Consider the following 72,089-nt stretch of genomic DNA (forward strand, 5'->3'; position numbering starts at 1 on the left):
TTGAAATACCCATTAATCAATACTTAACACAATTATTCACACACATAAAAAAAACTTTTAAATGGTTAAATTACAACCTAGAAATGCATACATATTTTTTGTGAATTTTCTTTTAATGACCGAATTGTGGTTTAACTACCATGACACACATATTTTGTATTTTGTTCGATAACATTAAATAATAATAAAAAAAAGAACATGGATAGAACCACAAATGACCAACAGCACATGTTTTTTTTCTTTTGGAGTGATTGTTCGTGAAGCAAAAATCACGTGCTTACAATGGGCTAGGCCCAAACTAGTGCTATGTGAACAACACACTTAATTCATACTGGTAAATAGATCGTGCGACCTAAGAGCATTTGGAGCTACAATATTCTTACACCCTTTAAGGTTGTTTAATAGCTCTATGTAGAAATCCAATCACATGCAGAAAGGATTCACTACTACCATGAGGATCTTATTATTACTCGCAATACCCCAGACATTGTTGGCTATTCTAGTTGGTAGTTATCCGATCACTCATCCTCGAAAAGAGGCGAACTCGAGTTCATGTAACTTTGTATCCACAATTACACCCAATACCCTCAAGGTAAGTGTAATGGTCGACCTATGAATACAGGTTAAATTACTAAATTTTAGTCGTCTTCCCTTTCTACTCGAATCTTTCCATTCCAAATCAATTACTTTCCTAGACATGCACTGCATTGCCGAATCACTCATGGCTATTAGTGACATGCTAAAGTAGCAACACTAATTGGCACTTCAAGAGACAGTAAAAGGTCAAAGGGTATTCTAATAAAAGTTGATATAACTTCTTTGGTATCTCACACAATGAAGAAGTAGTGATTCATTCTTCCATTATCCCATGGTCGATAGCACACGTGGTATGAAACACATGTTAATGTATTCTCACCTTTTATTGGTGCATGTGCCTAATTCTTTTAATCATTCAACACCGTACAGATCTTGGTCTAGACACCTCCAAATGTCTAACTCGAGTTTCTCACTTCAATAATACTCAAACCATCTTCTTAGAGAAACTTCCATCTGGCTTATAAAACAAGTCATAATCGAGTAGTGAAATTCATAAGTCTGAGTAGTTGTCAAGACCGACCTGTACAAGTAAATATAACCTCACATTATCCAAGGTTCCATAAGGTTTCATCTCTTCACGATTCTTAACGTAAGAGGCGATTGCTTGTGTGAGAGAGCCAATCTCGCGACTTGTTTGACACACTTTATAAACAAAACATTCATCATATACATATGAGATATAAGCATAATTCAAGAGTCAAATATTGATAATCATATTATAATACTTAAGTTATTTTACAATACATAAATATGTTCATATCCTTCACAAACCTAGAGACATAACATGTTTCACAACAGGTCTCTAGATATTGCCTTTGTAAAAAGATCAGCTATCATGCTTCGCGTAGGAATGTACTATAAATTTATTTCTGCACTTGCTACTATGTCTCTCACAAAGTTATACTTGATGTCAATGTGTTTGGTCTTGCTGTGATACTTAGGATCTTTTGTATATGCAATAGCCGTTTGACTATCATAATATAGAGACATGGGACCCTGAGAGTTCTTTGTAATATCCAAATGTTCAAAGAATCTATTCAACCAAACAGCTTCTTGTGCTGTAGATACACAAGCCACGAACTCATCTTCCATTATTGAAAGGGCTATACAGGTTTGTTTCTTACTTTTTCATGATATAGTACCACCATTAAGTAAGAAGGCATAACCGGATGTTGATTTTCTATCATTCCTATCACCAGCCTAATCAGCATTTGTATATCCTCTCAAGTTTAAATCATTTTCACTATAACATAGTGAATAATCTACAGTTCCCTTTAGGTATTTGAAAATTCTCTTCACAACTTTCTAATGATCTCTTCTAGGATTGGATTGATACCTTCTAACTAGACCTACAGCATAACAAATGTCTGGGCGAGTACACATCATAACGTACATCAAGCTCCCGACAACACTTGAATATGGAACTCGAGACATGTCTTCCTTTTCATTTTCAGTGTTGGGACATTTCAAGGCTTAAAGTTTCTCCTCTCGCTATAGGAGTATCCATGGATTTGCAACTATTTATGCGAAAAAGCTACAAAATTTTCTTTATATAAGTTTCTTGAGATAGACTCAATAACTTTTTGGAACGGTCTCTTTGGATCTTAACTCCAAGGATATAGTCTGCCTCGCCCATATCTTTCATGTCAAATGATTTTGAAAGGCATGACTTGATAGTTTTCAAATACTCCAAATTGTTTCCGGCCAATAAAATATCGTCCACACAAAGAAAAAGAATTACAAACATCCCATTGGACTTCTTCACATAAATGCAATGGTCTTCATCGATCATGGTGAAATCATATGAGATCACCTCCTTGTGAAATCTCAAATACCATTGCCTTGAAGATTGCTTCAGGCCATAAATAGATCTTTTCAATTTACAGACCTTCTTTTCTTGGCCTTTAACGATGAAGCCTACAGGTAGTTCCATGTAGATTTCTTCGTTTAGTTCTCCATAGAGAAAAACTGTTTCATGTCCATTTGATGTAATTCCAAATCCAAGCGTGCAACAATAGCCAAAAGTAAGCGAATTGTGGTATATTTCACAACTGGTGAAAATGTTTCCTCATAATCTATTCCAGCTTCTTGAGTAACACCTTTTGCTACCAATCGTGCCTTGTATCTTTCTATTGACCCATCCATTTTGCGTTTAACTTTGAGAACCCATTTGTTCCCAATGGCTCTACGCCCAGGTGGAAGGTCAACTAGATCCTAAACTTTGTTGGTTTTCATGGACTCTAATTTTTCTTTCATTGCTTTCAGCCACTCATCTTTTTCAGGGCTCAATAAAGCCTCAGTCACAGACTTTGGCTCATCCATTTCTGTGGGAGATACCAAGAAAATATAATCTTCAATTTCATAAGTACGTTTGAGTATATTTTTCCTGGCACTCTTTCGTAGTTGAAATTCAGGTTCGTTAGAAGGATTTTGGGATTGAGAGTTCCCACTCCCACTGGGATCAAGAATAAGATCTTGATCAATTTGATTATCAACTGTGTTAGAAAACACTTGCTGACTCTCTGAGTTCAACATTTCATAAATAGACTCTCCATTCTTTACCACGCCTTTCTTTGGAAAATCATTTTCCAGAAATGTGACATCTCATGATTCAATCTCAGTAACACTTCCATCCTATAATTCACCAATGAACACATACCCTTTAAAGTGTTCTAAATATCTTATAAAGATATTTTTTTTGCCTTTTGGACCTAATTTACCAAACTTGCTAAAGGAATCTTTTACATATGCAGCACAACCCCAAGGTCATAAATCATTTAAGTTTGGTTTATGACCAGTCCATAGCTCATAAGGAGTGGAACTTACTTTGGTCAATATGTAAGTTGCAGTCAATCGCATCTCCCCAAAAGGAGTTAGGTAAATTTGCTTGCGTCATCATGGACCTTATCATGTCCAATATTATTCTATTCCTCCTTTCTACTATACCATTTTTTTGAGGTGTATACAGAATAGTCAACTGTCTGGTAATTACCTTTTTATTGCACAATTCTTCAAATTCTTTTGAAAGATATTCACGCCCTCTGTCGGTTCTTAAGGTCTTAATCCTTTTGTCTAATTGGTTCTCAACCTCATTCAAATATTTAAGCATTCAAGTGCTTCAGATTTATGAGAAATCAAATAGACATAAATAAAGCGTGTGAAATCATCAATGAACGTAATAAAATATAAAGCACCATACCAAGCCCTTACATTCATTAGACCTCAGACATCAGAATGGATTAATTGCAATAGAAAATCAGCTCTCTTATCCTTTCCAAATGGTTTACGTGCAATCTTTCCGGTAAGACAATTTTCACAGGTTGACATTTCAATTTTAGAGAAAGAACCTAAATGTCCTTCCTTAGCCAATCTATTCATTCGATCCTTCCCTATGTGACCTAATCTTGCATGCCATGTAATAACATCAACATCATTGTTACTAGAATAATATGCCATAACACAATGGTCAACATAATAGTTATATGTAGAAGGATTACAATCTAACACAATGAAACCATCATAACGATGTCCAAAACCATAAAAAAATATTGTCTTGAGTAATTCTAAGACCACTGCGACTAAAGTTCAAATTGAAATCCGAATCTAGAAGAACAGACATAGAGACTTAGAATCGTCAAATCTCTGGAACATACAAGACTGTCACGACCCCGGTTTGCCCTCCGTGAACTATCGAGATGGCACTTAGTCTCTGCAACTAGGTAAGCCTAAACTACGGAAGATAAACCAAATTTGCGGAGGAAAAGAAAACAATTTAAAAAAGAAATAGTGTAATAAAACAGCATTTGAAAGTGTTTCTCGGCATATACCGTACCAACTCTCATAAACTAATATAGTTTTCACAAAACCTGGAAACCCATGAATCACAAGTTACGAATATAATAGAAATGCTCTAACTCCGAAATGTCTACATCAACAAAAGAAAATAGAAGGGCTATCACTACAAGATAGAATGGAAAGGGACTCCTCGGTCTGCGAACGCGGCAGATATATCTCGAAAATTCTGGAGCAGTCGCCTCGCCTCAAGGGTGATAGTACTGAGTTAAAGTACCTGGATCTGCACATGAAAAACATGCGTAGAAAGGGGCATGAGTACACCATATCGATACTCAGAAAGTGTCAACCCTAACCTCGGTCGGGTAGTGACGAGGAAGGTCAGGGCCCTACTGAGTTAAAATAAAAATATAAGGTATGATAGTATAAGATAAGCAGTACAGTTGAAATCTAACAATAAGAATTTAATACAGGAAGACGAGGAATTCAATAACTGAAACAGAGGCAAAAACAGGCACAAGGAAGTAACCGGGGATCTCTCAGTATCCCGAGGATCTCTTAGTATCCTCAATATATACTAGGGATCTCTTGGTATCTCAAGGATCTCTCGGTATCCTCAATATATGCGCTAGGGATCTCGGTATCTCGTACCTCAGTTCAAATCATAAATACATGCAGGGGATCTCCCGGGATGTCGTCTCATATCTCAAAGTAAAACACGCAACAACAATATAAGGAATACTCATTAAGATCAATTTCGTACTAAGTAAACAGGTAATTCTAACCTAACATGCTTCATATAATACAATTAAGACAGTTTAAGCAATTAAGTCAATTAAACATGCTTTTCTAGGCTAACAACACGCTTAAATTGCAAGTAGTATAAGATAGGAAAAAGGAACACAATTAAAATTTCTTAGAAAAAATCTGATTTCCAACAATTAGCTCAAGTATGCACCCGTCACCTCACAAGGCATTTCAATTATCAAATATACTAAATCCTAAGGGGAAGGTCCCCCACATAAGGTTAGGAAAGCCACTTACCTCGAACCAGCTCAAATCAATCTAAAACCACGCTCTTGCCACGGGTACTCGACTCCAAATGGCCCAAATCTATTCAATTCAATTGCATAATGTAAATAACACTTCAAGTAACGGATTCTACAAAGAAATTCTAAGCTAATACGCGAAATTAGGTAAAATGACCAAAATGCCCCTCGGGCCCATGTCTCGTAATCGCGTAAGATTTACATTTCCAGAATTCTCACACTCTCACGAGTTCAGTCATACCAATAGTACCAAAATAGGACCTCAAATGGTCTCTCAATCATCACTCAAAGGTCTCTAACTAGTCAAGCCCTAATCCCCAAATTGCCACTGATTTTCCTTAATTTTTCTTGCATATAATGATAAAAATCACTCCAAGAAAGAGTTTAGGGACCAAATACCTTACCCCAATGAATTCCTCTGAAAATCCCTCTTGAAAAATGCTCCCCAAGCTTCTTCCCGTTTTAAAAGAGGTGAAAAATAGCTAAATTTTGCGAAGGTAAGTATTTATATGTTTCTGCCCAGTTAATCCGCTTCTACGGCCCTGGGACCGCATCTGTGGTCCTGCTTATGCGAGGACATGGTCGCATTTGCGACCTTTCACTTAAAGACCAGCTTCCGCACCTGCAATTATTTGTTCGCAGATGCGGTACCGCTTCTACGGTAAGTCTCCCGCATCTGCGAACCCTGCTGATCCTCCCCAATTCCGCTTCTGCGATTGCTCCGCCGCTTCTGCAACTCCGCACCTGCGGGACCCAACCGCAGGTACGGTTAGAGATCAGATGAGTTGTATGAAAACTCTGGCATGTATGGGCACTAAGATAAACTAAGTATGGACACAACAAGGGGGTAGAAAGACCAGGAAAAGTAATAGCTTACGTTGAAGGAAAGCTAAGATGGAACGAAAGAATTATTTGATCAATGAACCAGAGTTAGTACGTTATGGATACACTAAAGATTTTGGAGCATTATCCAGGCAGCATATTTGTTGACAATCATCCAGCCATAGAAGACTTCGATATAAGTTAAAAGAAAGAATTGAGCCCAGGGCATAAACAAAGGATTTAATCGTTAGAAGTGTACCATGGATATTCCATAACTCCCATGAAAGTCTAAGGTAATAACTGATACCATGAGCCACAGATCGGAAGATAGCTTAAGCCTACATAAAGGCTGGTCTAAAGGAATAGGAAACTAAAGAATTACATCACCCAAGTAAATCATGAGTCTGATTATTGGACCTAGAAAAATTATAGAAGTTGTGCTTGAGAACATGACAAAATCACTCTTAGTATCAGATGTTCAAGAGAAATAACACAACAACCATAATCTATAATGGCTCTCCAAGGAACCCAGTTAGAGGAAGTATTAGCCTCATAAGAAGCCAGTACGAAGCTCCCACCGGATTGTATATGTACCAGAGGTTCGAGTATTATAATAGAGCTTCAAGTTATGGACGTGAATTACACCTAGGTGGAAGGGAGGTTATGAAGGAGATAAAAGATATGATACAAAATTTTAAGTAAGTAAGGTAAAAGTGAACAACGTACGACATACTCAAATGCAGAAAGTGGTGAATAGTCCATATTTTAGATAGTAGGCTATAAGCACGGGAGTCCAATAACTGGGAATGATAGTGGCATCGCCGGCGGCATGTCTTCCAGCCTATGGTTTCTAAGTACTGAGAGATCTATTTAAGAGTATGGAGAAAAACTTGGAGACAATGTGATGTCTCGCTTGAAATTCAAGAATAACATAAGGAAATCTATGGCGCAAGCAAGTTGAAAGAAAGTTTATATATGGATATGTATAGGTCGCAAGCTAAAGTATGGTAGAGCGACAAAGTTTTAAGGAAACATGAGTAAGGATGAGGAAAGGCAAGTGAAAAGAATGACGTTGGGCCTTCGTTTGAATAATGATTTGGAAAAAAAAATAGAAGAAGAGAAGGAGAAAAGATTTTGCTGGCGGCACGAAATTAGGATACCCCCATAAGGTGAATCACATTGAGACACTATGAAATATAATTATGGAAATCGCTTCAAATATTCCTCATGCAACGTAAGCCCTAGCGGTAATGTATTACGTAAGAAGTTTCAAGTCTTCAAAGTAGAGGATTATAGATCAATATTGAGGCGAATCAACAATGGTCAGATACAAGTTACAAAGTATGACATAAGATTAGGCCATGATTCTTAAGATGAACGGTAATGAAGGAGTATTGAAGGACTGAGATTTATACCTAAAGGATAGGTAACAAAAGTAACTGGGAGCTTGGTAAGCATACCTTAGTACAGATAGATTTAATACAGGAAGATGAGGAATTCAATAACTGAAACAGAGGCAAAAACAAGCACAAGGAAATAACCGGGGATCTCTCAATATCCCGAGGATCTCTTAGTACCCTCAATATATGTCAGGGATCTGTTGGTATCCCGAGGATCTCTCGGTATCCTCAATATATGCTAGGGATCTCTTGGTATCCTGAGGATCTCTTGTTATCCTCAATATACGTGCTAGGGATCTCTCGGTATCCCGCACCTCAGTTCAAATTATAAATACGTGCAGGGGATCTCCCAGGATGTCGTCCCGTAGTCCCAAAGTAAAACACGCAACAACAACATTAGGAATACTCATTAAAGCTCAATTTCGTACCAAGTAAACAGGTAATTCTAACCTAACATGATTCACATAATACAATTAAGCCCGATTAAGCAAGTAAGCAATTAAATCAATTAAACATGCTTTTTCTAGGCTAATAACAGGCTTAAATTGCAAGTAGTATAAGATAGGAAAAAGGAACACAATTAAAATTTCTTTGAGAAAACCGGATTTCCAACAATTTGCTCAAGTACGCACTCGTCACCTGATGTACAAGTCATTTCAATTATCAAATATACCAAATCCTAAGGGGAAGGTCCCCCACACAAGGTTAGGCAAGTCACTTACCTCGAACCAACTCAAATCAATCCGAAACCACGCTTTTTCCATGAGTACTCGACTCCAAATGGCCCAAATCTATTCAATTCAATTGCATAATGTAAATAACACTTGAATTAACTGATTCTACAAAGAAATTCTAAGCTAATACGCAAAATTAGGTAAAATGACCAAAACGCCCCTTGGGCCCACGCCTCGGAATCGGGTAAGATTTACATTTCTAGAATTTTCACACTCTCACGAGTTCAGTCATACCAAAAGTACCAAAATCGGACCTCAAATGGTCCCTCAATCATCACTTAAAGGTCTCTAATTAGTCAAGCCCTAACCCCCAAATTACCACTGATTTTCCTTAATTTTTCATGCTTATAATGATAAAAATCACTCCAAGAACGAGTTTAGGGACCAAAGACCTTACCCCAATGAACTCCTCTGAAAATCCCTCTTGAAAAATGCTCCCCAAGCTTCTTCCCATTTGAAAAGAGGTGAAACATAGCTAAATTTCATGAAGGCAAGTATTTTATGTTTCTGCCCAGTTAATCCGCTTCTGCGGCCCTGGGACCGCATCTTCGGTCCCGCTTCTGCAAGGACATGGTCACATCTGCGACCTTTCACTTAAAGGCCAGCTTCCGCACCTGCGATTACCCGTTCGCAGATGCGGTACCACTTTTGCGGTAAGTCTCCCGCATCTACGGAACCTGCTGAACCTCCCCAATTTCGCTTCTGCGATTGCTCCGCCTTTTCTGCAACTCCGCACATGCAGGACCCAACCGCAGGTGCGGTTATGACAGATATCAGCAGCTTCAGCAGCTTCAGCTGCTTCAAGCCACTTCTATTTCTTCCGACAACCATCCGAAATCATCCTGAGGCCCCCGGGACCTCAACCAAGAGCAAAAACAAGTCAGATTCCCCAGGTTTTGGTGTTCTAGGGTTTGGATCTTTAGATTTGAGATTCTAGGAGTTGTGGGTAGATTCGGACCAAACCAAGCTTGGTTTGGTCACGAGGGAGGTCAGGGGAGTGTCTGGTACGAATATGGGGTGGTTTGGTGTAGGTCAGAGTTCGACTCGAATCTTCAAATGAAGATTCGAGAAACTAGGGACTAATTCGAGGCACAAGGATAGCAGATCCATGTTCAGGACAGTGAGGTAGTCCTAGGGTGTTCAGGAGGTGGTCACCGGCGTCCATGCCGCCGGCTTTAATGGCGAGGGAGATGGGGCGGCTAGGGTTCCTAATGGGAGGTCTGGGTTCGAGCTTGGGGACGACGGAAGGGGGGTGTTCGTATAGGGGGGCTAGGTAAAGGGTTAGGTTTATATACGTAACGAGTAATTAGATCCTGGCCGTTGGATGCATCGAGATTGATGGCCAGGATCTTTTACTTAATACGGAACGACACCGTTTGGCCTTGGTTGGGGGGTCAGTTCGAACTGATTACCGGGTCGGGTTTGAAAATGGGTTACTGAAAGGGAATCCTGGGCCGTTGGATTGGCTTGGTTGGAACGGCTGAGATGAGCCGTCCTTGAAACGACGTAGTCTTGGTATTGAACTACGTCGTTTTGATGACCTGCGGATGGGTCTTGGGCTGGCTGACTTGGGCTGCTTCTGGGCCTCCAAAAATTTTTGAAATAAATAGGCCCAGTCCGATTTCTTAAATAATTTGCACTCTTTTATTTTGTTTTCTAATTTTAAAATACAACTAAACTAAAATGAATTTGAAATACCCATTAATCAATACTTAACACAATTATTCACACACATAAAAAAAACTTTTAAATGGTTAAATTACAACCTAGAAATGCATACATATTTTTTGTGAATTTTCTTTTAATGACCGAATTGTGGTTTAACTACCATGACACACATATTTTGTATTTTGTTCGATAACATTAAATAATAATAAAAAAAAGAACATGGATAGAACCACAAATGACCAACAGCACATGTTTTTTTTCTTTTGGAGTGATTGTTCGTGAAGCAAAAATCACGTGCTTACAATGGGCTAGGCCCAAACTAGTGCTATGTGAACAACACACTTAATTCATACTGGTAAATAGATCGTGCGACCTAAGAGCATTTGGAGCTACAATATTCTTACACCCTTTAAGGTTGTTTAATAGCTCTATGTAGAAATCCAATCACATGCAGAAAGGATTCACTACTACCATGAGGATCTTATTATTACTCGCAATACCCCAGACATTGTTGGCTATTCTAGTTGGTAGTTATCCGATCACTCATCCTCGAAAAGAGGCGAACTCGAGTTCATGTAACTTTGTATCCACAATTACACCCAATACCCTCAAGGTAAGTGTAATGGTCGACCTATGAATACAGGTTAAATTACTAAATTTTAGTCGTCTTCCCTTTCTACTCGAATCTTTCCATTCCAAATCAATTACTTTCCTAGACATGCACTGCATTGCCGAATCACTCATGGCTATTAGTGACATGCTAAAGTAGCAACACTAATTGGCACTTCAAGAGACAGTAAAAGGTCAAAGGGTATTCTAATAAAAGTTGATATAACTTCTTTGGTATCTCACACAATGAAGAAGTAGTGATTCATTCTTCCATTATCCCATGGTCGATAGCACACGTGGTATGAAACACATGTTAATGTATTCTCACCTTTTATTGGTGCATGTGCCTAATTCTTTTAATCATTCAACACCGTACAGATCTTGGTCTAGACACCTCCAAATGTCTAACTCGAGTTTCTCACTTCAATAATACTCAAACCATCTTCTTAGAGAAACTTCCATCTGGCTTATAAAACAAGTCATAATCGAGTAGTGAAATTCATAAGTCTGAGTAGTTGTCAAGACCGACCTGTACAAGTAAATATAACCTCACATTATCCAAGGTTCCATAAGGTTTCATCTCTTCACGATTCTTAACGTAAGAGGCGATTGCTTGTGTGAGAGAGCCAATCTCGCGACTTGTTTGACACACTTTATAAACAAAACATTCATCATATACATATGAGATATAAGCATAATTCAAGAGTCAAATATTGATAATCATATTATAATACTTAAGTTATTTTACAATACATAAATATGTTCATATCCTTCACAAACCTAGAGACATAACATGTTTCACAACAGGTCTCTAGATATTGCCTTTGTAAAAAGATCAGCTATCATGCTTCGCGTAGGAATGTACTATAAATTTATTTCTGCACTTGCTACTATGTCTCTCACAAAGTTATACTTGATGTCAATGTGTTTGGTCTTGCTGTGATACTTAGGATCTTTTGTATATGCAATAGCCGTTTGACTATCATAATATAGAGACATGGGACCCTGAGAGTTCTTTGTAATATCCAAATGTTCAAAGAATCTATTCAACCAAACAGCTTCTTGTGCTGTAGATACACAAGCCACGAACTCATCTTCCATTATTGAAAGGGCTATACAGGTTTGTTTCTTACTTTTTCATGATATAGTACCACCATTAAGTAAGAAGGCATAACCGGATGTTGATTTTCTATCATTCCTATCACCAGCCTAATCAGCATTTGTATATCCTCTCAAGTTTAAATCATTTTCACTATAACATAGTGAATAATCTACAGTTCCCTTTAGGTATTTGAAAATTCTCTTCACAACTTTCTAATGATCTCTTCTAGGATTGGATTGATACCTTCTAACTAGACCTACAGCATAACAAATGTCTGGGCGAGTACACATCATAACGTACATCAAGCTCCCGACAACACTTGAATATGGAACTCGAGACATGTCTTCCTTTTCATTTTCAGTGTTGGGACATTTCAAGGCTTAAAGTTTCTCCTCTCGCTATAGGAGTATCCATGGATTTGCAACTATTTATGCGAAAAAGCTACAAAATTTTCTTTATATAAGTTTCTTGAGATAGACTCAATAACTTTTTGGAACGGTCTCTTTGGATCTTAACTCCAAGGATATAGTCTGCCTCGCCCATATCTTTCATGTCAAATGATTTTGAAAGGCATGACTTGATAGTTTTCAAATACTCCAAATTGTTTCCGGCCAATAAAATATCGTCCACACAAAGAAAAAGAATTACAAACATCCCATTGGACTTCTTCACATAAATGCAATGGTCTTCATCGATCATGGTGAAATCATATGAGATCACCTCCTTGTGAAATCTCAAATATCATTGCCTTGAAGATTGCTTCAGGCCATAAATAGATCTTTTCAATTTACAGACCTTCTTTTCTTGGCCTTTAACGATGAAGCCTACAGGTAGTTCCATGTAGATTTCTTCGTTTAGTTCTCCATAGAGAAAAACTGTTTCATGTCCATTTGATGTAATTCCAAATCCAAGCGTGCAACAATAGCCAAAAGTAAGCGAATTGTGGTATATTTCACAACTGGTGAAAATGTTTCCTCATAATCTATTCCAGCTTCTTGAGTAACACCTTTTGCTACCAATCGTGCCTTGTATCTTTCTATTGACCCATCCATTTTGCGTTTAACTTTGAGAACCCATTTGTTCCCAATGGCTCTACGCCCAGGTGGAAGGTCAACTAGATCCTAAACTTTGTTGGTTTTCATGGACTCTAATTTTTCTTTCATTGCTTTCAGCCACTCATCTTTTTCAGGGCTCAATAAAGCCTCAGTCACAGACTTTGGCTCATCCATTTCTGTGGGAGATACCAAGAAAATATAATCTTCAATTTCATAAGTACGTTTGAGTATATTTTTCCTGGCACTCTTTCGTAGTTGAAATTCAGGTTCGTTAGAAGGATTTTGGGATTGAGAGTTCCCACTCCCACTGGGATCAAGAATAAGATCTTGATCAATTTGATTATCAACTGTGTTAGAAAACACTTGCTGACTCTCTGAGTTCAACATTTCATAAATAGACTCTCCATTCTTTACCACGCCTTTCTTTGGAAAATCATTTTCCAGAAATGTGACATCTCATGATTCAATCTCAGTAACACTTCCATCCTATAATTCACCAATGAACACATACCCTTTAAAGTGTTCTAAATATCTTATAAAGATATTTTTTTTGCCTTTTGGACCTAATTTACCAAACTTGCTAAAGGAATCTTTTACATATGCAGCACAACCCCAAGGTCATAAATCATTTAAGTTTGGTTTATGACCAGTCCATAGCTCATAAGGAGTGGAACTTACTTTGGTCAATATGTAAGTTGCAGTCAATCGCATCTCCCCAAAAGGAGTTAGGTAAATTTGCTTGCGTCATCATGGACCTTATCATGTCCAATATTATTCTATTCCTCCTTTCTACTATACCATTTTTTTGAGGTGTATACATAATAGTCAACTGTCTGGTAATTACCTTTTTATTGCACAATTCTTCAAATTCTTTTGAAAGATATTCACGCCCTCTGTCGGTTCTTAAGGTCTTAATCCTTTTGTCTAATTGGTTCTCAACCTCATTCAAATATTTAAGCATTCAAGTGCTTCAGATTTATGAGAAATCAAATAGACATAAATAAAGCGTGTGAAATCATCAATGAACGTAATAAAATATAAAGCACCATACCAAGCCCTTACATTCATTAGACCTCAGACATCAGAATGGATTAATTGCAATAGAAAATCAGCTCTCTTATCCTTTCCAAATGGTTTACGTGCAATCTTTCCGGTAAGACAATTTTCACAGGTTGACATTTCAATTTTAGAGAAAGAACCTAAATGTCCTTCCTTAGCCAATCTATTCATTCGATCCTTCCCTATGTGACCTAATCTTGCATGCCATGTAATAACATCAACATCATTGTTACTAGAATAATATGCCATAACACAATGGTCAACATAATAGTTATATGTAGAAGGATTACAATCTAACACAATGAAACCATCATAACGATGTCCAAAACCATAAAAAAATATTGTCTTGAGTAATTCTAAGACCACTGCGACTAAAGTTCAAATTGAAATCCGAATCTAGAAGAACAGACATAGAGACTTAGAATTGTCAAATCTCTGGAACATACAAGACTGTCACGACCCCGGTTTGCCCTCCGTGAACTATCGAGATGGCACTTAGTCTCTGCAACTAGGTAAGCCTAAACTACGGAAGATAAACCAAATTTGCGGAGGAAAAGAAAACAATTTAAAAAAGAAATAGTGTAATAAAACAGCATTTGAAAGTGTTTCTCGGCATATACCGTACCAACTCTCATAAACTAATATAGTTTTCACAAAACCTGGAAACCCATGAATCACAAGTTACGAATATAATAGAAATGCTCTAACTCCGAAATGTCTACATCAACAAAAGAAAATAGAAGGGCTATCACTACAAGATAGAATGGAAAGGGACTCCTCGGTCTGCGAACGCGGCAGATATATCTCGAAAATTCTGGAGCAGTCGCCTCGCCTCAAGGGTGATAGTACTGAGTTAAAGTACCTGGATCTGCACATGAAAAACATGCGTAGAAAGGGGCATGAGTACACCATATCGATACTCAGAAAGTGTCAACCCTAACCTCGGTCGGGTAGTGACGAGGAAGGTCAGGGCCCTACTGAGTTAAAATAAAAATATAAGGTATGATAGTATAAGATAAGCAGTACAGTTGAAATCTAACAATAAGAATTTAATACAGGAAGACGAGGAATTCAATAACTGAAACAGAGGCAAAAACAGGCACAAGGAAGTAACCGGGGATCTCTCAGTATCCCGAGGATCTCTTAGTATCCTCAATATATACTAGGGATCTCTTGGTATCTCAAGGATCTCTCGGTATCCTCAATATATGCGCTAGGGATCTCGGTATCTCGTACCTCAGTTCAAATCATAAATACATGCAGGGGATCTCCCGGGATGTCGTCTCATATCTCAAAGTAAAACACGCAACAACAATATAAGGAATACTCATTAAGATCAATTTCGTACTAAGTAAACAGGTAATTCTAACCTAACATGCTTCATATAATACAATTAAGACAGTTTAAGCAATTAAGTCAATTAAACATGCTTTTCTAGGCTAACAACACGCTTAAATTGCAAGTAGTATAAGATAGGAAAAAGGAACACAATTAAAATTTCTTAGAAAAAATCTGATTTCCAACAATTAGCTCAAGTATGCACCCGTCACCTCACAAGGCATTTCAATTATCAAATATACTAAATCCTAAGGGGAAGGTCCCCCACATAAGGTTAGGAAAGCCACTTACCTCGAACCAGCTCAAATCAATCTGAAACCACGCTCTTGCCACGGGTACTCGACTCCAAATGGCCCAAATCTATTCAATTCAATTGCATAATGTAAATAACACTTCAAGTAACGGATTCTACAAAGAAATTCTAAGCTAATACGCGAAATTAGGTAAAATGACCAAAATGCCCCTCGGGCCCATGTCTCGTAATCGCGTAAGATTTACATTTCCAGAATTCTCACACTCTCACGAGTTCAGTCATACCAATAGTACCAAAATAGGACCTCAAATGGTCTCTCAATCATCACTCAAAGGTCTCTAACTAGTCAAGCCCTAATCCCCAAATTGCCACTGATTTTCCTTAATTTTTCTTGCATATAATGATAAAAATCACTCCAAGAAAGAGTTTAGGGACCAAATACCTTACCCCAATGAATTCCTCTGAAAATCCCTCTTGAAAAATGCTCCCCAAGCTTCTTCCCGTTTTAAAAGAGGTGAAAAATAGCTAAATTTTGCGAAGGTAAGTATTTATATGTTTCTGCCCAGTTAATCCGCTTCTACGGCCCTGGGACCGCATCTGTGGTCCTGCTTATGCGAGGACATGGTCGCATTTGCGACCTTTCACTTAAAGACCAGCTTCCGCACCTGCAATTATTTGTTCGCAGATGCGGTACCGCTTCTACGGTAAGTCTCCCGCATCTGCGAACCCTGCTGATCCTCCCCAATTCCGCTTCTGCGATTGCTCCGCCGCTTCTGCAACTCCGCACCTGCGGGACCCAACCGCAGGTACGGTTATGACAGATATCAGCGGCTTTAGCTACTTTAAACCACTTCCAATTCTTCCGACAACCATCCGAAATCATCCCAAGGCCCTCGGGACCTCAACCAAAGACACAAACAAGTCTAATACCACTGTCCAAACTTATACAAATCCTTAAAACACCTAAAACAACATCGAAACGAGGAATCAACCACAGATTCAAGCCTAAGAACTCCAAAACTATAAAAATACGCTTTCGATCAAAAAGTTTATCAAACCTCGTCCGAATGACCTGAAATTTATCACACACGTCACATTCAACACTACGGAGCTACTCCAACTTCCAGAATTCTATTCCAACCCTCGGATCAAAATCTCACTATCGAACCGGAAATTTCAAAATTTGACCTTTGTGCATTTCAAGCCTAAATTAGCTACGGACCTCCAAAATACCATCTGATCACACCCCTAAGCCCGAAATCACCCAACGGAGCTAACAGAACCATTGGAATTCTATTACGAGGTCGTCTTCACACTGTTCCAACTACGGTCAACTTTCCAACACTTAAGCTCTCATTTAGGGACTAAGTGTCCCAAAACTCTTCGAAACTCAAAACCGAACATCCCGGCAAATCAAAATAGCAAAAATAAACACGAGGAAAACAGTTAATAAGGGATCGGGGCGTTAATTCTTAAGACGACCAGCCGGGTCGTTATATCATCCTAGACTTAAACATTCATTCGTCCTCGAACGAGTATAGAGACATACCTGAAGTAGTGAAAAGATGATGGTAACGACTGCACATATCCTGCTCGGTCTCCTAGGTCGCCTGCTCGACCGGCTGACCCCGCCACTGAACCTTTACTGATGCAATGTTCTTTGACCTCAACTTTCTAACATGCCTGTCCAATATTGCCACTGGCTCCTCAGCATAAGATAGATCCTTGTCCAACTGGACTGAGCTGAAATCCAACACGTGTGACGGATCACCGTAGTACCTCTGGAGTATCGAAATATGAAATACCGGATGAACTCCTACCAAGCTGGGAGGTAAGGCAAGCTCATAAGAAACCTCCCCAACACGCCTCAATAGGTCAAAAGGGCCAATAAACCTCGGACTCAATTTCCCCTTCTTCCCAAATCTCATAACGCCCTTCATAGGAGAAGCCTGAAGCAGAACCCGCTCTCCAACCATATAGGAAGCATCACGAACCTTCCGGTCCGCATAACTCTTCTGTCTGGACTGGGATGTATGGAGTCTATCCTGAATCACCTTAACCTTCTCCAAAGCATCCTAAACCAATTCTTTGCCAGATAATCTGGCCTCACCCGACTAAAACCAACCCTCCGAGGATCTACACCACCTACCATTTAAAGCCTCATACGGTTCCATCTGAATGCTGGACTAATAGCTGTTGTTGTAGGCAAACTCCGCCAGTAGCAAGAACTGATCCTAAGACCCGTCAAACTCAATCACACACGCACGGGGCATATCCTCAAGAATCTAAATAGTGCACTCAGATTGTCCGTCCATCTGAGGGTGAAATGTTGTACTCAACTCACCCAAGTACCCAACTCATGCTGAACAACCCTCCAGAATCGTGATGTGAACTGAGTACCTCTGTTTGAAATGATGGAAACTGGAATACCATGCAAACGAATAACCTCTCGGATGTAAATCTCCGCCAACCACTCCGAAGAATAAGTAGTACACATAAGAATGAAGTGAGCGGACTTGGTCAGCCGTTCCGCAATCACCCAAATAGCATCGAACTTTCTCAAAGTCTGCAGGAGCCCAACAACAAAGTCCACGGTCATTCGCTCCCACTTCCACTTCGGAATCTCTATCTGTTGAAGCAACCTACCCGGTATTTGGTGCTCATACTTCATGTTACGCCCCGCAATATTACATCAATAATACATCCCGCAGTATTATGTTATGACGATGTTGCACCCTGCAGTATTTTACGTTGAATTTGTCGTAAGGTAATTGACATCAGTCCAAGGAAAAAGATTATTTGGGGATTATATGGATAATGCTATTTCACAAGTGATTAGTAAATTCACGAATGTGAAAGGGTGAGCAAGTCTAAGAAAATGAATTTTTTGTCAAAGTTTGGCATGTTGGGATAAAATACGGTCCGAGTTAAAATACTCGGTATTTATGGACTAGTGCCATACAAGGTACTACATGGCCATGATAGTAAGGTGTACAAGGTATGTTAAAAGAGAGTAGTATTTAATTAAGTTGAGACAATTTTTAAATTATACGGGTAATTGATTAATTACCGAGTAACGGGACACTACCTAATTACCCAATAAGTAGATAAATATTAAAACACCCCCACATGTTAGCACCCTCTTAAAGCATAGGTATGACTCTTAACTCATGAGAATAGGTGGCAAGGTTGAAAATCATTTAGAGGATATATTTGAATGGATTTATGTGTATCAAGATAGTTACGGTAAGTGTTTTCATTCTAGTGTCCTTTTAATTGTTAGTTCTTTCCATCATTCTCATTCCAAAAAAAGAAGAAGTTATCTCTTTAGTTTGTAATAGGCAGTATACTTATATGAATTTCATTAGTAATAAAAGCACTAGTAAGTTGTACTATGTGGATTCTGTCGGAGCTATACAATGTTCCATTAGTATGGCTTTCAGTGATTATTTACTTGTTTTCCTCATTTTATGTCCTTGGCTTTCTGGCCAAGTTTTCACCGTAAAAAGAGAAAGCGGATACATGACCTATAGGGGTTGGGTGCTGAGATTAAACAAGAGGGCGAAGCTAGACTTTCACGGATATCCAGATATAATAGTGGTTGTTCTTCGTATCTTTACTTTATGGTGTTTCCTACAGTAATTGTAATTGGGGCGTTGGTAGCTGAGAGGATAATATTCCAAGATCATCTTTGACCTCTTTCTGCAACAAAAAAAAAGAAGAAGAAGGAAAATGATTATTTGTTGACAAATAAGGTATCTGCATCTACTCATGGATAGAATCATTTACTTCTTATTTACAATTATAAAGGAGTAAAGTGCAATCTTTTTCAAGAATATCATATGGAATTTTCTCTACTTCAATCCGTCATTACGTGTTTTCGCAAAAGAGAATTGGTTCAGGTATATTTGTTAAGGCTAAGCTCTTGTTTCATTTGACATGATCTCGTCATTACATTCATATCCCGAAATTTACGTATATTTTGCTAGTCTCGCAAATTGCGTATATTTTTCTAGCGTTGTAAGTTAAAATATTCTCCTTATCGGGATTTCATTTTCAGTTGAGTATTTCTTTCTTCTAGTCAAGAGAGCAGGGAAGCTACATATATACAATATTAAAAGTAATTTCATTACCATCGAGTAATAATCGATGGGCAGGCCCCTATTGGGCAACCTTTGATCAGATGGTAAGTTATATACCGATCCTATTGTGGTCGAGCACTTATGAGCGAGCCCAGTTGGTCGAGATATAGAGCCTAGTATGGTTGAGCACATATAAGCGAGCCTACTACGGCAAAGCAGTTATATATATACCGAGCCTACTGTGGCCGAGCGCGTATGAGCGAGCCCAGCATGGTCGAGATACAGAGCCTAGTATGGTTGAGCGCTTATGAGCGAGCCTACTACGGTAGAGCATATATATATGTATACCGAGCCTTATAGGGCCGGACAGCTATTTTACCTAATATATTGAGAGAATTGAGTCAGTATCAGCAAGTAAGCATATCTTCAGATTATCTTTGACTTCCAGCTACTTGTAGTTATTATATTGTCAATTCAGTTTCAGCTTTCAGTATATTGCCTTACATACTCAGTACGTTATTTCGTACTGACGTCCCTTTTATGGGGGTGCTGCATTTCATGCGTGCAGGTCGGACAGACAGACGAGTAGGCCTCTTCAATACATGTTGCCCAAGTTCAGCTTGATCGGTAAGATCCATGCCTTTCGGAGTTTTCGGGTCTAGAGCCTTATGTACATCTTGTATATATATGTATATATGTTATGAGTAGGTCAGGGAGCTGTTTCGATCACAGTATATCCATCAGTAGAGGCTTGTAGACATATCATGTCAGTTAGTGTAGTATGTTGGGCTTCCAAGCCTTGTATGTATATTTGGTTGGTTTGTCAGCTGTAATAATTATGACGGCCTTGTCGGCCCAGTTTTATATTGACATTTAGTCAGCATTCGCAGTCGTCTTACAATGTGGCCCATGGCCAAAGTATGATATCATATGTTCAGAGCCCCTTAGTTGCAAGTTGGTACGCAAGGATAGGTGAGGCACTAGGTGTCGGTCTCGCCCCCCAAGTTCGGGGCGTGACAAAAGTGGTATCAGAGCAGTTCTATCCTAAGGAGTCTACAAGCCGTGTCTAGTAAAGTCTTATTTATTGGTGTGTTATGCATCTCACTTATATGCAAGAGGCTATAGGGCATTTAGGACTGTTACTCTTTCTTCTTACTCTAGATCGTGTGGTAGAGCTCACTTATAAGAAGTCAAATTTCAAAATTCTATATTATTCGTAATAAGACGATACCTACATCCGGAAAGACGGTTGGAAAGAGAGATAGTTGTGGGAGAGCTGAGTCAGAGGAATTCGATTTTTGTATGATGCCTACGATAAGTAAATATGAGGTCTTTAGCAGATCATGAGTGTACTTAAAGGTGTAAGCTTTCTGATAAGAAGCCTTAAGGCAAGAATGCATAATCATCTTTATGGTGAAGGACAATGAGAGATTAAAAAGATAAGTACAAGTTTCAGCAAGTAAAGGAAGCAAGATCAAGAAGGGTATGAGGCGCCCAGTTAACAAAGGTTAACAGTGTTTATAATTCAGGCAGAGGAACATAAGCTTTTTGATGTTATATTCAAATGTAACAGAGGTATATACAATTGGCCACACCCATTCCAGATATGCCCTATGGAGGTTAATAGAAAATAGTATAAGAAGATATGATGGATGAATTGTTTGTGTCAGTTGACATTTTCGAAGGATATGGCAAATGTGCTAATAGATCTCCTTATGAGACACCCAGATGGTACATTTTAAAATAGTGCAGCCAGATATGGAGCAAAGGAAAGCTAAAAGCGAAAGAATGTCGTATGAAGTTTTCACAAGAAAAGGAATATGCAGAAATATTAGCAGAATAATGGGAAGAGAGATAAGGAAACATTATAAATAGAGTGTGATACATGGATGAAAACGGTAGTGTGTTACAAAACCTATAGTCAAATGAATAAAGATACGAAAGGTGATGGGCCTTAATACAACAAAAGAGTATAGGTCATAAGGTTATATCTTCATTTTGAGAAATAAGTTTGTGAGTCCAATGCGACTACCAGAGGGGAGAGTTAATCCCCAGAGTAACAGAAATTAGTATGGGCTGCTAAACAAGATAAACATAGTAGAACCCAACATGGAGAGTTCAGCCTCGAAGAATATCATTATGATACTTGAGATATATTCAAACAAGAGTCGGGGTGGTTAAAGGTACCATATGTGTGTTACGGGGATAAAGAAAGTGCCACTGGGAAGGCAGTCAAGATATCAATTCAGAAGCAACCATACAAGCACAAGGACATGGAAGTAAGCAACTACGGATGATTATAGACAAGTAAAGACATTAAAAAGGTCCGTAATAAGCTCACAACTTTATGAGAGTCAAGGGTTCTCCCTAAGTACTACAATGAAAGATTAGCGGAGGAGATAAGAAGGAAGGCTTCACCTAAGCACAACGACCTAAAGAGGAAATGGTAGTGTAACAACAATCTCGTAACAACATTGTAAACATTCCAAAGGAAAGTGGCCCCTACCGTGGCTAATGAATGGAAAGTAAGAATTAAAAGTAATATTAGAGATCAGATGAGTTGTATGAAAACTCTGGCATGTGTGGGCACTAAGATAAACTAAGTATGGATACAACAAGGGGGCAGAAAGACCAGGAAAAGTAATAGCTTACGTTGAAAGAAAGCTAAGATAGAACGAAAGAATTATTTGATCAATGAACCAGAGTTAGTACGTTATGGATACACTAAAGATTTTGGAGCATTATCCAGGCAGCATATTTGTTGACAATCATCCAGCCATAGAAGACTTCGGTATAAGTTAAAAGAAAGAATTGAGCCCAGGGCATAAACAAAGGATTTAATCGTTAGAAGTGTACCATGGATATTCCATAACTCCCATGAAAGTCTAAGGTAATAACTGATACCATGAGCCACAGATCGGAAGATAGCTTAAGCCTACGTAAAGGCTGGTCTAAAGGAATAGGAAACTAAAGAATTACATCACCCAAGTAAATCAGGAGTCTGATTATTGGACCTAGAAAAATTATAAAAGTTGTGCTTGAGAACATGACAGAATCACTCTTAGTATCAGATGTTCAAGAGAAATAACACAACAACCATAATCTATAATGGCTCTCCAAGGAACCCAGTTAGAGGAAGTATCAGCCTCATAAGAAGCCAGTACGAAGCTCCCACCGGATTGTATATGTACCAGAGGTTCGAGTATTATAATAGAGCTTCAAGTTATGGACGTGAATTACACCTAGGTGGAAGGGAGGTTATGAAGGAGATAAAAGATATGATACAAAATTTTAAGTAAGTAAGGTAAAAGTGAACAACGTACGACATACTCAAATGCAGAAAGTGGTGAATAGTCCATATTTTAGATAGTAGGCTATAAGCACGGGAGTCCAATAACTGGGAATGATAGTGGCATCGCCGGCGGCATGTCTTCCAGCCTATGGTTTCTAAGTACTGAGAGATCTATTTAAGAGTATGGAGAAAAACTTGGAGACAATGTGATGTCTCGCTTGAAATTCAAGAATAACATAAGGAAATCTATGGCGCAAGCAAGTTGAAAGAAAGTTTATATATGGATATGTATAGGTCGCAAGCTAAAGTATGGTAGAGCGACAAAGTTTTAAGGAAACATGAGTAAGGATGAGGAAAGGCAAGTGAAAAGAATGACGTTGGGCCTTCGTTTGAATAATGATTTGAAAAAAAAAAAAGAAAATAGAAGAAGAGAAGGAGAAAAGATTTTGCTGGCGGCACGAAATTAGGATACCCCCATAAGGTGAATCACATTGAGACACTATGAAATATAATTATGGAAATCGCTTCAAATATTCCTCATGCAACGTAAGCCCTAGCGGTAATGTATTACGTAAGAAGTTTCAAGTCTTCAAAGTAGAGGATTATAGATCAATATTGAGGCGAATCAACAATGGTCAGATACAAGTTACAAAGTATGACATAAGATTAGGCCATGATTCTTAAGATGAACGGTAATGAAGGAGTATTGAAGGACTGAGATTTATACCTAAAGGATAGGTAACAAAAGTAACTGGGAGCTTGGTAAGCATACCTCAGTACAGATAGATTGAAGTAAAAAAATATTATGGTATAGTATAACCCATGGAAATGCAATAAAGTCATATGAATGGATAGCCAGATCAATGAAATAAGATATGTCCATATTCGCAAGTTCTACAAATTATCGAGCAAAGGACTTCAGTATCCCTATAGAGGCCTAGAGAGGCATCCTATTAAGCCTTATATATACAAATTAAGGCCTACAGATTGACTAAAAGATAAAAGGAAAAAGAAAAGATGAATCGCATAATTGCACCTACAAAGCAAGGGTCATACAGGCTGCATGACAGAAGGTAACAGAAGTTGCAAGATTAGGAAAATTTCGACCACAGGTCATGATATGAGCAAAAAGTCTGAAGGGGGGAATACCCTAGACTTTGGATTTATTCACAGAGCAACTGCTTAAATGGCAAGAAGAGTATTAAGGTTTTCCACAAGAGCTATAAGTTACGAGAATGATAAAGAGCATCAGTCAACATTCGAAGACGAATGTTCCAAAGGGGGGAATGATGTTATGCCCCACAATATTACATCAATAATACATCCCGCATTATTATGTTACGACGATGTTGCACCCTGCAGTATTTTACGTTGAATTTGTCGTAAGGAAATTGACACCAGTCCAAGGAAAAAGATTATTTGAGGATTATAAGGATAATGCTATTTCATAGGTGATTAGTAAATTCCCGAATGTGAAAGGGGAGCAAATCTAAGAAAATGAATTTTTTGTCAAAGTTTGGCATGTTGGGATAAAATACGGCCCGAGCTAAAATACCTGGTATTTATGGACTAGTACCATACAAGGTACTACATTGCCATGATAGTAAGGTGTACAAGGTATGTTAAAAGAGAGTAGTATTTAATTAAGTTGAGACAATTTTTAAATTATACGGGTAACTGATTAACTACTGGGTAACGAGACACTACCTAATTACCTAATAAGTAGATAAATAGTAAAACACCCCCACATGTTAGCACCTTCTTAAAGCATAGGTATGACTCTTAACTCATGAGAACATGTGGCAAGGTTGAAAATCATTTGGAGGATATATTTGAATGGATTTGTGTGTATCAAGATAGTTACGGTAAGTGTTTTCATTCTAGTGTCCTTTTAATTGTTAATTCTTTCCGTCATTCTCATTCCAAAAAAAAAAGCTATCTCTTTAGTTTGTAATAGGCAGTATACTTACAAGAATTTCATTAGTAATAAAAGGACTAGTAAGTTGTACTATGTGGATTCTGTCGGAGCTATACAATGTTCCATTAGTATGGCTTTCAATGATTGTTTACTTGTTTCACCTCATTTTATGTCCTTGGCTTTCTGGCCAAGTTTTCACCGTAAAAAGAGAAAGGGGATACATGACCTATAGGGGTTGGGTGCTGAGATTAAACAAGAGGGCGAAGCTAGACTTTCACGGATATTCGGATATAATGGTGGTTGTTCTTCGTATCTTTACTTTGTGGTGTTGCCTACAGTAATTGTAATTGGAGCGTTGGTAGTTGAGAGGATAATATTCCAAGATCATCTTTGAGCTCTTTCTGCAAAAAATAAAAAAAAGAAGGAAAATGATTATTTGTTGACAAATAAGGTATCTGTATCTACTCATGGATAGAATCATTTACTTCCTATTTACAATTATAAAGGAGTTCAGTGCAATCTTTTTCAAGAATATCATATGGAATTTTCTCTACTTCAATCCGTCATTATGTGTTTTCGCAAAAGAGAATCGGTTCAGGTATATATGTTAAGGCTAAGCTCTTCTTTCATTTGGCATGATCTCGTCATTACATTCATATCCCGGAATTTACGTACATTTTGCTAGTCTCGTAAATTGCATATATTTTTCTAGTGTTATAAGTTATAATATTCTCCTTATCGGGATTTCATATTCAGTTGAGTATTTACTTCTTCCATTCAAGAGAGCAGGGAAGTTACATATATACAGAATTAAAAGTATTTTCATTACCATCGAGTTATAATCGATGGACAGGCCCCTATTGGGCAAGCTCTGATCAAATGGTAAGTTATATATCGATCCTATTGTGGCCGAGCGCTTATGAGCTAGCCCAGTTGGTCGAGATACAGAGCCTAGTATGGTCGAGCGTGTATGAGCGAGCCTACTACAACAGAGCAGTTATATATATACCGAGCCTACTATGGTCGAGCGCGTATGAGCGAGCCCAGCATGGTCGAGATACAGAGCCTAGTATGGCCGAGCGCTTAAGAGCGAGCCAACTACGGCAGAGCAGATATATATGTATACCGAGCCTTATAGGGCCGGACAGCTATTTTACCTAATATATTGAGAGAATTGAGTCAGTATCAGCAGGTAAGCATATCTTCAGATTATCTTTAACTTCCAGCTACTTGCAGTTATTATATTGTCAGTTCAGTTTCATCTTTCAGTATATTGTCTTACATACTCAGTGCATTATTTCGTACTGACGTCCCTTTTCTAGGGGCACTGCATTTCATGCGTGCAGGTCGGACAGACAGACGAGTAGGCCTCTTCAATACGTGTTGCCCGAGTTCAGCTTGATCGGTAAGCTCCATGCCTTTCGGAGTTTTCGGGTCAAAAGCCTTATGTATATCTTGTATATATATGTATATATGTTATGAGTAGGTCAGGGAGCTGTTTCGATCACAGTATATCCATCAGTAGAGGCTTGTAGACATATCATGTCAGTTAGTATAGTATGTTGGGCTTCCAAGCCTTGTATGTATATTTGGTTGGTTTGTCAGCTGTAATAATTATGACGGCCTTGTCGGCTCAGTTTTATAGTGACATTTAGTTAGCATTCGCAGTCGTCTTACAATGTGGCCCATGGCCAAAGTATGACATCATATGTTTAGAGCCCTTTAGTTGCAAGTTGGTACGCAAGGATAGGTGAGGCATTGGGTGTCGGTCTCGCCCCCCAAGTTCGGGGCGTGACACTTTACCTGCTGACAGTTGAGGCGCTGAGTTACAAATCCAACTATATCTATCTTCATCCGCCTCCACCAATAGTGCTGCCTCAAATCCTGATACATCTTCGCGGCACCTGGATGAATGGAATACCACAAATTATGGGCCTCTTCCAGAATCATCTCCCAAAGCCCATCAACATTGGGTACACAAATCCGACCCTACATCCTCAATACTCCGTTATCACCAATAGCCATATCTCTGGCATCACCATGCGGAACCTTGTCCTTGAGGACAAGCAAATGAGGGTCATCATATAGACGCTCCCTGATACGATCAAATAAGGAAGACAGAGAAACCACGCAAGCTAGAACCCGACTAGGCTCCGAAAGATCCACTCACAAACTGGCTAGCTAAGGCCTGAACATCCATCACCATAGATCTCTCCGATGCTGGTAAATAAGCCAAACTCCCCAAACTCTCTTCCCGGCGACTCAAGGCATTGGCCACCACATTGGCCTTGCCCGGGTGATACAAAAGAGTGATATCATAATCCTTCAGCAACTCTAACCATCTCCTCTAATGCAAATTTAGATCCTTTTGCTTGAACAGGTGCTGCAAGCCCCGATGATCAGTATAAATCTCACAAGAAACCCCATACAAATAATGACGCCAGATCTTCAGGGCGTGAACAATGGCAGCTAACTCAAGGTCGTGGATGGGATAATTTTTCTCATGTACCTTCAACTTTCTGGACGCGTAGGCAGTCACCCTACTGTCCTGCATAAACACCGCTCCGAGGCCAATCCTCAAGGCATCACAATAGACCGTATAAGACCCCGAATCTATAGGCAGTATCAAAATTGGGGCTATAGTCAAAGCTGTCTTGAGCTTCAGAAAGCTCTCATCACACTCTTCCATCCACTGGAACGGAGCACCCTTCTGGGTCAGTCTGGTCATAGGGGCTGCAATCGATGAAAACCCCTAAACAAAACGGCGGTAGTAACCTGGCAAGCCAAGAAAACTGCGGATCTCTGTAGTTGAGGATGGTCTAGGCCAACTTGCACGGCCTCTACTTTCTTCAGATCCACCTGAATACCCTAACTCGATACCACGTGGCCTAAGAATGCCACGGAATCCAACCAAAAACACATTTCGAGAACTTAGCATATAACTTCTTCTCTCTCAGAGTCTGAAGCACAGTCCTCAGGTGCTGCTCATGATCTTCTCGACTCCGGGAATACACCAGAATATCATCAATAAAGACAATGACGAACGAGTCAAGATACAGCCGGAACACACTGTACATCAAATGCGTAAAGGCTACTGTAGCATTGGTGCTGACATTACAAGGAACTCTTAATGACTATACCGAGTCCTGAAAGTAGTCTTCGGGATATCTGGCTCCGGAATCTTCAACTGATGGTAACCTGAGTGCAAGTCAATCTTAGAAAACACCCGTGCGCCCTGAAGTTGGTCAAACAGATCATCAATACGAGGCAAAGGATAATGGTTCTTCACTGTAACCATGTTCAACTGGCGATAATCAATACACATACGCATAGAACCATCCTTTTTCTTGACAAACAAGATAGGAGCACCCCAAGGTGATACACTAGGCCGAATAAAACCCTAATCAAGCAATTCCTGTAACTGATCCTTCAACTTATTCAACTCAGGAGGAGCCATACGATACAGAGGAATAAAAATGGGCTGAGTGCCCAGCAATAAATTAATGCCAAAATCAATATCTCTATCAGTCGGCATGCCCGAAAGATCAGTGGGAAACACATCGGGAAAATCCCGTACTATTGGGACTGAATCAACTGAAAGGGTATAAATATTGACATCTCTCACATAAGCTAAATACACGTCACACCCCTTCTCAACCATACGCTGAGCTTTATGAAAAGAAATAACGCTACTGGGATTGTGATCTAAAGTGCCCCTCTACTCAACAAGCGGTATACCTGGCACAACCAGCATCATGGTTTTGGTGTGACAATCAAGAATAGTAAATTGGGGCGACAACCAGTCCATGCCCAAGATAATATCAAAATCTACCATGTTGAGCTATAATAAATCGGCTCTGGTCTCAAAACCACTAAGAACAACCAAATACGACCGATAAATGCGGTCCACAACAAGAGAATCTCCCACAGGAGTAGAAACATAAACAGGGGAACTCAAAGAATCCCGAGGTACACCCAAATGTGGAGCAAAATAAGAAGACACATAAGAGTAAGTGGAGCCTGGATCGAATACAACCGATGCATCTCTGTGACAAACCAGTATAATACCTGTGATGATAGAATTAGAGGCAACAACCTAGGTACGGGCAGGAAGGGCATAGTATCGGTCTTGGCCTCCCCCTCTAGGGCAACCTCTACCTCCCCGATCTCCACCTCTAGCTGGTTGAGCAGGTGGGGTAGCAACTGGAGCTATAACCATAGCCTGAGAACTCTACGGGGCGCGCTGTGGCTGAGAAGTCTGTGGAGGCGCACTCCTCCCAAGTCTAAGGCAATCGTTCACCACATGGCGTGTGTCACCATACTTAAAACAAGCTTTGGGAGGATGTGGCGGCTGTGACTGGCTCAGGCCAGGTCTGCTGGACTGACCTCTGAAAGCACCCCGTGCAGGAGGCGCACTAGATACCGGAGGTGCATAATAAGGCTCCTAAGGTCTAGGAGGAGTTGGAATGCCACTGGCTGCTGGAAGAGCTAAATGAACAGTATGACTAATATGACCCCTACCATGATGGCCTACAGCTGGGGCATGGGCACCAGAATAATGGCCCAACTCTCGAGACCTCTTGGCCTCCCTCTCCTCTCTCTCCCTAGCGTGCATACCCTCAATCCTCCTAGAAATGCTCACCACCTGTTGATAAGAAATATCCATCTCCAACTCACGAGCATGCTAGACCTGATGCTGGGAATAAATCCCTCAATAAACCAGCGAGCCCTCTCGCGAACAGTAGAAACCAAGGTTGGGGCATGTCTAGCCAAACTAGTGTAACGGATATCATACTCTGAGACAGTCATACCACCCTGGCACAAGTGCTCAAACTCTGCGCGCCATGAGTCCCTGAGACTCTGAGGAACATACTCTCTCAGGAACAAATCTGAAAACTGAGTCCAAGTAAGTGAAGCAACCTATTCCGGACTGTGTAACTCATAGGTGCGCCGTCACTCATAGGCGGCTCCTTGAAGCTAGAATGTAGTGAAGGAAACCCCGCTCGATACTAATATACTCATGGTACGGAGAATATGGTAACACTCATCTAGAAATTCCAGAGCATCATCCGATGCTAGACCACTGAATACAGGAGGCTTGTACTTTTTGAACCTCTCAAGCCTCAGCAGCTCATCCTCGAAAACCGCTGCCCTATCCTAGGGTTGATCTCCGACTGCAGGCTATACAGGAATAATCTCAGGGTCCTACTCAACATGCACTCACTACTCAAGAGTGCGGGTGGCAGGAGTTTATGCTCCTCCCCCAGCCTGAGAGGTAGCTGCAGCAAGGGGAAGCAACCCTCCCTAAGCCAAAGTGGTGTACATGCTCATGAACTGTGCCAAAGTCTCCTGAAGTGCTGGAGTAGTAGTAGCAGTAGGCGTATTAGGTGCCTGAACCCCAGCTGGAACTACTGGTGGTACCTCGGTGGCAGCTCGCGCAGGTGCTCTGGCTACACCACATGCACGTCCTCAGCCTCTACCCCGACCCCAGCCTTTGACGGCTGCAATAGGGGGCGCGGGTGCCTGATCATCTCGGGTAGCGCGTGTCCTCACCATATGTGAGAGAATAGAAGATAGAAGTTTAGAATTGTGATATCAAAATCTCGCACGACAAGGAAATCAAATGAAGTGGAATTTTCCTAACAGTTACATAGCCTCTCGTAGATAAGTACAGATGTCTCCGTACCGATCAACGAGACTCTAATAAACCGGCTTGCGATTCATGACTTCTATGAACCTAGAGCTCTGATACAAACTTGTCACGACCCCAGTTCGCCCTCCGTGAACCATCATGACGGCACCTAGTCTCTACAAGTGGGTAAGCCTAAACTGTGGAAGATAAACCAAATTTGCAGAGGAAAAGAAAACACTTTAAAATAGAAAATAGTGTAATAAAACAGCATGTGAAAGTACCGCTCGGCATACACAGTACCAACTCTCATAAACTAATACAATTTTTCCAAAACCCGGAAACCCATGAATCACAAGCTACGAATATAATAGAAATGCTCTAACTCTGAAATGTCTACATCAACAGAAGAAAATAGAAGGGCTATCATTACAAAATATAATGGAAAGGGACTCCTCGGTCTGCGGATGCGACAAATATACCTTGAAGTCTCTGGAGCAGTCGCCTCGCCTCAAGGGTGATAGGACTGAGTCAAAGTACCTGGATCTGCATATGAAAAACATGCGCAGAAAGGGGCATGAGTACACTACAGCGGTACTCAGAAAGTGCCAAAACTTAACCTCGGTCGGGTAGTGATGAGGAAGGTCAGGGCTCTATTGAGTTAAAATAAAAATATAAGGTATGACAATATAAGATAAGCAGTACAGTTGAAAGCTAACAATAATAATTTAATACAGGAAGATGAGGAATTCAATAACTGAAACAGAGGCAAAAACAAGCACAAGGAAATAAACGGGGATCTCTCAATATCCCGAGGATCTCTTTGTACCCTCAATATATGTCAGGGATCTGTTGGTATCCCGAAGATCTCTCGGTATCCTCAATATATGCTAGGGATCTCTTGGTATCCTGAGGATCTCTTGTTATCCTCAATATACGTGCTAGGGATCTCTCGGTATCCCGCACCTCAGTTCAAATTATAAATACGTGCAGGGGATCTCCCAGGATGTCGTCCCGTAGTCCCAAAGTAAAACACACAACAACAACATTATGAATACTCATTAAAGCTCAATTTCGTACCAAGTAAACAGGTAATTCTAACCTAACATGATTCACATAATACAATTAAGCCCGATTAAGCAAGTAAGCAATTAAATCAGTTAAACATGCTTTTCTAGGCTAATAACAGGCTTAAATTGCAAGTAGTATAAGATAGGAAAAAGGAACACAATTAAAATTTCTTTGAGAAAACCGGATTTCCAACAATTTGCTCAAGTACGCACTCGTCACCTCATGTACAAGTCATTTCAATTATCAAATATACCAAATCCTAAGGGGAAGGTCCCCCACACAAGGTTAGGCAAGTCACTTACCTCGAACCAGCTCAAATCAATCCGAAACCACGCTTTTTCCATGAGTACTCGACTCCAAATGGCCCAAATCTATTCAATTCAATTGCATAACGTAAATAACACTTCAAGTAACTGATTCTACAAAGAAATTCTAAGCTAATACGCAAAATTAGGTAAAATGACCAAAACGCCCCTTGGGCCCACGCCTCTGAATCGGGTAAGATTTACATTTCTAGAATTTTCACACTCTAACGAGTTCAGTCATACCAAAAGTACCAAAATCGGACCTCAAATGGTCCCTCAATCATCACTTAAAGGTCTCTAATTAGTCAAGCCCTAACCCCCAAATTACCACTGATTTTCCTTAATTTTTCATGCTTATAATGATAAAAATCACTCCAAGAACGAGTTTAGGGACCAAAGACCTTACCCCAATGAACTCCTCTGAAAATTCCTCTTGAAAAATGCTCCCCAAGCTTCTTCCCATTTGAAAAGAGGTGAAACATAGCTAAATTTCATGAAGGCAAGTATTTTATGTTTCTGCCTAGTTAATCCGCTTCTGCGGCCCTGGGACCGCATCTTCGGTCCCACTTCTGCAAGGACATGGTCACATCTGCGACCTTTCACTTAAAGGCCAGCTTCCGCACCTGCGATTACCCGTTCGCAGATGCGGTACCACTTTTGCGGTAAGTCTCCCGCATCTACGGAACCTGTTGATCCTCCCCAATTTCGCTTCAGCGATTGCTCCGCCTTTTCTGCAACTCCGCACATGCAGGACCCAACCGCAGGTGCGGTTATGACAGATATCAGCAGCTTCAGCTGCTTCAAGCCACTTCTAATTCTTCCGACAACCATCCGAAATCATCCTGAGGCCCCCGGGACCTCAACCAAGAGCAAAAACAAGTCTAATACCACTGTCCAAACTTATACCAACCCTTAAAACACTTAAAACAACATCGAAACGACGAATCAACCGTGGATTCAAGCCTAAGAACTCCAAAACTCTAAAAATACGCTTTCGATCAAAAAGTCTATCAAATCTCGTCCGAATGACCTGAAATTTTGCACACATGTCACATTCAACACTACGGAGCTACTCCAACTTACGAAATTCCATTCTAACCCGCGGATCAAAATCTCACTATCGAACCAGAAACTTCAAAATTCGACCTTTCGGCATTTCAAGCCTATATTAGCTAGGGACCTCCAAAACACCATCCGATCACGCCCCTAAGCCCGAAATCGCCCATCGGAGCTAACGGAACCATCAAAATTCCATTCCGACGTTGTCTTCATACTATTCCGACTACGGTCAACTTTCCAATACTTAAGCTCTCATTTAGGGACTAAGTGTCCCAAAACTCTCCGAACTCAAAACCGAACATCCCGGCAAATTAAAATAGCAGAAATAAACACGGGGAAAGCAGTTAATAGGGGATCGAGGCATTAATTCTTAAGACGACCAATCGGGTCGTCACAAGGACGTCATGCAACATCAAAGATCGGCCACCACGCATGTCCATTCTGCAATTGCCTATTCCTTTGACTTCAAGATTTGCATTATTTCCCACATATACATGCTTTGATCCATGTGGAAATCAACGAAACTCTATAAACGCTTCTCTATCACGGCTCAGATGGTCGGTGACCCCTGACTCTACAATCCACACAGGATAAGATTCAGTTAACAAAACAGTGCTAGAAACATATATAGCACTAAGAGATATATTTTGAAATGCTACCTTTTTTTGGCTTAGTGCACTCACGAGCAAAATGCCCTGGAACTTGGCAATTGTAGCACTTCATCTTACTCTTGTCTTTCTTCTTGTAGAACCGTTTTTCTCTCTTAGAATTTGGTCTGTGTCTTTTCTTTGAGGATCCTTGTCCGATTTCCTTACCTTTTCCGTCATTTTTCCAGTTTCTCTTATGCTTGAAGCTTATTTTTTTTGTACCACTTGCTTCTGCCACAAAGGCATTAGGTACAGCTTTAGCAGCACCAAGTCGCTCGCCTTCAAGCTCCACATGATGAGCAATATCAACAAAAGTTTTGATGCTATCATTGTGGGTCAAGTTAACACTCAGATGTTCTCAATTATTGGGAAGAGACCGAGTCACTGCTTGAACCTGTTGCTCTTCAGAGAGAACATGCCCAACACTTTTTAGTTGAGCAATCATATTTGACATCACCCTTAGATGTTGTTTGACACTTTGATCATGACGTTTTTTGTACGTGTAAAACTTGATTGTCAGCTGTCGAAGGCGAGTCACAGTTGTACCCCCATATGCCTCTCTTAAATGTGCCCACATGGCTTGAGTAGTAGGATATTGTTCACATTCGTGGATGAGATTATCAACAATTGAACTTGCAATAATTTCACGTGCAGTGGAATCTTTCTTCTTCTAAATGTTGTAAGTTTCTAGATCCCTCCTATGTTGGGCAGTGTTACCCTCCTCTGGGTGACTCATAGCATGGTTAATACTTTCAAGAGCATCTTGCTCTTCGAGTACATATCACATCTTACGACTCTAGATGTTGTAATTTTTACCATTCAGTTTGTCACCCTTGTTCAAGTCAGCAATGATACTTTTCGATGCCATGTCTGTTATTAGAGACAATATTACAAGTTTAACTCATCAATATATACTTCAGTCAATTTATGCATATGACTACACACTCAAGTAAATTAATTATAATATTAATTCTATATTTAGTATAGAATCGAACGGTCACTACATTTCTATTCATCATCTATATCTAAATATTCTAATTAATATTAAAATCACTTCTTAGTGTGTACTTTATTTCAAGTCTCAATAAAAAAAATGATAAACAATATATGTAACTAGTGAGACAAGTAACATAATTTAAATTTCATTAAGATAAAACACATAATAACAATTTACATGTTTGTTAGGACATACATGTACCAATCGAACACTAACTCTTGCACATACACGCTAAAAAGTGCACTGGGCCAAATAACAGTTAAAATTTCACCCCAAGGCTCTCGAAGAGAGTCCGCTAAAATAGCTAATGCTTTCCAATCAGTAATTTCTACGTAATTAGCCAATTCAGCTCTTTTTAACTGAAAAAGGTGTACATGTTCAGGAATGGAAACATCAGGGCCCATTTTAAATTCCTTAAACTCCTTAAATTTCTTTTCTCTTTCCCTTCATTCAGCCCTTTGATCCCTTAACTCATTTTGTCTCGCCCTTGGGACATTTCTGATGACTTCAGGCTCCGAGTCTGAATCATTATAGAAATAAGTCATGCGGCGATATACCCTTCTACGTTGCCCCCTTCCTTGACTTCGACAACTCCCACTTGGAGTAATTCGAACTTGTCACTATTCAGCAATATCTGAAATAGGACCAAGAAAACACTAAGAATGGTTACAACCATCCAATGTAACAACATATATCACAATTACTTGTAGAAGGATATTAATTGAGGGATTAAGACTACACTTATTTTAATATTAAGAGGAAACTTTAGGGATTTAGACTAAATTTGTTAATAGAAATTAAATCTGATTCTATTCCTCAACTTTGCAGCCACAATCGATGGTATTTATAGCACTTACTTGTCTACCAACAACAAACCAACATTAGTTACATAGGATCATTGAAAATCTGTAACTTTGATGGCATTTTCTATTTCTATCTTTCTCATTGATCTTAAAACAAATAGGCTCACATGGTGGCTGCAATGAATACTATTGTCTTTTTCCTCTTTCTCGTTGTTTTAGGGGAAAAGATTCTGGAAGCCATATCATTTTCTATTATATTAACTGTTAACATGAACAATAAATAACAAAATCAGATCACAATTCCATATATTGTAAAGACAAAGTCTTACTTACTTTAACTTTTAGGAGACAGTAATTTATCAAAATATTGTTATAATAATTTGGCGTGAAACCAGTATAAACAAAAAAAAACTATAAAGGGAATTACTTTGAAATAAGCAGAAACTTTCTTGAGTGTTAGAGATAATTATTTTACGGGACCAGTGCCGACTTCTTTGGTGAATCAAGAATCTCTGAAAGTTGTTAACTTGACTAATAATTTGTTTCAAGGACCAATTCCCAAGTTCAAAGATTCAGTTTCTATGGATTTGATAAAAGATACCAATAGTTTTGTTTACCAGTACCCGGTGATTTTGTTATTTAATCATGATATATTGGTTTGGGATAACTTGTAATAACGGGAACATTACCATTGTAAATTTCCAAAATATGGGGCAGCAATTAGGAGCAAACAACGCTGACTCTAATATCATTGTCAATTAAAATCGAGTAATAGGGACATTGAATTTGTGTACCTATTACAATAGCGAAAGTTTTGCAAAATCTATTCCAATCAATTGCTCGAATCCGACTTCGTCTCTCTTGGAAACGAAGTTCTTCTTAACGATTTAAATACCTTGTTTATCACAGTGTGTTTTTTTGAAGGAGAATCACTTCATTACCTCTTTTTTTCTGTTAAGGAAGAAAGATATATATAAAGGAGAGAGAGGGGTTCCAAGAGAAAAAAATGCCGCTCACATTCAATAGTACGTTCCCATTTTCTTCCTAACGTGCAATTATTTTTTTTATTTATTTATCTATGTTTTAACTTTCTTAAGTAATCTCTTTAAAATTTTATCTCCTTTAAATGAGCAGGATCAGTTCATATGGGCTATCCGCAACCCAAACCCAGTACCCAACATCAAGAGAATTTAAGAGAATTTTCAACTGTACTGTGAAGCAAAATTTTGAGGTGAATTGGTATAATTTGCCCTTGGGCAATAACAAATTTACTTAAAAGGAAAAAGTTTTACTATTTAAAAAGACTGTTGTCAAATTATTGGTAAGAAAATGGTTCTTTTCTAGGCCATTCTGGAAGAGAAAAGTGGAGAAATTGACACGAAGCAGGAGAGTCCAGGAGTCACTAGAAGCTCTAGCCACGTCTAGAAATGTTGACACGCCATCTTACACGAACCAATACAGTGCCAGAAGTCCTTAGTAGCATATATATGATCTCCCCAAACTAGAATCGATGTTGAGGTGAAACCATAATAGAAGCTGTAATTATCTTGCATATACAGAAAGCTCAAAGATGCAAACAAGATTGGCTATATCTTCAGCTACAAAACTTCATCGACTCTTATTGGCACTATCTCTGAAGAGAGTGGAGTACAATCCACACAGATTTTGCTCTTCTACTGTAGGTCGAACAGCTGATCCCGCCGTCCATTCTGGAACTCTTGAAGTAAGTAATATACCTACCAAAACTCAACCATTTCAATGTTCGAACGTAGGATAATCATATATGCTGAAGTTTGATGGAATCTGGTAAATTGGCGGGGTGATTGAAACTTGGACGGATCAAAAAACGTTAAAATTACATGATTTAAATTAATACGTGTGACATGATTCAATCCCTAAGTTCACGTGGATCAAAATGGCTCAATTACAAGTTATACTTCAACCCGCCAACATAACCATATCTCCTTTTACTATTAACTTTGTTTCTTTTTTAAGAAAAAGACGTGAAAGTCTGGTCATTTTTATTGAATTATTAGCTCAAGTTTATTCGAATTTACATAGTAAATTTTATCTCCAAATGTGAAGGTGTAAGCTTGAGTTGCATATTATAAGTTTGGGTTACACCATCTTTCACTTGTTTTGAGCAGATAGTTTGATTGGTCATTGCCTGTTAGATTAGGACGCCAACAGTCATAATCCTAGTTTAAACTGGTTAGACGGGTTACTAAAATGAGTTAATTTTGCTTCATTTAATTGTAGTGTCCAAATTTGATGGAATTAATAATGAGTTACTATGCTGTATTTGCAGGGAGATGACTTGGAGGGATCAGTAAAAGTAGCAGAAAACGAAAGGAAACAACCAAATCTAAAGCCCGGTAAAGATAACGAGGCATTTGTGCCACCAAAATCACCAACCGGGTCATCCCAGAAGATAGAGAGCACAGGGGGAAACAAACCTATAGACCCTTTGAGACAACAAAAGCGACAGAAATCTAATGTAAGCCACTCCAATGGAGCGCTATCATTAGAAGATGTTAGCTGCGGGGGATTAGATGGTACACCATGGCCCGACGAAGCAAAAGACAGAGGAGCACAATTAGAAGATGACAGAGAATACTTCAAGCATCATAAACCATCTCCATTGGCAGAGATGGAGATGGCTGATACGAGGAAGCCTATTACACAGGCCACTGATGCACCAGCGGGTGCTGGTGTCGCTTTTTATCCGGCACCTGACGGCGGGGTAATGGTGTGGAGGCCGGAGCAATTGGAGACTGCTGAAGAGTCTCTGATGAGAGCGATGGAGATATGGAAACAGAATTCTATGAGAGGTGACCCTGATTCACCTCATGGTAGGATTCTTAGACAGCTTCGTGGTGAGTACTGGTGATCTGATCAGTGCTTCATCTAGTGAAGCAGCTAATGTATTTTGGTTTCTGTTTTTTAATTATTGTTGTTGTTTCCCTTAGTCCGATCCAATTTCACGAGCTACAAACACCATATGCGTAAAGTGTTTCGAGGCTTGTGGATTGTGAGGATCTACATTAGTCTAAGCTAGAATTAGCAATCTACTCTAATGTTTTCTGTAATTACATGAGAAGTGATGGATACCGTTATTTTTTCGAATATAAATAAGTCTAGCTAGAATCATCAATGAATACTCCAATTTACGATTGCAACACCATATTCTCCTGTAGATAAAGTTATTTTAATCATTTTCTTTGCATGTACCTTTTATTATTGTCGTTTCATCTCTTGATCTCAAGGTTGTAATCAGTAAAATAAATTATGTTGTCACAAAATAAATATTGCTATTCCAATTTCCACAGACAGATGGTTATGTCTTTTATGTTCCCATTAAAGGTCCAGCGCAAATACATTAATTCATAAGCAGTTCTACCATAATGTGTTCTAAATAATCCCCTACATAGGTTTACTGGTACATTCTGTTAGAGGATGAGCGTTCAGTTGTTATTGAATTATCATTGAATTTATATTCAGATTTCCTGCAATGCCTCATGAAGTGCGAGAGGATAACTATTTTGAAATTGAAATGGAGTATTAATCTCTGCTTGAACATTTTGACATACTGTAATTATTTACTATTCTGAGAATCAATCCTAGAAGATAACTTTGGTGTTGTTGCCTTGGTTGTAGGTGTAATGATAGTTCAGAGTCCATTACTCAAATGGTCACTCAACTATCCCAAATTATCTTTTAAAGTCAACGGTCACTCAACTATTCCAAATTATCTCCTAGAGGAGAAGAATGACATGGTCTCCTTCCACAATAAGGATTGCCGCTTAGTTCAATCCAAGAGCAAACAAGGGACGCCTCATTATTATCTTCTATCAACGGTCACTCAACTATCCCAAATTATCTCCTAAAGTCACTTTTCTTTTGTTTGTAATAATAAAGTCACTGAACTATGCCTATTGCACTCAGAAGGTCACTTAACTAGATTTTAGAAGATAATTTTAGATAGTTGAATGATCATTTGAATAATAATTTTGAATAATTGAGTGACCATTTGAATAATTGGACATGATAGTTCAAGGTCGAGATAATGTTGGTCAACTAATTAACGATGAATGCGTGTAGTGTATGAAGTATAACAATCATTGGGAACTAATTGTGCTAGACTAACGCAATGAGTGCTACAAATTACCGATTTAATGAGATAATGGATGTAACTGACACGTGAGCTCATATGAGTAAAACTTTGAAAAGATAATATACTACCTCCGGTCCAAAATAAGTGATTTTTTTGTTGTTTTCATACTTATTAAAAAATTCACCTTTTAACATTAATTAGTAATGAAATTTACTATATTAATATTTACTATCTCTTCACATAAACACTCCTAAAATATACTCCAACATTAATTACTCCAAGGACAATGTAGGAAAAAAAATAATTAATTCATTCTTGAAATCTGGAAAAATCACTTACTTGGACCGGGGAGTACTTCTTTAACCGTAGTATTAGACAAAGAAGCTTCATATTATGGTTAACATAATGAAAGGCGAACTAACAGTTAATTTGGCCGCTGTGGTTTATATTATGACTTAATTGGTGATTTGCTGACTGCTGGGCTGGTTTAAAGCAAACATAGCTTGCCAGAAATTTCTTAAATGGGGTTTTCCCGGCTGCTTGCTGGTATAAGATTGCAAGTCCCTATGCAAACCTCCAAGACAAAACCTCTTTTGTTTCCCTTATATACACTTATTGTGTAAATGATTTTTCACACTATTGGTCTATCTACACGCGTCCTAATAAGTTATTTGTCTTATTTTTCAGGTATCTATTTATAGTTAGTGGAACAAATTATTTATAATTATCTTTAACTTTGATCTAATAGTGTCGAAATTCTTGTACACCTATCAGAATATGAAAGTTTTTACTCTTTAATTGAATTGTATGGGCATTATTCTTTGCCGCAGAGAGAATGGTGGCTTAGCTTAGAAGATAAAACTCTAGGGAATGGTGCGGTCATCAATACACATGCACTCCTCTATCAAACCCCACATCCATTGTCTTCACTATGTCATACTCTTTTAGCCCTTCACTGCTGGAGTATCTCTTTTCAGTCTCTCTTCTCACTTTTCCACCCAACACTCCTTTTCTATAGTGCCATAAATAACTTTGCCTTTACTTCTTGTATTTGTACATTCAAAACTCCTCTTTTTGCCTTGCTTCATCTCTTCTCTGGATTGTTGCAGATTCTGCAATTCAGAGCCTTCTCAACATGGGGGCTCCCCTGCATTCTCAATTACTACTATCTCTCTGCAGCCTCAGTTTACTTCTCCTTTCGTTCAAAGTCCAATTAACTTATCCCATGTCAACAATTACAGCAATGGCCAAAGACCAAATAGCCTGCACAATGTGCTCCTCGTGTGACAACCCATGTCAGCCAATCTTCTCTCCACCACCACCGTCACCTCTGCTTCCATGCCCTCCTCCACTATCACCGCCGCTGCCACCACCTCTGCCCCCACCCTCGGACTATAATTATCCGCCGCCTCCTTCACCTCCCAGTTCTTGCCCGGGAGACTGCTCTCAACCTCTATCGCCACCTTATAATGGCGGAGGTGGTGGTCGCGGTGATGGTAACTACGTCTATCCTCCGACCAACCCTTCTATATATCCAACTCCTCCACCTCCAAACCCCATTGTACCGTATTTCCCTTTCTATTATTACAACCCTCCTCCACCTGATACACTTATCTCCAAATCCATTCAATTTCAAAGCCATCCTTTTATCACTTGTCTCATTCTTGCCATGGCCATTTTCCTGCTTCTTTGACCTTAAAACAAGAGCAGAACATTACAATGTAACTGTTTTTAAAAAATCTTGTTTACTTTGTTCCTTCTATATATCCAATTTGACTATATATTTCAGGTTTAGGTAATCTTCGTAATGCCGCGGCAAGAAGAAATTAAGGCCAGGGGATAGAGAGGAGGAACAAGAAATGGTGGACAAATAAACTGGGCCACCAAATTGCCATGGGAAAAAAAAGAATGTTTATTTGATGTCATCTCGATATTCTTCTAAAAAAGAATCTTTTGCACATGTGGCAGTAGAATAATATAGCTCTAAGTGTTCTTACTCATGAGTCACATTCTTACTACATTTAATTTACATGATTGTTGATAGGACTAAATCTTTTTTTTTCTTGTTGTATACATGCACTCATCCTATATATACTTGAAAATCTCTGATTATCCTAATATTCATGTTTCAAATTGTTCAATGACAAATATATCATTTCCTTTTGCTTTGTCAATATAGGCATATTTAGCATTTAGAGTTGGCGAGTGGTCTAAGTATATATATATATATAGCTCAAGTCGAACTAAACCTGCGCGCAGTTGTCAATCGACCTGGTTTGTTAATTGGCGCGCGGATTTTGTTCATAGAGAGAAAACGAAGTACTAGAAGATTTTGTTCAGTAGTACAGAGATACTCTGATGCAGTGGAGGGCTCTCAAGAAATAAGAAATAGTAAGAAACTAAGAATCATGTGGCTTACGTGCAGTTAACTTTTGTTTGGATAGTGTGGAGAGCCAATGGGAGATTCTCTTTTGGTTTTACTTTCATATGCCGTATGACCCTAAATATTTACCTCCATATTGCCATATGCCTCATATATCCATGTATACTGGACTGGGGCATGGGCACATAATAGGGCTTAATTAATATGCTGACACCACCGCCTTCTTCTCTTTTTTGGGCCAAAAAACTTCAAACTTTTCATTTCTCAACATCAGCCCGAATGGAAGGTAATATAGGTACTACTACTACTTATCCAAACGCAAGGGATCATGACAACAAAACATTCACTAAGGAATAACTTAGCAAGAAGAAGGAATATAACATTGGCAAGAGGATATACATGTGGAGTATTCTTCCATCTTAAGGAATGTCAAATTATGACCCTTAAAATTGGGTTTCTGAAGGACGTTCAACATGTCTTATAATCTACCAAATTTGACGTTTGTCCAATGCTGAGATGTAAAAGCATGGGAAATGAACATGATAAGTATCCCAGAAGTAAATTCGTGGATGAACGATGAGCGTTCAATTTTAGTCAAGGATCCAACTGAAGTGTGAAATACTTTGTGTGGAGAATGAAGTGGCATGAATGAAACTCAAAGAAATTGATAGGGTTGCACAAATGGTGGCGAGCATCATGTGATTTAATTCGATACAGCTCATGAAACCTCAGCTTGTATGTGTATATAGACTGGTTATTCTCTAATTTATAGTAATAGATTGAATAACATGCATGTGAATATGATGTTTGTACTTCAATGTCGCACAAGAAGGGGCGATTTGTGTGATGTCCAATTTTTGCGTGCACAGATTATAGAAGGACCTGATTCTTCTATGTGTTTCTTATACTATTATTGCGAAAATAATAAATGCGGAAAGTAAAGAACACAAGTATTTTTATGTGAAAAACACCCGGCTCAAAAGGTGAAAAAATCACGACCTACTACTCAGTAGGATTTTCCCCAACACTTCACTAAATCACTGAGCCAAAACACCATTTACAAAATTCTTTGTAAACCTAAGGATTACCTCTAATTCCGTTATGGCAACTAGCCTCTAACTGTTGTGACAACTTCAAGTTAACTCTAACTTCAATACAATACATAGAGTACCTAATACAATTGCTTCTAGATAAAGCTAAAAGGTACAACTTGTAAACACCTACTACAATTGAACTTTAATAAAAGACAGACACTTGGAATTGGTTCTTCTATCTGGTTCATGTAGCTACAGGTTCGCACACTTGAATCACACAAGAATTGCTTGCAAAATGTCTTGCTATTTTGCTCTCAACTCACGTTTAACTTCAACATTTGTGTGTACCTGTAAAGTGAGAACATACTGTAATTTATAGAGTTGGTAGAATAGGAAATAACTAGAGTTTTAATGCTATACTCTTCCTTGGTGGAAGAGTTCTAGTTATCTTCAACTTCTAACTCCTCCCTTGGATAAAGTTCTCTTCGAGTAAGGAGTCTTTCTCCTTATCATTTATGCAACTTTTTTGATCAAGAGATATCAAATATAACAATTTAAGTTTATCTCCTTCACGTGCATCCCTTATGCCTAAATCTATCTGTATCTGTGTACATTGTGTATGCAGAGGCTTATCCAGGATTTTAAGAAGATGGGTGCACTCTACTACCATTTGATTTAATTTCATAAAAATTTGCCATGATAACAACTTAGACTAGTAAACTTTAGTTAATACACGAGAAATATCATTTGATCTACAATCGTCTTAACAAGTTTTTATACTTTGACAGCAGTCAACGACAACATCATTATTTGAAAAAATTTACTTCCCAAATAAAAAAATTGAAGGAAAAAAAAAAGGAGAAAAACAATAAGGAAATTGGAAAAAATGTAACCTTTGTAAAAAATTTGTATTTTACCTATATACCTAATAACGTTTTGTAGCTTCGCTCCTGATTTTGATAATTAGGGAATGAATAAAAAAGAACATAAAGAAATGACCCCAAAACAAAACATAAAAGGGAGAGAAGACCCTAAAAAAGGGGGAAAAGAGAAATAATAAAACGGAACCAAAATAAAAAAGAAAGAAAAGGAAAAAACTCGAAAAGAAAGAAAGGACAAAGGAAAGAAAAAGACAAACAGAAAACCGGGACGTCACTTTCATCTCAAAATATGTAAGATTGTGAATAGCTTAAAGTTAAAGAGCGAGCCTCAAATTCACAAGAATGACTAACCAACATATATATTTTTTTAGATTCAAAAGAAGGAAGGGTATCATATATTTACAATATTTAGCACATGCTTGAAGCTACACAGTCAACACCAAATAAGTCAAGACATTTTATGCTACTGCCATAGTTCTACTATTACACCCTTGGAAAAGAACCCGTCGAAGAAAAACCAAAGGGAATTCATTGCTAAACTACAAGAGGTTATATACAAACATGGGGTACAACACAATATTTATACAAAACATGGAGTACAGGATCATGATCATAACTACCCCACCCCCAACCAAAGATCATGCATTGTCCCTAATGCATATATAAAGCAAAAGAAAGCTAAGGGACTCCCTGGGGCGCACTAGGCACTCGAGGAAGCTGAAGGATCTAGGGTAGCTGTGTGATCGGCTGCTGGGAGTGAAACTGCAGCTGGTGAAATCAATATCCATGTCTGGGACAGAAGTGTCAGCACCCTGCTCTCCATCCTTCGGGAGGAAGGCTATCAAATCAAACTCTAAACTCTACATCTTCTGCAGCTCAGCTTTCAAGACATTAACATCTTTCCGGAGCTAAGGCATACCTCCAAGCTCACCCCGTTCAACCTTTTCAAGATGTGATTCAACGCTCTTGAGGTGATCCTCATAAGTTTGATGTTAATGTTGAAGAACAGTCATTGAGGATTGGATAGGGGTCAATGTTTGACGGATGAGGTTGGGAATTTCCTTGGTAAGCCGGTCTACCTTAGCATTGGCATGCTGATCAAGTAGACCCAGCTTGGACAGAGCTGGTAAAGGGACTTGGGCCTGTGCAGTGGAGGGTTGTGGAATGGCTGTGGAGGTAGCTGGGGCCTGAGAGGTGTCCGGCAATGCTGGGCCCTCTGATGCTGCTATATCTGCTGGAGGAGGAATGAGAGTCTCTGACTGAGTTGCAGTTTCCTTTGCTACTGCGTCACTGATTCTCATGATATCGATGTCTTTGGTAGCCTTCTCCATTTTGTCATGCCTAGGCAGACGAGGCACACTTGCTGCTTGGCAAAAAGCAGTGATCAAGCAGGGGAAAGGAAGTGAGGTTTGTTTCTAGTTGGCTCTAATTCCCAGCTCTTGGAATATTATCTCCCCCACATCAATTTTGATCCCTGTCATGATGCACGCAATGAGGAGTGCTTTCTCAATATTGATATCAGTTTCATTTCTGGACGGCATCAGACGGGATGTAACAAACCTAAGCCAGTAGCGACCCTCCCTTGTGAGATGATCCTTGAAAATTTTGTGTTTAGGGTCAGTCTAGGCCGGTCTCCCCTTTGTTATGAGGGAGGCAACCCAGGAACGCTCATTGTGTTTGTTGGCGACCTTAGCATCATATTCAGCTGTGTATGACCGCCAATCCTCGAAATACCGTTCATTGATCGTCTCAGCACCACAACTAACTTCAACCCATCGCAATAGGACAGACTTTGAAAAGATCATGTTGCGCTTCTGTGAAGCACTCCTTGAGGCACCATATGAAGCATAAAACTCCCTCACAACTGACTCATTTTATTCATCCGGGACCTCAGTGAAGAACTCCCACTTCCTCTACTTGATGTTCTCGAGTATGTGAGGGTAATGCTCCAACAGTCCATTTAAGCTCAATTGCTTTTTGTCGAGAATTTTCCTCTTTGAAAGCCCTGATTTGTATAAATATAGGGAGCCCATGACCTCAAACCGGAGGTTAAGGTCCTCCTCTAGCTTCCTTCGTGCCTCAGTCTGTAGATCAACAGTAGGTCCGAGGTCACTCTATGACTCCTCCTCTTCAGACTAGGAGGAGTGCTCCGTAGTAATGCGGAGTGCATGAGCCCACTTACGTTTGGCTTGTGTTGCAGGTTGGCTAGGATTTGCAGCCCTTTTTTTGTCTACGACTGGGCATTGATTGTATTGGATTGGACTTCTTTGGTTCCATTCCTGTTGATGAAACATTGTAGGAGTGAGTGAAATAGGTCAGGGAAAGTCATCAGAGACAAAAGAAAAAGAACAAAATAAAAAAAAAATTAAACCTACTATGCGATGGGTTATGCGGATCGCATAACCATCGCATATGTGTAGAAGAAGAAAGTCATCAACAGTTATGCAATCACAAAACCAACCGTATAAGTGGTTATGCGATCGCAAAGTGACCGCATAATGGAAGGCTAGAAAGCCTGAAGTTCTGCCTCAGTCAGCGGCACATATACAGACCGCATAACAGGTCTGTGATCGCAAAAGCAATCGTATAACCTGTTCTAACTTAGGGCAAGGTAGGGGTCATATGCGATGATTATGAGGACCGCAAAGAGATTATGCGGCCCGCAGAAGTCATCTTCTTCACAAAAATTTTCCTTTCCCAAATCACGTAGGTTCCCATTGACACCCATTTAAAATCTAAAGCCCATTGCTCAATTTTACAAGAGAGAGAGGGGTACTCAGACTTCCCCCTCTTTGGTTTGAGAAAATAACACACAAACAATTCCTCAATTCACTCCTCACCAAAGAAAATCAAAAGCCCATACTATACTATCATGCCAGTTACCAATTTAACCCATTTTGACCATTTATAAGCACACAACTTCAGATATTCATGGCATTCGAGTTAGGTTAGATTCACAAGAGGCAGAACAAGAAGGAAGAACGAGAGTGAAGAGAAGAGAAGAGAAACCAGAAGCCATACCTGAAACTCGAGGATTTGAAAATGGAAATGAGAAATACTGTGAGTTTGTTTTGATCCTTTCCTGGTTCGTCCTTAGCATATTTTAGTATTCTTTTCTTCTTCTTTTTTTCTTTCCTTTATTTTTCTTGTTTTTGTTCAAACGTGAGTGTGTGCAGAGAGTGGGTTAGGTTTATATCTGGCAGATAGGCGCATAAGTTCATTGCATAACACAATATGCGATCGCATAAGTGTTATGCAGTGGACTTGTGACTGGGCAGCCTAGAAACAATATGCGATGCAAAATGCGATCGCAAAGTGCATATGCGAGCCACATAAATGAAAAATGACCGCATAGTTGACAACTAATTTAGCCAAACTTTCTACCTGAGTCTCCGATGACTATGTGGTTCGCATAGTCATTATGCGACCACATAGTTTTTGCTCAATCTAGACCTCTATTTCCTTCAATATCTTCAGCACTAGGACCATGTTCATGATATTTTACCTGTACTCTAGCACACACGTAAAGTTGTTTAATATAATTTATGTAAATAATAAAAAAACTCCAAAAAAATGTTACTACACATGGGTTTCCTCCCAAGAAGCGCTTGATTTAACGTCGCGGCATGATGCAGTTGACTCCTTTTGGATTATTCCTTGGTGGGAGCTACTGTTGGACTATCCCTTAGAGCAAATTGTTGTATCAAATGCCTTTCTCCTGTAGTACCAATGTAGTGCTTGACTCGTTGTCCATTTACCTTGAAAGTTCGAGTCCCATCCTCCGATTCCAGTTCAATAGCGCCATAGGGAAACACACTCACAACTTTGAACGGTCGGACCATTTGGACATGAGTTTACCCGGAAATAACTTGAGTCTTGAATTGAAGAGTAAGACCAAGTCACCAGAATTGAACTCTCGCTTCAAGATCTTTTTATCATGGACAAACTTCATCCTCTCATTGTACATGGCTGCACTCTCATAGGCATGGAGACGGAATTCTTCCATCTCATTGACTTGTGTCATCCTCAGGTTCGCAACCTCTGCCCAGTCAAGATTCAGCTTCTTCAAAGCCCACATGGATTTGTGTTCAAGTTCCACTAGCAAGTGACAAGCTTCGCCAAAAACCAACCTGTACGGTGAAGTGTCAATGGGGGTCTTATATGTTGTGTGATATGCCTACTACGCATTATCTTGCTTCCTTGACCAGTCGGTCCTGTTTGCATTGACAGTTTTTGCTAGGATGTTCTTGATTTCTCTGTTTGAAACTTCAACCTGACCACTCAACTAAGGATGATAGGGTGTGGCCACCTTGTGCTTTACACCATATTTTTCAAGCAGCCCGGCGAAAGCCTTGTTGCAGAAATGAGACCTACCATCACTCAGGATGGCCCTTGGAGTACCAAACCGTGTGAATATATTCTTTTTCAAAAATGTGTCACACTCCTTAATTCATTATTCGGTAAGGCGATTGTCTTGACCCATTTAGAGACGTAGTCCACAGCCACCAAGATGTAGGTCATGCCATACGAGCTCACAAAGGGGCCCATAAAGTCTATCCCCCATACATCAAAGATCTTAACTTCTAATACAAAATTCATTGGCATCTTATGTCTTTTAGATATTGATCCTTGTCTTTGACATTGGTCACACACCTTGACCATTTGATTTGCATCTTCGTAGATCGTTGGCCAATAGTAGCCACATTCAAGCACTTTTGTCGTCGTCCGATTTCCTCCATGATGACCCCCAACCTGCGAATCATGGCATGCCTTGAGAATTGGCATTACCTCATCTTTCGAAACACACCGCCAGATGTTATTGTCGATACAATTACGGAACAAAAAGGTTTCCTCACAATAGTAACACCTACACTCTCGCAAGAACTTTTTCTTTTGATAACCTTCCAATCCATCGAGAATAAGATCACTAACCAAGAAGTTAGCGATGTTGGCATACCAAGGAGAAAATGTGTTAGACAATGTCAATACGTGTTCATCTGGAAAAGCATCATTGATCTCAAGATCTTCTTTTGGTCTCCCAACCTCTTCAAGCCTAGATAGGTGATGCGCAACTTGATTTTCTGACCCTTTCTGATCCTTGATTTCGAAGTCAAACTCTTGCAACAAAAGGACCCACCGAATCAATCTTGGTTTAGAATCCTTCTTCGCCATAAGATAGCGAAGAGAAGCATGGTCGGTGTATACTATCACTTTGGCCCCAACAAATAAGCCCGAAATTTCTCAAAAGCATAGACAATGCAAGAAGTTCCTACTCTGTCACAGTATAATTCATTTGAGTGCCATTGAGTGTCTTGCTTGCATAATAGACAGGGTGAAGAATCTTGTTATGATGTTGTCCAAGCACCACCCCAATAGCTACACCACTAGCGTCACACATGAGTTCGAATTGAAGAGACCAATCGGGGGTGACAATAATAGGTGTCGTGGTGAGCTTTTCTTTCAATTCCTCAAAGGCTTTGAGGCAATTCTCATCAAATACAAAATTTGCATCTTTCTCAAGGAGTTTGCACATGGTATTTGCAATTTTGGAGAAGTCCTTGATGAAATGCCTATTCAAGCCGGCATGCCCCAAAAAACTTGGGACACCTTTAACTGAAGTAGGTGGAGGAAGCTTGGAAATGATCTCGATCTTTGCCCGGTCAACTTCTATGCCTTGTTTGGAAATTTTGTGGCCCTAAACAATGCCCTCGTCTACCATGAAGTGGCATTTCTCCCAATTTAGCACAAGGTTTGTTTCTTCACATCTCTTAAGCACTTGTCTAAGGTTGTCTAGAAAATGCTCAAAAGAATTACCCACGACAGAGAAATTGTCCATGAATACCTCTAGAAATCTTCCACCATGTCTAAGAAGATTGACATTATGCACCTTTGGAATGTAGCCGGAACGTTGCATAGCCCAAATGGCATCCGGCTAGACAAGTGAATGTTGTCTTTTCCTGATCTTCCAATGAAATATTGATTTGGTTGTAGCCGGAGTATCCATCCAAGAAGCAGTAGAATGACATTCACGCTAGCCGATCAAGCATTTGATTAATAAAAGGCATAGGGAAATGGTCCTTGCTCGTAGCATTGTTTAGCTTTCGGTAATCCATACAAACCCTCAATCCGGTCACTAATCTTGTTGGGATGAGCTCAATTTTATCATTTTCAATCACGGTCATGCCTCCTTTTTTCGGCATAGATTGCACCGGACTCACCCAAGAACTATCGGCAATAGGGTAGACTACCCCGATATCCAACCACTTGATGATTTCTTTCTTTACCACCTCCTGCATGGAAGGGTTTAACCTTCATTGATGCTCCACACTTGGTTTACTCTCATTCTCCAATTGGATCTTGTGTTCGCAAATTTCGATGAGAATCCCTTGGATGTCCACAATTGTCCACCCAATAGCTTGCCTCTGCTTCTTCAAGACATTCAATAATTGTTCTACCTGCACATCTTTCAACAAAGAAGAAACGATTACCGGTAGAGTGTCATTTGAGCCAAGAAATTTATACCTCAAGTGCGGTGGAAGTGGTTTGAGCTCTAGTTGCGCAGCTCAATAATTGAAGGCTTTGCGAGAGGAGTGACTTTATTCTCCAAGTCGAGAGAGAGTTTCTTTGGAGCATAAGTGTAGGACCCAAGCCCTTCCAATGTATTTACTGATTCCATGTACCCCTCCATATCTTCGCCTTCGAAATTTACCAAAATAGCCGCCAACACCTCACCGAGGCATTGTTCTTCCATCTTCATTTCAACTGCATCTTCCACCTCATCAACAACATCAATCACCGAGATGCTTTCATATTCATGTGGAAGTTTCATACCCTTTCTTGCTTGGAATGTGACCTCTTCATCATTCATACGGAACTTGATCTCATTCCGTTCCGAATCCATCAATGCTCTTCCTGTGGCAAGAAATGCTCTCCCCAAGATGATAGGGATCTCTTTATCAACTACACAATCAAGGAATACGAAATCGGCGGGCAAATGGAACTCTCCCACTTTCACAAGCACATCATCGACAATTCCCACCGGTCTCTTTATGGAACGATCGAACATTTGCAACCTCATACTTGTAGGTATCGACATACCTAACCCCGATTGCTTGTAAATAGCAAGAGGCATTAAGTTGATGCTAGCCCCATTATCATAAAGAGCTCTTGCAAAATCACGCGCCCCAATAGTGCATGGAATGGTGAAAGCCCTGAGTCTTCTTTCTTTTGAACGGTGGTTGTTGCAATGATGGAACTAACCTGGTGAGTCACATTTACCACTTCATTCTTGGTGGTTTTCTTCTTGGTGATCAAGTCTTTCAACTACTTAGCAAAACCTGGCATCTCTTGAAATGCTTCCACAAATGGGATATTCACCGATAACTGCTTGAGAATGTCATAGAACTTTTCGAGTTTGTTATCATCAACCTTCCTAGCACGTCTTTGAGGGAAAGGAGGAGGAGGTCTAGGAATAGGTGGTAGAGTTTTTGATGTCTCTTTTACCTTTTCCTTTACCTCTTCTCGATTCATTTCTTGAACTTTCAACTCTTCCGGAACCTTTTTAGCTTCAACAACAATTGGCTCTTCAACTTGTGCCTCAACCACTTATTCGGACTCTTCTACTTCAACCACTTGTTCACTCTCTCCTTGTAGTACCTTCCCACTCCGAGTAGTAATTGCCATGATATCAGAAGTTGAACCACTCCCACTACCCTTTGGGTTTGCAATTATGTCATTTGGAAGTGTCCCTTTTTGCTTTGGATTTTGTTCCTTAGAGAGATCTCTCATTTGCATCTCCAATTTTTGAATGGATTCGGTATTGGAACCAACAATCTTGGTCATATTCCTTATAAAAGTGTCGGACCTTTCTTGATTTTGCAATACCCGTTCAAGCATGCTTTCCAACTTGGAATCACTTGAGGAACCTTGATTTGAATATTGCCCCTTAGGTGGAACATAAGGGTTTGAACTCCGATTTAAGAAGTTGTTGTTATTCCAATTCCCTTGGTTTGAGCTACCTTGGTCATTTCGCCACTGTTGGTTGTCTTGCCCTTGCTGGTTAGGCCTCCATTGATTTTGTTGTCCTTAACCTTGGTATTGTTGCCTTTGATAGCCTCCTTGAGAGTTGTTGACATAGTTTGCTTCCTCATAATCTTCATTTGATGAGGGTTGCACATCTTCCACCACATTTACCTTCTTCGTTTGGCTTTGAATGAACATTTTTGTCAACACATTGACAATGGTGGCAAGCCCTGCAATTACTTGATCTCTTTCTTGGTTCTCCTTAATCATGTTGGTCAACGAGGGAGTATCATATGTAATTCCACCTGTGGTGTCCTATGAGTGCCATGCTTGGTTATGTTTTGCCATTTTGTCAAGGATTTGTGTGATCCTTGCAAAAGTCTTATCCATAAAAGATCCATCAGCTGCATTCTTGGCTATAGATTGGTTCATAGCATCTAAACTCATGTAGAATTTCTCCAACAAGATAGACTACGGAAAACCATAATTATGCGACCTCACCAAATATAACTTGAATTGCTCCCATGCCTCATGTAGATGCTCTCCAGGTAGTTTCTTGAAAAAGAAAATTTTATCAGGGAGCTCAGATTTCTTGCTTTGCGGGAACCATTTAGCTAAGAATGCTCGGACAAGTTCAGTCCAAGAATGAATGGAATTTGGTGGCATATTTTGAAGCCATTTCCTTGCTTCCCCAGCTAGTGAGTACTTGAACACCCTCAACCTTAGGGCATCATCCGTTGTTCTGCTTGTGCATCGCACACACACCCAAGAATTTTCCAAGATGTTGTGTCGGATCATCATCAGTGGAATTCCTGAAAAACCCCTCCGCTTTGAGCATTAGGATTAAACCATGTTCCACCTTGAAAGTAGCAGCGCCAACTATCGGAGGTACAATAGCATTTGTATACTCAATGTACTTATCTATGTCCGCAAAAGGATTTTCTTCCATTTCTTCCTTATATTCAGCCATGTTTTCCTATCTATACCAAGCAAAACAAGCAAAGTGTGATGGAATAGAAGAAGACATAAAGTAAAGCGCACACTAATTAGTAATTCCAAAACCGTATTCCCTGATAACGGCGCCAAAATTTGATACGCTCAAATTATACTTTAATTAAATAGTGTAAGGCGGTCGGTGTCAAATATAATAACCCAACAATGTTGGGGTCGAATCCCACAGGGAATATGGTGTGAAAAGGTTACTTTAGTAGTGTGGAACTTGACTTAGGTCGCAATTCTATTCCGTTAACGTAACAAGAGAATGATATGATTGTGAATTAAAGAGGTAACTAATTGTAATTTTGAGAATGTAAATTATTTGATTAAGGAAACTAAAGTTGTGTCCCCATCAATGGAATGTAATGCTATCAGTGTTAATATGATATATTTCTAATGGAAGGTCCTTTGATATTCAATGATTTCTAAATGACTACCCAATATTTTCCAATAATTGAGTAGTATTTTCCCTTTATGATTTTTCCAAATACAAAAGAGTTGCAATTTAAGAACAACCAATTTATACCAAGTAGAACCCATTTATTCCTAAGCGGTTCTATTAAAAAAGATTTAAAGTCTTAAGTTCTTGATATTCAATTCTACCAAACCCTAACTCACTTTTTCAAGTAAAGAAAGAGTAAAATGGAATAGATTAATGTTTGTAACCACCAACCATAAATAAAGAACAAGAATTGAATAAATATCAACTAACCATTATATATATTCAATGTTAAACACCTATTAACATTACATCCTTCTTCACAACCTTCCAAATAAATGGAGTATTCAATGCTCTCTAAGTAGGACCTTGTTTCAGACTTGAATGACCCACAAAACCCCTAGTTATTTTCTTTATAGTGGACCAAAAATTGTAGTCAAAATCGGACAAAAATGCCCCTCCAGTTAGCTTATGCGATCGCATAATGGCCGTAGACCAGTTATGCGGTCTGCATTCTTCATTGCATCGCAGACTTGCTGAGTTCCAGTTCTTGCTTCAGTCGCATAACAATTGTGCGGTCCGCATATGTGTTATGCGACCGCATATTCCATCGCATAACATGTTGAGAACTTTCTTCTACTGGAGTTATGAGACCATTATGTGGCTCACATAGGTGTTATGCGACCGCATAATTGACCGCATATTTTCTTCTTCATTTGGCCAAAAGTCTGTCCCTGTTTGCAATCACCATGTCAGTTATGCGGTCCGTATGTGAATTATGCGGCCGCATACTTGTAGCATATCCCTCTTTTTGTGACTTTTTGACTTCTTTTCCATGTTTTCGGGTCTTCAAGCTCATGCACTACAAAAGAACCAAACTTGATCAGAATTAACTAAAGATGCATTAAAAGACAAGTGAAAATCTAAGCAATTGGTATCGATTATGCCGAAATTCTACGGCACATCAATGACGCCGAGTGAAAAGTTGTTGCAACTTTTATAATTTTTTTGTTTGTTTTGTTGTTTCTTTTTATTTTGGGGGCCTGTTTTGGTCTTTTGTAAGGTGCGGCTGTTGCGCACGTGTATTTAAATAAAACAGTTGCTTTGCCTTTGTTTGCGTACCATTTTATTTTCTTTTTCTATCCCTCCCCTTTGTTATATTTCTCTTTTTGGCGTAGACCTTCGAATTTCTTTGTGAGGAGTCCCTGATATTTTTAGTTGGGAAATCGACCTTGAGCTGATTGGGTAGGATCCCATCGTATGAGTCCAAATGAAGTCATTTTGGATTTGCCAATTCTGGCGAGATTGACTTTTGGCTCGTCAGTTCGGGCGAATTCAGCCTCAATTCAAAAGAGGTCTAATTGAGATTCGCCATCTTGGGCAAAGTCAAGCTCTGACTTATATTTGGACGAGTTCGAACTTGGAGTCGCCATTTTGGGCGAAGTCAATTTCTGACTTAAATTTGAACGAATTCGAACTTAGAATCACCGTTTTGGGCGAAGTTAATTTCTGGCTTAAATTTGAACGAGTTCAAACTTTTTTTTATTTGACGACTGTTGGTGGCTGTAAAGGTGTTTATTCAAGCAAGGTCGGAGTTATAACCTGTTATAATTTGAGCGAAGTCGAACTTTTTGTTTGGCGATGGCCGTTGGCCATTGGCCGTAGGGGTGTTATTTTGAGCAAGATCGAAATAGTAACCCGTTATAATTCGAGCGAGATCGAAATTCTCTTTTGGCGATGGCCGTTGGCCGTAGGGGTGTTATTCCGAGCAAGATCTAAATAGTAACCCGTTATAATTCGAGCGAAGTCGAAATTTTCTTTTGGCGAAGGCCGATGACCGTAGGGGTGTTATTTCGAGCGAGGTCAAAATAGTAACCCGTTATAATTCGAGTGAGGTCGAAATTCTCTTTTGGTAATGGCTGTTGGCCGTAGGGGTGTTATTTCGAGCAAGATTGAAATAGTAACCCGTTATAATTTGAGAGAGGTCGAAATTCTCTTGTGGCGAAGGCCGATAGCCGTAGGGATGTTATTTCGAGCGAGGTTGAAATAGTAACCCGATATAATTCGAGCGAGGTCGAAATTCTCTTTTGAGGATAGCCGTTGGCCGTAGGGGTGTTATTTCGAGCAAGATCGAAATAGTAACCCGTTATAATTCGAGCGAGGTCGAAATTCTCTTTTGGCGAAGGCCGATGGCCGTAGGGGTGTTATTTCGAGCAAGGTCGAAATAGTAACCCGTTGTATCATTATTATTATTCTTTTTTTGGGGGAACATTACATGTCGCCATACTGCTCATGTGTGCGTTGGAGTGAGCCTCGGTGTGCTCGGTTTTGTCTTTACTGGAGAATACTGAGCATTTCCTGGGCGAGTCCCGGTGTGCTTAATTTGCTTTCATTGGAGAATGTTGTACGTTTCCTGGGTGAGTCCCAGTTTGCTTAATTTTGCTTTATTGGAGAGTGTTTTTCGATAGTTGATCTGTACTGAGCCATTTCTGTTATTTGTGATATGCTGCAGCTTAGAGGGTTTTGCTTGATCATTAGTTGCGAGATGGCATGTTGCGGAACCATTTCCTGGGGTGTTTTGGCGGTGTTGGTCCCTCACTCGCATACTTATGCGAGTGCCCGCGTTTCTGTTTCAAACCAATCAAAAGAATGAAGATAAATCCAAATGAAATTGTCTGTTACCTCAACCTAGCAAGCAGGTGAAAGGAGGAGCGGTGTTGTAGGGTTACTTGCTCCGCCTAGTACTCGAACAGTGGTTTTTGATTTCGTAGCCACGTTTCAGCTTTGCCATTTAAGTGCGTCTAGAATTCTCGTGAGTTGGGCTTACCTTACCCATTGGGACAACGAGGTCGAGTCCCAGTCTGATATGCGTAAACAATAAGGGAAACATGTCATGCTTTATTTATAAATCATCCAGCGTGCGTGCTACAAAAATAACGCGGGATATGCCCGATCTTCCAAAGGGTCATGCAGTAGGTTATCATCCCTTCCCAAGGGGCGGAAGTACAGGTTGGTATACAGGGTGAATACATCGCATGGGATCGCGGTCATGCCAAGCACATAGTGACTGTGGTTCTATTTCACTCGCGCAAATGACTTGCTAAACCCACTGTTACGGGTGGGGCATGGGTCTCGTATAGACATCGGTCATAATTTTTATTTTGTGTAGGGATATGACCTAGATTGACAAGGTTATTTCAAAAACTTATTTACCATTTTTTAGTTGGTGTTGTCACCAAGATAGTGAGGTTGAAGCAGCCTGGAAGTAATACTTTGCTGGTTCTAGATCTAAAGAAAACTAAAGAATTTGGCTAAGAAATCTCCACAGACGGCGCCAAATTGTTTGACCAAAAAAGTATTAAACCTTTTAGTTAAACTAATTAATAAAGAGATGGAGGGTAAATCTTAGCCAAACATAATTAACTCTAGATCCAAACATATTGAGTACAAAAATCGAAGAAGACCAAACTTGTATAATGTTTCTTAAGATGATTAACAAACATCAAATGTAAATGATAAACTTACATATTTGACATGCTTGCACCATACTTGCAAGAGCACGGAAGGAAAAGAGGAAAAGTTGTTGATAACTAAGAGATCTATCTTTATTGATTCAATAATAATGATTATAAAAAGTTGTAGCCAAATATGGGTTGGGGTTTGTTGTTGGTGATCTCCTCTTGTTCTCATTTTTGATACAATGCTCTTCTCCTTTATGGAATCCGATCCCCGCCCTCTTGCCTTCTTCTTTCATATATATATATATATATATATATATATATATATATATATATATATATATATATATTATCAACCTTCCTATTTATCCAACGGTTTTTACCCAGCGGACCCTCTCATGACTATATCCTTTCTTACTTGCCCGGGTAGTACGACGTATGCATTGTCGTGCAGGTCTTTTGACGGCTCGATCTCGACAGTAGCTGAGGTGGTCGCGGCTGTTATGTCTCGTAGATACGACTGCGACGTGGTCGACTCCTATCATTCCTTTTAAGGACAATCATCTTATGGTCAGATTTTGACCCATACAAATGCCCCAAGAAAGTCCTAGTCCACCCAAACGAACGGCCCGTTGAATTACAACGGATCATAAAGAGAAATATATAAGAATGAAAGAGAAGAAAGATAACAGCATTACTTGTGATTTGTTTTCGAGAAAGAAAAAGAAAAAAAATTATGTGCACTAATTCATCAAAGTAAGTACCTTTTTATCAAGATTCTCAGGCTGACTGCCACGAATAGCGAATAAGAATAAAGAGACAACTGGAAGTCTGGAATATGGTTTCTGTCGTTTTTCTTTCTCTTTTGCTTTAAAATATACTCCTCTATTTTCCATTTAATAATTCGTCATACATTTAATGAAATGGTCAAGGGTTAATCAACAACTATAAATGGAATTCTTTTGTCCTGCACTGTGTAGTGATTAAGATCTCTTCTTTTTTCCTAATTAGTTTCAGGATATACTATAAACCATGAGTATTGTTATAATATTTTTTATGGAATAATTATTTTTTTATTTATTTAATTTAATAAAATTTTATTTTAAATAGATCATATATTTATCTGTGTGTCCTTTGCTTATATAGTAAATGATTTAGTGTATAGAGTTTAGCTTATACACGGAAGATTAAATCATCGGTTCTTATAAGTCATAAAGTTTATGTTCACAATCTAATGATGGAATTGGACAAACCATCAGAATGGTTGTAACACAAGATCAAATATAGTTAAACTTGATTATGAAAATGGTTTAATTCCGACTTCTTGTGCTAGTACATTTCGTATGTATTGGACGGATAAAGTATAGACAAGTACTTTATACTGACTTAATAAAATAATTTCTCAAGTCCATTCAATGTACTTATACTCTTAATCTTGATATAATTATTATTAGTTGTGTGTGTCATTTATTGTTTTGATTTGTTAAAAGGCGAGATTCTTTCATGGGTTAAGCCTGGTAAATTAGACGATAATGATATACATTGGCGAAGTAATATATAATTAGTTGATAGAATCCATGTCTCGACTCAAGAGATTGATGATACTCCTTTATGAAAGCTTATAAGTTTTCATGTGTAAACACGGCCGATAGATTTTGTATCCAACACATAAAAATTAAGCGAAAGTCTAAAGGAAGTAATCAGTAAATTAAATTGTTAGTAATATAATTTGATTGATTAGTATCTGAATCTTAACATGGGAAGCTAAATAAGGTTTTATGAAAAAATTTTAAATTGAATTAAGGAGTGCAATTACGAATTTTTAGTGGAATAATTCGTATTTTATTATGATAGAAATTAATTTCGAAATTCGAAATTAATTCCATAATAGGGAGCCTTGTTAATTAAATTCTGTGATCCTTACTGTGCTTAAATAATAGGAAATAAAGGAAACTTTTCCTTTTGGGAAAAGAAAACCTAACAGGTTTTGGAAAAGGGTTTTACCCTAAAAAACGTGGCTATATATATCTCATATAGGGCTAGCCGTTTTTTTCACTCGTTTTCCTTGGAATTTCGCTCACCCGAAATTCTCTCTCTTTCCGAATATTATTTGGGTAACACAGTAAAAGACTGTGAGACGTTTTGCTTAGGTTACGGTCTTGCTACTCTGGAACTGGAGACCGAGATTAATCTGATTTGTTCACGCTTCAAGAGGTAACTCGTATAATCTCCATATGTGCTAATTATTTAATTTACATGTGAATATGATACTGAAATTGCTTCCGCTGCGAAATATAATCCAACAATTACATTATATTTTCAGTTGACATTTTTCTTTCTCCAACGATTCAAAATATCAAATACTAATATTAGCCCATGTTATTTCAAATTTGCTTCGACCCGTATCAACTACTAACAATTTTACTTTTTCATATTTTAAAATCATTGTTTTGAATTACTGTTATTACCAAAATCAATAATCTATTCGAACTGTTTATTTTAGTAACAACAACGTCCAATTAAGTTTATTTAATTGTGACAGAGGAATTAATTCCTAATTCCTAGGAGTATTAAAGGAGGAATTAAAAAGGAACAAAAAAGAAAATATGGTAACATATATCATTTGTATCATATTAATTATCATTTGTCACTTTTTCCTTATTCTGGAGGCCCTAAAATGTTGTTGTTGTACCAAGGATACCATTGGAAAGCACAATCTCCACCTTTTTCATAGTGTCAAAAACTATGGTAAAGAACTGACCATGAATTATCAATAATGTGCACAGAGACTAATAAATTCGAAATTACACCATAGAATAGGATGAATACATTTATCCAATACGAAATATTAGTAATATCAGCAATGATGTAGCTAGAACTAAGCGTGTGATTCTTCAAATAGTAAGTACTTGAGCCTCTTTATTCCGCAACCTAAAGTGCAAAAGAAGACTATTCCTAACTGTCCTTTTAGAAGCATATGAGATTTCCTCCGAATCCACATTCTTTGTGTATGGCAATTTGACACACCATCTTTATTTTTCACCATTTGTTGTTGCTCCTCTCTATCTCTAATTAATTGGCCTTAGTTTCTTCTTGCAGCCTGCGCATTGTCTAAACCTGAAACGTAGTATATTTTATTTGGATAAAACAATGAAGTAAACAAACACTGATGTTATACAACAGTTAATTCTGAAATTTGGGTACGAACAAAGTCCCACTCAAACTTCAATAAGAAAAACACGTTACATAAAACATAAAGATTTTCCTAATGATGTTAAAACATTTTAAGGAAAAATTGTGTTGATTTAGCTAAAATGAACAATATGACACCATAATAACAATATGACACCATATTAAATAGTGCTTTAGGCTAAATTAGACCTGTAATTTTAAGGTCTATAGGGAAAGTGAAAGGCATGCAACGGCAAGAATGAGACAAGTAACGAAGGGATGATTCTTGAAATGAACGGATTTGCTAGAAATAGTTGAAGGTGGTGTGAAATACGGGTAGATGGAAGGATTATTATAAGGCGGTGTTAGAGGCTGCAGAGAGCAGTCTTCCGGGCAAGAACGGGGTGGTAAGGGAGGCGGTGGACAATTATTGACTGGTGATGAGGGTGGGGGAGGAGACGGTGGAGGTGGGGGAGGCAGTTCCGGGGGCGGCGGTGACGGTGGAGGAGGGCATGGAAGTGGAGGTGACGGTGGAGGAGGGCATGGAAGTGGAGGTGACGGTGGTGGTGGAGACAAAATAGGCTGACATGGGTTTTCACATTCGGCGCACATATTGCAAGCTATTTGGTCTTTGGCCATTGCTGTGATTGTTGACATAGCTTGAATAATTTGGACATTGAGTGAAAGGAGAAGAAGCAAATTGAAACTGCACAAAATGAATTGAGAATTTGGAGGAGCCCCCATTTTCGAGAAGGCACTTAACTTCAATGTATCAAAATGTAGAAATACAATAAGTTGATGGAGAAGTGGGGATATATGAAGACAATGGTTGTGGCCTGTGGGGTTGATATGACGGACCAGTGCATGACCAATAAGGCCTGTGGTAGAGTAGAGTAATAAGTACTCTTTAATTCTTAAATAAATATCTTAAATTCAAATTCGGAGGATGAAATTGCTTTTCTTAAGAAACGCTTTACCTCCCATGCAAGATTTTTTAGCGCGAATTCTGATTTAGTCGTACCTCAATACAAGTACCAAACACCGGATGAAAAAAAAAAGACTAATGCATGTACATTGATGACCGCACGCACAATTCCTAGAACCCTAGTGTTTTATCTTCTACGCTACCAATATTTGTGTGACAAATAACAATGCCCATTGCAATTTTATATTGGAAAAGGCGTCTGGGTGGCTTGAACTGTTATTTGCATATTTAACAAGTAATTAAGCAGCAGGTAAGTAGAAGCTTTAATTTCTCTGAAAATTCCAGCAGGCACGGCGCTCTCGGGGCATTCAGTTTGAAAATCACCGTCATGTTGAGAATTCGAGTCTTTATGACTTTTTTACCACGTAAAGTTCAATTGGACCTTCCTTTCTTTCCTACAATGTAAACACACACACACAAAAAGAGTTTCACTTTATACACTGATAGTGTAATTTATTATTACTAGATTGCCTATAAGATTATTATATGTAAGATTACCAATATAAAAAATATATACAGTTTAAAAGAGAAATGAACAACCATCTTAACTACCTCCTACAACTTGGTAACCTTTATTTTTCAACTCCAGATTGACGTACGATATGAAGAGGTTATATATTTTTGTTGCTTTACCACTCTTGTGCTACCTAATGTTTGACCCAAAAGATATTGAATCCTTTTTGGTTAAATCAATTAAACAAGATAGAAAGGTTAATCTCAGCCAAGTATAATAAATTCCAAAACGAGGGACATGAGGGGTGAATAAGATAAATAGAATCTATTGATCTCTTGAAACAGAATGATTGAGTGTGTAAAAAAAAATGATCATCAACAATGTCGAATCAGTATTACAAAAGCAAGTTCTTAGTTGAAAAGAATCCCCCCCCCCCATACAAAGTTACTTCCTTCCTATATATATAAGGGACAACCCCATCTGAACCCTAGGAGACATACTATAGGGAATATTCGAGAGTATATTCCTAATGCACCCTGTTAGGCCTACGCTACTACAAAAGTCATACGTCCTTCATCCGTTGTCGGCCGTCGTTGTCATCCATAGGACGTTATGCTGTGGAGACCTCATCTTTGGTCGTATTTGACGGTAGCCGTGGTCGACCAAATTTAGACTCATACAGTTAGTCCCTCCGCTTGTCGAGGTTGCGACTTGGAGCATCCTTGATGAGCGGACACCGCCCACACCTCCATGTGCGTCATCATTATGCGTATTTTCGAGACAGGGGCTGAGGGCTTGTCGCTTCGATTTCGGTGCCATTCTGCAGCCTTCCGCTTCGATTCTGGCGCCACCCAATCCTATAAATAGATGGAGGGTTTGTATTTTCAAAAACTCTTGGCCATTTCTTCTTTGATTATTCCTTACCTTCTCTCCTGCTTTTGCTCTAGCAATTCTCTTTGCTTTCTCTCTGTATGTCGTCCTTGGCTTTTTCTGTTCTGTCAAAACATTCGTCGCCATAATATGCCTAAATCACATCGATCTTGTGAGGGGGTTTCTGACGCCACCTCGTTATCATTGGCACGCCCCCTACCAGCGGTGAGGACGCGATGGTGGAGGAAGGGGATAGCTTTCCCACCATGGAGGAGTTGTTGTCGAGACATCCTTCGTCTCGAAGCGATTTCCTTAAGGACCCTCTTTCTACTCCTGCCCTCGTACTTTCTGAAACTGAGCAAGTCCATATCGATGCTCTCCGTGCAAAATATAGCATTCCTGCTAATATTGAGATGGTTCCAGCGGGAGGGGACTTCGTGGAAGTCCATAGGCCTGGGTACTACACCTTCTATGAGTACCCCTTTGTGATTGATCATTCCTTCCACCTTCTCCCATTAGCGGAAGAATTCTGTCGATTCTACCAAGTTTGCCCGGCACAACTTTCCCCGTACACGCTCAAAATACTCATGTTGTTGATAAAATATGCGGAGTTGGTGGGGTGCGAGATTACCGTTCACCACCTTCTACATTTGTTTTCACCCAGCTTTCATAGGGGTACTATGGTACATCTGATGCACCGTGGGACAAAAGGGCTGGTGGTTGGAACCGATGATCGGGCGAATTGCAAATTTTGGCATAAGTACTTCTTCGTCAGAACTGAACACAGCGTGTTTGACCCCGCTAGATTTCCGGAGCGGTAGAACGAGAATCGTAAGTTTTGCTACTTATTTATTCTTCCTTTTCTTCTTTATTCACCTTAGTGCTTACTTGCTTCTCTTTTGTAGCTATAGGGCACCCGCCCTGCCCTATCGCGGGTATAAGGGATTGGGCAACCCATCTGCTACCCCATGCAATGGAGACTCGAGATTGGCACGCTTTCGTGAAACGCTTTGGACCGAAAGTTTCTTTCGGTAAATGTCTTCCTCTATGCCGCTATCTGGTCATTGGTCGTCATACCTATTGATATGGCTTTCTATGACGACAGGTCATTGTGCTTCTAGGCGTAGGGCCCCAGTCCCTGCATTTCCACAGGCCGTCGCTGCTGCAAGAATGAAATTTTCTATGAGTGAGTCCGTCCGAGAAGGTCGTACTCAATCGATACAGGTGGGAGATTCTTCTCGCGAAATGGTCGTGAGGGAAGGAACCTCTTCCTTACTGGTCTATCACCCCTGTGGACGAGTCCTCTAATGGGGACGAACCATTATCGAGGAAAAAGAGGAGGGTGGAGCTTCGAAAGGGCGTGGCTGCTGATATTGGTAAGAATAGGACGGGTGTGTCGCATACGGCACCTATGCCCGCATTTATGGCCGACGCGATCTTGGCGGGGAGGTCTCCCCAAACAGAAGGGGTTTAACAAGGAGGTGGTTCCATGCACTCTGTTGAGCGTGGCACTTCGTCCAATGTCGGAGGGGGCCTACGCGTCGAGGGCGAAGACTCAGGCTCGGATGTTGACCCGGGGGATGTTCATGAGTTTTTGAAGCGTCACACTCACGTAGATGTCAAAGTGGAGGGTTCTGATCGACATATAGTTGTCCCTGGGGACTACAACTTGTTGTCGGACTGTGATCAGGTGGCGTTTGCTTTAGCTCCTTTATGTGCTGTCCCTGAGAACGAGACGCTTAGAGCGATGAGAGATATGGAGTTGTCTCGGAGCGTCTCTAGCATGGCCTTGCGGGTAGATATCTTTCTTTTCATTTTGTCGTTGGGTTTGTGTTATTGTTTTTGGCCTGTCCTTTTGTTTTAACTTCACTTTTTTTTTTCTTTTTTTTTGTGCCAAACCTTTATCATGGAGATCGAGCGCGAGCACCAGAAAAGGAAGAGGACGGCCATTTATGAAAAAATATTTTCTAAATATCAACAATATCGCACCAAGCATCGTGTGATGGCCGACATCTACACTCAGGATCCTGACTTCTAACTATTCCGTGAAGGGCTTAAATAGAGGGAGGATCAATTGTCGCGTAAGGTCGAGGAGTTGAGGGAGCGAGACAAGGACCTCATGAAGGCCATTGCCTGTAACAGTGAGCTCGAGGCGTCCCTCAAAGTGAAGGAAGATGAGCTCGAGCTAAGTAGGGGGGTAATGGCCGAGAATGACGACCTCCAAGCCAGGGTGGCCAATTTGACTGCCGATCTGGATACGAAGATGGCGGGGATCAATGAGCTTAAAGGTGAGCTGGACGTGACTGCCAATAGATTGGCGACTGTTATCTCTGAGGCGGCGGTCTTGGAAGATGCCCTCTGTATTTGTAGGTTGGAGCGGACCAAGGAAAAGGAGGCGTTCGCACTTAAGATTGCGGGGCTTGAGGGGTGTGTTCAAGGGTTGGAGGTGGAACTATCCGTATTGAACAAACAAATGGATTCTTTGAAAGCGGAGGACGTACGACAACAGCCGTAGCCTTCTTCATCTTATGCACCAGCTGACCCCATCGTACTTCAACATCTATATGAGTTGTGGGTTCACGCTGAGGCTCAGCTCGATGTGTACAAGGCTCTTCATGTTGATGGGAGGGCATCTGAAGCGGAGCTTCGGAATGTACATGCCAAGGCTCCTGCGGCTCGTGAGGCATGCGGGTATGACCCTCTTACACTTGACGGCGGTGATATCAACTCTGATAATGCGGATATACTCGCCTCCGACTCTTTGTATGAAGACGTGTATGCCATCAAGAATGATGTGAAGTATTTCTTTTGTACTTTTACTTTTTATTTTGTGATTTTTGTAAGGGTGTCTTTGAGCCCTTTGTAAAGACAAATATTTGTAACACATTTTCTGTGGATGGAGGTCATTTTTGGTCGTACATCTCTGAGTCATTTTCTTTGATTGATTTTTTTGACGACTTCTTCCATGGTTACGTTGCTTCGACGCTTTGTTGAAATGCTAAACTTATTGTACTGAGTTTAGTCGAACTCTTTTCATTGGCAACGACCTTAGCCGTAGGGATATTGCTTTCAAGTTGGCGTTGAAGTAGTATCCCGCTGCAATTCGAGTGATGTCGAACTCGTTTTGTTTATGTCGGTGGCCTTAGCCGTTGGGATGTTACTTTCGAGCTGGCGCTGAAGTAGTATCCCGCTACAATTCGAGTGATGTCGAACTCATTTTTTATGTTGGTGGCCTTAGCCATTGGGATGTTACTTTCGAGCTGGCACCGAAGTAAGATCCCATCGTGGTTCGAGTGATGTCGAACTTGTTTTTTATCGATGGCCTTAGCCATTGGGATGTTACTTTCGAGCTGGCACCGAAGTAAGATCCCGTCGTGGTTCGAACGATATCGAACTCGTTTTTCGTCGATGACTTAGCCATTGGGATGTTACATTCGAGCTGGCGCCAAAATAAGATGTCGTCGAGGTTCGAACGGTGTCGAACTCGTTTTTCATTGATGGCCTTAGCCATTGGGATGTTACTTTCAAGCTGGCACCAAAGTAAGATCTCACTGTGGTTCGAACGATGTCGAACTCATTTTTCATCGATGGCCTTAGCCATTGGGATGTTACTTTCGAGCTGGCGCCGAAGTAAGATCCCGCCGTGGTTCAAACGATGTCGAACTCGTTTTTCGTCGATGGCTTAGCCATTGGGATGTTACTTTCGAACTGGCGCCGAGGTAAGATCCCGTCGTGGTTCGAACGATGTCGAACTCGTTTTTCATCTATGGCCTTAGCCATTGGGATGTTACTTTCGAGCTGGCGCCGAAGTAAGATCCTGCCGTGGTTCGAACGATGTTGAACTCGTTTTTCGTCAATAGCCTTAGCCATTGGGATGTTACTTTCGAGCTGGCATCTAAGTAAGATCTCGCCGTGGTTCGAACGATGTCAAACTCTTTTTTCATAGTTGGCCTTTGCCATTAGGATGTTACTTTCGAGCTGGTGCCGAAGTAAGATTCCGCCGTGGTTCGAATGATGTCAAACTTTTTTTCGTCGATGGCCTTAGCCATTGGGATGTTACTTTCGAGCTGGCACCGAAGTAAGATCCTATCGTGAGGGTGACATTCTATTCTATTTGTTGGAGTGTCGTGGAAGCCAGTTTCATTCATATATTGGAGATGCGTGTTGCTTTCGTGCACATAATGGAGTGATTTTATTCATATATCGGATATACATGTCGACTTTGTACATATAATAGAGATTATACCTAGTCCCTTCATTGCTCGGCCTGGAGATGTAGTTAGTAGGCTGGGCAGTGAACAATACTTCGAACCTCGAGACGTCCCCCTCGTCACCTCATTAAAAACCTTCCCGAGAAAACCTGATTGGGACAAAACTTGGGTGAGGGAAAAACAGTACGACTCGGGCAACGTCTTTTCTCAGAAGTGGAAGTATTTGAGATGGGCAACATTCCAGTTATTTTGCAATAGTTTTCTTTCCATTGTTTCTAGATGGAATGCTCCTTCACTTGCTACTGCTGTGATTTTGTATGGCCCATCCCAATTTGTTCCAAGTTTCCCTTCATCCGGGTCCTTTTCCACTTGCGTTTTGGCCTTTAGCATGTAATCCCCGTCTCTGAGTGGTCGTACTTTGGCCTTCTTATGGCCTTTAGCGTTTTGGCCTTTTCCACTAACCTTTATGCTTGTTGTTTTTGGGCCACCATTCTTATGTATTCCATATCCCTTTGCTCTTCGACCTCATCTAGGTCTTGTAACCTGCTTTCGTCGTTGCTTGATCCACTCTCATTGGAGTACCTCAGGCTAGGGTCCCCGACCTCAATGGGTATGATTGCAACGATGTCGTAGACCAATGAATACGGAGTTTCTCCTGTGCTGGTCTTTGGCGTTGTGTGGTAGGCCCATAGCACCTCCGGTAGTAGTTCTGGCCATAGCCCTTTGGCGTCTTTAAGATTTTTTTAATATGTTCAATATTATTTTATTGGAGGATTCCGCTTGACCGTTGCCGGCTGGATGATATGGCGTGGAGAGTATCCGCTTGATGTGCCATTTTTCAGAGAACTCAATCATCTTTTTTCCGACAAACAAGGGTCCGTTGTCGCAACTAATTTCTTTGGGGATGCCGAAGCGGCATATGATGTTTTTCCAGATGAACGTGATGACTTCTTGTTCGCATATTTGAGCGAACGCACCTGCTTCCACCTATTTGGAAAAGTAGTCAGTTAAAACCAAAAGGAAGCGTACCTTACCTCGCCCTACTGGGAGGGGCTCGACGATATCCATCCCCCATTTTATGAATGGCCATAGGGAGGTGACGGAGTGTAGGAGTTCCCCCGCTTGGTGTATCATTGGGGTGTATTTTTGGCATTTCTCACACTTCTTAACGTACTCTGCGGACTCTTTTTTCATAGTGGGCCAGTAGTATCCTACACGACTAAGACACCTGACGAGGGCTCAGTTATCGGTATGGGCGCTGCAATGGCCTTCATGTACCTCTTCGAGCACTCGCCTTGTCTGATTGGGTTCGAGGCATTTGGCCAACGGGCCGCCAAATGTCCTTTTGTAAAGGTCGTGACTTATGAGAATGTATCTGGCACCTATATTCAGAGCTTTTTGGCTTCTTTTTTTATCTTGTGGAAGTGTCCCTTCCTTTAGATATGATATGATACGATTATACCAATCCCAAGTTAAATTTATAGAATGTACCTCGACTTGGTCTATTGATGAGTATATAAGGGTGACCACGTTCTCCTTGGTGATTTTTCTAGTTGCCGCTGCCAACTTGGCAAGACCATCTACTTTGATATTCTGTGCTCGGGGTATTTGGTCGAATTGACATTCGTCGAATTCTGCTAGCAGTTTATGGATTTCAGTTTGGTATTTCTACAACCTCTGTTCCTTAATTTGGAAAGTCTCAGTAACCTAGTTCACAACGAGTTGAGAGTCACAGTGGAGGATGACCCGTCGAGCACCATACTTGAGGGCCAATTTTAATCCTGCAATTATGGCCTCATACTCGGCCTCATTGTTAGTCATTTTAGGACATCGTACAGATTGACGAATCACTTCTCCCCTTGGGACCTCGGGTGCGAGTCCTAGTACTGATTTTGTCGCGTTGGATGTGCTGTTGGTGTAGAGGACCTAGAGGTTGGATTGCTCAGGTGAAGTGCGAAGCGCTTCTTGCTCGACTTCAGGCGGCATCTCTGCGCTGAAATAGGCGACGAAGTCGGCGAGCACTTGTGACTTTATTGTGGTTCACGGTTGGTATGTTATATCATGCTCGCTCAGCTCTATGGCCCATTTGGCTAGCCGACCCGATAATTCGGGTTTTTGTAGGATACTCCTGAGAGGAAAGGTTGTCACCACCTTTATGGGGTAGCACTGAAAATATGGTCTATTCTTTCGTGAAGCTACGACTAGTGCCAGAGCCAGTTTTTCAAGATGGGGGTACCTTATTTCCGCATCAATTAAGATTTTGCTGATATAGTAAATTGGAGATTGCGTACCTTGGTTTTCTTGGACTATAACCGCACTTACCGCAACCTCGGATACGGCTAGGTAGACTAGGAGGCACTCGCCTGGGTCTGCTTTGGCGAGTAAGGGTGGCAAAGACAAGTACGCTTTTAGTTTCCTCAGGGCATCGATACACTCTGCATTCCATTGGAACCCGTTGTCCTTCCTTAATACATTGAAGAATTTATGGCACTTATCTGATGATCGTGAGATGAACCTCGATAGGGCTGCTATTCGTCCTGTCAATTTTTGTACCTGGTTTTTGCTGGTCAGTGTTTCGAGTATTCCTTCGATGGCCTTAATCTGCTTCGGGTTGACCTCGATGCCTCTTTGTGACACTATAAAACCAAGGAACTTTCCTTAGCTTACACCGAAAAGCATATTTTTCGGGGTTTAGTTTCATGTTGTATCGTCTCAATATGTTGAAGGCTTCCTTCAGATGTCCGATATGATCTTCTTTCCTCTTCAACTTAACCAGCATGTCGTCGATGTAAACTTCTATTGTTTTACCAAGCTGGTTTTTGAACATTTTGGTGACCAATCTTTGATATGTCGCCCTCGCATTTTTTAGTCCGAACGGTATCACTTTGTAGCAGTATGTTCCCTGGTGAGTGATGAAAGTGATTTTCTCCTGGCCGTCTTCTTCCATGAAGATATAGTTATAACCCGAATAGGCATCCAAGAAGCTGAACAACTCGTGTCCTGCTGTTGCATCGATGAGCTGGTCGATGTGTGGCAATGGAAAAGAATCTTTCAGACATGCCTTGTTCAGGTCCGTGAAATCAACACACATTCGCCATTTTCCATTTTTCTTTTTCACCATGACCATATTGGCGACCCATTGAGGATATTTTGATTCCCAGACTGAGCCATTTGCGAGTAGCTTATCGACCTCTTCGCTAACGGCTTCGTTGATTGCGGCGTTGAACTTCCTTCTCATTTCCCGCACTGGCGGATATAGGGGATCGACGTTTAACTTGTGGGTGGCGATATCTTTTGGAATGCCTGGTATATCTGCATGGGAGAAGGCAAACAGATTGGCATGGTCAGTCAAGAACTTATGAAACTTACCTGGTTCCGACAGGTTGTGCCCGATGTAAGCCTTTTTTGTGTTGTCGTAGCCTTCTAGTAGGACGGGATCAAGATTTTCTATCGTTGATTTGGATGCCTCCATGATATCGGGGTCCTTGATAACATCTGTCTACACGTTAGGTTTGGCTCCCGACATCGCTGATTGCTATGCTTCCGCATTTGCTCCTTTGAGTTGTTGGGTGTGTGCGCAATCTTGGGCGATGCGATAACATTCTTGTGCGGTGCGTTTCTCCCCTCGAATGCTGAATATTCCCCACAGGGTAGGAAACTTGATCACTTGATAGAGACTGGAAGGGATCGCCCGCATGCCGTGTATCCACTGGCGCCCTATGATGGCGTTGTAAGTCGTTTCCTGGTTCATGACGTGAAATATTGTTTCCAGGGTGACTCTTCCGGCTAGGACGAGTAATACTATTTCCCCCGAAGTTCGTTCAACTACATTGTTAAAACCTGTTAGCGTTATAAAACGCGGTATTATTTTATCTTCGAGTCTCATCTGTACGAGAACTCGAGGATGGATAATACACGTGCCGCTACCGTCATCTACTATTATTCTTGTTACATCAGTATCTGCGATATGTAAAGTGATAACAAGAGCATCATATTGAGGGAAAGACAAACCATCGGTATCTGATTTACCGAAGATGATACTGTCTTCGAGGTCATCATACCGTTCGTGAGTGATTGATCATTTGAGCTTATGTGTGGTGGTGAACTTGACATGATTGACCGTTGTGCCGTCGCCACCGCCGATGTTCATCTTTATGGTGCGAGCGGGAGAGGGAAGTTTTGGAGGCCTTTGGGGTTGTTCGCGTCCGCGGGCGAAGTTAGTCCATCCTCGATCACTCAGCAGCTCCTTCAGGTGACCCTGGTTTAGCATTCGTACTGCTTCATAACGCAATCCTATGTAATCTTCGGTTTTGTAACCCCTTTCTTGGTGAAATTCGCAGAAAGCATTTGACTTGTGAGTGCTGGGATCTGACCTCATCTTTTGCGGCCATTGCACCTTTGGGCCAAGTTTCTCTAGGGCATACATTATTTCTTAAGGAGAAACACAAAAATTGTGAGCGGATAGAAGTGGAGGCATACTTTTCTCGTGTCGATATGGTGCAATGTGTCGAGGAGGAGCATTCGTGCTTCGTGGTGAGGCGGGACCGACGCCCTCACGTAGGGTTGATGCCTTTCCTGACCGGAATGGGGCCCCAACTAATCTCTTCGACCGTCGTTACAACGGTCTTTCTTTGCTTCGGTTTGGAGTGACGTCAACCATTAGGTCGGGCCATTTAGATCGTCCTCGTCGGCTCGTACCTCGGCACAATAGGCGTTATGGATTTCTTCCCAAGTAGTTGGAGGGTATTTCATGAGCCTTCTTAACAGTTTTCTGGTCGCCCTTGACCCGTGCATCTGTCTTATGGCGAATATATCATTTAGCCTCGCCTATGCCTTTTTGGCTCCAGCATGGGCGGTGACGAATTTGTCTGCCATTTCCTCGAATGTCGCTATCGAGCGTGCTGGTAGTTGAGAGTACCATGTCAAGGCTCCCCCTGTTAAGGTTTCGTCGAACTTTTTCAGCAGCACCGATGGTACTTTTTCTTTTGAGAGATTGTTGCCTTTTACCGCTGTAACGTAGTGGATGATGTGATCTTCTGGATCGGTAGTACCATCATCTATCTTTAAGTAGGGTGGCATTTTTGAAGGTTTTTGGAATGGTGTACAGGCCGCTTTTTCACTATATGGTTGCTCGATGAATCGCCCAACGTCGCGTTTTGGTAGCAACTTTGGAGCGCCTGGTATTTTGTTAACTCTCTCTTGGTGTTCTTTCATCTGGTCGCGGAGTGCCTTATTCTCGTTTTCCATTTCTTCCATTTTCTTGAAAACGACTGCAAAGGTATCATTGCCTACGTTATTAGCAACATTAGTGTTACTTGTGTTGCATGTGCCACATTCCTATCATCCCTTTGGGTGGGTTTATCAAGGATGGTGTTCAGAGCATTTGTTAGCCATTCTTCCAGCAGTCTTCTTACTACCGGTGGTGCCTCTCTTGTTGCAAATGTGGAAGCTTCTCTTTCGCGTGAAGTGGTCACGCTGCCGTGCGGGGGAGGTGAAGTGTCTCCCTCGGGCGCAATGTTTGTTGTTCATTTTCGTGATCCTCTCTGCTATCTTCGTTGATGGTGTCTAGGAGGTTAGCTGTGACACCTACTATGGCTTTTAGCGTTGCATCTCCTTTCCCTGCCATTGTTGATTTGTACCAAGCTCGGAAGAGGTGATTATCCCTTTCAGGAGTCTGGATGAAACTATAATCTTAGCTAGAGAAATCCCCACAGACGGCGCCAAATTGCTTGACCCAAAAGATATTGAATCCTTTTTGGTTAAATCAATTAAAGAAGATAGAATGGTTAA

At 40.1% G+C, this 72,089-nt stretch overlaps 3 protein-coding genes and 1 long non-coding RNA gene across 4 annotated transcripts; 2 read left to right on the top strand and 2 right to left on the bottom strand.

The window, feature by feature from the left end:
• Positions 1–36,788: 36,788 nt before the first annotated feature.
• LOC104231054 (uncharacterized) lies at positions 36,789–38,403 on the top strand. Its single transcript, XM_009783979.2, has 2 exons — positions 36,789–37,004; positions 37,590–38,403. The coding sequence occupies exons 1-2, from the start codon at positions 36,852–36,854 to the stop codon at positions 38,169–38,171; spliced, it is 735 nt and encodes a 244-aa protein (XP_009782281.1). The 5' UTR covers positions 36,789–36,851; the 3' UTR covers positions 38,172–38,403.
• A 1,938-nt stretch (positions 38,404–40,341) lies between these two features.
• Positions 40,342–41,513, top strand: LOC104231055 (uncharacterized). The gene has a single exon (XM_009783980.2). The coding sequence runs from the start codon at positions 40,531–40,533 to the stop codon at positions 41,086–41,088; it is 558 nt and encodes a 185-aa protein (XP_009782282.1). The 5' UTR covers positions 40,342–40,530; the 3' UTR covers positions 41,089–41,513.
• An 8,491-nt stretch (positions 41,514–50,004) lies between these two features.
• Positions 50,005–51,223, bottom strand: LOC138877967 (uncharacterized). The gene is made up of 3 exons (XM_070157616.1): positions 51,031–51,223; positions 50,403–50,917; positions 50,005–50,148 (listed from the first exon to the last, which is right to left on the bottom strand). The coding sequence occupies exons 1-3, from the start codon at positions 51,221–51,223 to the stop codon at positions 50,005–50,007; spliced, it is 852 nt and encodes a 283-aa protein (XP_070013717.1).
• An 8,131-nt stretch (positions 51,224–59,354) lies between these two features.
• LOC104231056 (uncharacterized) lies at positions 59,355–60,568 on the bottom strand. Its single transcript, XR_712006.2, has 2 exons — positions 59,990–60,568; positions 59,355–59,725 (listed from the first exon to the last, which is right to left on the bottom strand). It is a non-coding gene; the product is annotated as an uncharacterized lncRNA (long non-coding RNA).
• Between the last annotated feature and the right edge of the window lie 11,521 nt (positions 60,569–72,089).

Source organism: Nicotiana sylvestris, chromosome 9, assembly GCF_000393655.2.
Source record: "Nicotiana sylvestris chromosome 9, ASM39365v2, whole genome shotgun sequence".
In the NCBI taxonomy this organism is placed as follows: Eukaryota; Viridiplantae; Streptophyta; class Magnoliopsida; order Solanales; family Solanaceae; genus Nicotiana; species Nicotiana sylvestris.

Excerpts from the sequence above, each read along its gene's own strand:
- LOC138877967 (XM_070157616.1), bottom strand. The coding sequence starts at position 51,223 with ATGAATCGAGAAGAGGTAAAGGAAAAGGTAAAAGAGACATCAAAAACT. Across the intron at positions 50,918-51,030 it reads AGCATTTCAAGAGATGCCAG|AAAGAAGACTCAGGGCTTTC; the intron begins GTTTTGCTAAGT and ends ACCGTTCAAAAG. Across the intron at positions 50,149-50,402 it reads AGGTGTTGGCGGCTATTTTG|GTAGAACAATTATTGAATGT; the intron begins GTAAATTTCGAA and ends AAAGATGTGCAG.
- LOC104231054 (XM_009783979.2), top strand. The coding sequence starts at position 36,852 with ATGCAAACAAGATTGGCTATATCTTCAGCTACAAAACTTCATCGACTC. Across the intron at positions 37,005-37,589 it reads TCCATTCTGGAACTCTTGAA|GGAGATGACTTGGAGGGATC; the intron begins GTAAGTAATATA and ends CTGTATTTGCAG.
- LOC104231055 (XM_009783980.2), top strand. The coding sequence starts at position 40,531 with ATGGGGGCTCCCCTGCATTCTCAATTACTACTATCTCTCTGCAGCCTC.